At 40.7% G+C, this 72,089-nt stretch overlaps 1 protein-coding gene and 9 non-coding genes across 10 annotated transcripts; 4 read left to right on the plus strand and 6 right to left on the minus strand.

Moving 5' to 3' along the window:
* Positions 1-21,409: 21,409 nt before the first annotated feature.
* On the minus strand, positions 21,410-21,491 carry trnai-gau (transfer RNA isoleucine (anticodon GAU)). The gene has a single exon. It is a non-coding gene; the product is annotated as a tRNA-Ile (tRNA).
* Positions 21,492-24,175: 2,684 nt separating this feature from the next.
* On the minus strand, positions 24,176-24,286 carry trnal-caa (transfer RNA leucine (anticodon CAA)). Its single transcript has 2 exons — positions 24,249-24,286; positions 24,176-24,214 (listed from the first exon to the last, which is right to left on the minus strand). It is a non-coding gene; the product is annotated as a tRNA-Leu (tRNA).
* A 7,036-nt stretch (positions 24,287-31,322) lies between these two features.
* LOC148826805 (zona pellucida sperm-binding protein 3-like) lies at positions 31,323-32,474 on the minus strand. Its single transcript, XM_088926376.1, has 5 exons — positions 32,350-32,474; positions 32,155-32,272; positions 31,858-31,958; positions 31,707-31,780; positions 31,323-31,534 (listed from the first exon to the last, which is right to left on the minus strand). The coding sequence occupies exons 1-5, from the start codon at positions 32,472-32,474 to the stop codon at positions 31,323-31,325; spliced, it is 630 nt and encodes a 209-aa protein (XP_088782502.1).
* A 29,332-nt stretch (positions 32,475-61,806) lies between these two features.
* On the plus strand, positions 61,807-61,880 carry trnat-agu (transfer RNA threonine (anticodon AGU)). The gene has a single exon. It is a non-coding gene; the product is annotated as a tRNA-Thr (tRNA).
* A 1,011-nt stretch (positions 61,881-62,891) lies between these two features.
* trnal-aag (transfer RNA leucine (anticodon AAG)) lies at positions 62,892-62,973 on the minus strand. The gene has a single exon. It is a non-coding gene; the product is annotated as a tRNA-Leu (tRNA).
* A 1,678-nt stretch (positions 62,974-64,651) lies between these two features.
* Positions 64,652-64,725, plus strand: trnat-agu (transfer RNA threonine (anticodon AGU)). Its single transcript has one exon. It is a non-coding gene; the product is annotated as a tRNA-Thr (tRNA).
* A 1,011-nt stretch (positions 64,726-65,736) lies between these two features.
* trnal-aag (transfer RNA leucine (anticodon AAG)) lies at positions 65,737-65,818 on the minus strand. The gene has a single exon. It is a non-coding gene; the product is annotated as a tRNA-Leu (tRNA).
* Positions 65,819-68,317: 2,499 nt separating this feature from the next.
* Positions 68,318-68,391, plus strand: trnat-agu (transfer RNA threonine (anticodon AGU)). The gene has a single exon. It is a non-coding gene; the product is annotated as a tRNA-Thr (tRNA).
* Positions 68,392-69,402: 1,011 nt separating this feature from the next.
* trnal-aag (transfer RNA leucine (anticodon AAG)) lies at positions 69,403-69,484 on the minus strand. Its single transcript has one exon. It is a non-coding gene; the product is annotated as a tRNA-Leu (tRNA).
* A 2,499-nt stretch (positions 69,485-71,983) lies between these two features.
* On the plus strand, positions 71,984-72,057 carry trnat-agu (transfer RNA threonine (anticodon AGU)). Its single transcript has one exon. It is a non-coding gene; the product is annotated as a tRNA-Thr (tRNA).
* The last annotated feature ends 32 nt before the right edge of the window (positions 72,058-72,089 follow it).

Consider the following 72,089-nt stretch of genomic DNA (forward strand, 5'->3'; position numbering starts at 1 on the left):
CACTAAGCGAAAGGTTGAGAAATTATCTAGCACGTCTCATGTTCAACGTATTCAATGTGAAGCGCAGTACAGGCTCGATGGCTTCACATCTCCCATGGAAAATGTTGATCAATTAAAAAAAATGCAGTAAAGCTCTCGAAATAGATAAAACTGTATTGATATGGACGGGAAATTGAGGTGTTATAGCAGTCCAACCCAAGACAAGCAAAACCAGAATAGACGAAAAATTAAAATACGTAGAGTAATACAAAATAAATATATAGTTAGGTGTGTGCAAAATAGGCAATATTACTAGCGTTGATTCAACATAGTATAGTAGGCTAGCACCTTCCTTCTGAAGGAACGGTGTCCAAGTGGCAAAGCATCGGTCTTGTAAACCAAAGATCGTGGGTCAGAACCCCATCCCTTTTTCATTCACCTTTATCAAGGTCTACAAGTAACATGGAAACGTCTCTTCTTGTTACTCTTTCTGTGAAAGCACACAGTTGTCTGTTAAAGCCTAAACGGATTGCGAAAATATAATATATGGAATTTGTTAAGAACTTTATCGTCTTTTCACAAATAAAGAATAATAGAAAGAAGACGTTTTATAGTCGTATGCTGAGACCAGTAACAGTATCTACGCACACATTCAGAAGACATTACAATGCCAATAGAAAAAAAGCATTTGTTCTGGTAAATTAGATCACGAATCATTTTAAATCATTTCTTTTTAACACAACATTTGCTGGTGCTAGTTTCAGCGATTAGCTAAAATACTTTTTTTTTCTCTTACAGGATTTCTCGTTTACTTATCAACGAGTGTAGAAAGAATGGGGAATAAAGCAGTTTCGCAAATAACCCAGAGGTCTGTCACCCTTTGGGAGATGTCAAGCACATTGAGCTCCTTGGACATAAAAAGTGCCAGATAAAAGCCAAAGCATGACTGCGGAACCGACTTAGGGACGTGCAGAAACTCTCTGCACACAAGCAATCCACCACAATCGAAGAATGGCTGCAGATTCCCACTCCTGTGTTTCCTTTACTACAGAGTTAATTCATGGGAATGAAGAAATAAGGATTGTGTTTCTGCAACATTTCGTGCACAGTATGCCATTTCTATCTAACAATAAAACAACAGCCACAGCAAGGGCTTTACACGCAGTCTGGGGTATTTTCCCCTTTTATATTTCTGCCACTTTATATTGAACCTGTTATACTCCTAAAAGTGCGCAGTAGCTTGTAATTAATAAAACTGTATAATTCACCGCTGGTATAAACAGATGTGTGTCGTGTCTGCTTTTGTAAGCATTTGTTTCAAAAATAATTTCACAATGCAATAAAAACACAGAAAGCACAAACTTAAAAATATAACAATACAAAATCAATACCAGATCATAAAGCCAATTAAGTACCTATCCTTTGAAAACAGAGAACACCTTTATATATACAAAAAAACGTGAAATTTGTATACACTTTGAATTACAAAGAAGACAGAGTAGTCCCTGAATTCAAAGATCAGATCTTGGCCAAAACAAGAAAATCAGACGGGAACTGAATTCGGAACAAGAGCCTCTGCTTTGTTGTTTACTGAGCTTTTGATCAACGTCTGAGTGAAAAAGATTCGCTATTTTAACTCTTTGATTAAAGTACATAAAAAGCACCTTCCTTCAAGCCAGAGTCAAACCAGCAACCTAAGGATTCCCCACTGTTCTCACTACAGTCCTCTGCACTACCAACTGAGCTATCAAAGGGATGACAGGAGCTGCTCTCTGGCACATACTGCCGAATGTAGTGAAATGTTCCGGATGATTTAAAACCCAGTTCGACATCAAGATTCCAGCTTGTTTCCTTAGTCCTGTTAACCTTGAAATTAAGCTACGAACCAGGATTCTTCTGTATAAACTTCCGGGGATATTACAAAATGTTTGATGGGGTATCAATCATTCCAGGAGGAAATTGACTCCTTTTTTTTTTCTTGAGGGATCATATTAAACATTTAATTTGGATCGAGAAGAGGATCACCATGAGACACATAACAAACAGTTTCATTCTAACATACAGATTTATTAGATTATGTATCACAGCTAATGCATGTTCAAGTTCAAGTTTATTGTCTTTATACTCATACACAGTTATATGGTATAACAAAATGCTCTCAGACGATAAGTAGTACAAAGATAAAACAACAACAATACAATTGTATAACAAAAGAAAGACAGAGACAACAGGCAGTGTGCAAAACAACAAAAAGGTAACAGATAATGTGCAAAAACAACATCAGATGTGCAAAAACATGCATCAACAGAATGAAATAAAGGGATAGAAATTATGGGGAGTGAGCCTTTTGACATGTGAGGTAGAGATAGATTTCAATGTGTGTTTGAGTTTTTGGTAAGAAAGAAGGCACTGTGAGGTTCAGATCATAGGTGAGAGGTGAGGTGAGAGTGAGAGAGGCTGGGAGTTTAACAGTTTGATAGTGCGGGGGTAAAAACTGTCTCTGAGTCTGGTAGTCCGGGCCAGAATGCTCTGGTACCGTTTTCCAGATGGTAGAGGGTCATACAGTCTGTAGCTGGGCTGTGTGGGGTCTTTGATGATGCTTAGAGCTTTCCTCAAGCACCGTCTGTCATAAATGTCCTGTATAGATGGGAGGGCAACCCCAGTGATGGACTGGGCAGTTTTCACCACCCACTTTAGGGCTTTGTGGTCAGCAATACTGCAGTTGCCATACCACACTGTGATGCAACCTGTCACTGTGGTTTCTGTGGTGCATCTGTAAAAGTTAGTAAGGATCTGGGGACATATCTTAGCCTTCTTCAACCGTCTTAGGCAGTACAGGTGCTGTTGTGCTTTCTTGATCAGACAGGTGGCATTGAAGGCACAAGTAATAGATTTATTCCATGCTGAATAGAGAAGAGAGAAACACAACGTTTCTGAAGAAGGCTTCACAGCTGAAACATTATCTTTTCTCTCTTCTCTTTTCAGCATGGAATAAACCTATTACTTGTTCTTTTGCAGACTACGCATGCTGACGCAACTACCCACCTGAACTAATGCATGTAAAGCCTTCAGTATGCAATAGTGAGAGTTCAGTTATCCCAGAGTGAAGAGAACTGAAATTTAGTAAATTCATATTTAAATAGAATGTAAATCTTCAAAGTGTTCTGTCACTTCAAAATTATTACAGGAGGGGGGCTTGAACCCACATGGGCGCCTTAACCACTTGGTCATCCTGGTCTATAGTGATGCGTTTTTCGCTTGTTTAACATTTGAATATGAATCGGATTCAGACATTTGTAATTATTCACATATAAAAAGACAACTCCAACTTATCAATTGCTCAGCCATCCTGGGTTCACCTTTCCAGCTCTGTGTTACACAGTTCATTAAATATATTTGTTCACTGAATATATTTCTTATATTTTTGAAGGGGATGGGACTGTACATTGCTAGATCCAAGAAGAAAACAGGGTTATTGAGCCATTGGGCATTCAGAGAATAAGTTGTGTGGGTGAATGTAACCGTGCGCTAAAGAAAATCCTCTTAGATGAAGCGCTACAGATGCAGCCAATTAAAGTGTATAAGACTTACAATTATAGTACTGCTGACACAAATGTAGCCTCTATATCAGACCGAAATAGCGATGTCTTCGCCTAATCGTGTGAAGGATCTCCTCGTGAATCTGTCTCCTTCATCAATGGAAATAGAAGCCATTAGAATACGATACATGTTCACCTTAAACCCCGCAGCTGCCGGACGTGCTTGTTTTGGGACTATTTGCAATAAGTATCGTATTAGTATTTGTGTGTCCTTACTGGTATATTTTAAACTGTGCGGGGCATTCGGTAATATACAAACCGGACAGAGACACAGTAATAATCCTATTTTACCGTGTCCTTCATTTTAATTTACTGATCAGATAAATCGAAATTTTCTGATTCAAAGCCCCTGCAGTTCGTGCTAATTAGAACCACAACAATATTCCTGAGTCTTGAGCACACGTTCAGCTGGGCTCTGACTTTGTTCAGCACGATTTCTTGTTGCAGTTGAGCTCAGAGCTGGAGATGATCTCCATATTCTACCGCAATAACTACTCCGAAACGTAGTACACAGTAAACACGTTTTAAGTGAAGTCTGGTTGTTAAAAAAATTAAACCAGTGCCCTGTCACAGAAACGTCCCCCGGTCTTCCGCGCAACAGCTTCCGCAGTTGAGCATGAGCTCTGTTTACTGTCAGCAGACATTTCCTCATTTCCAATGACGTTTTCGCCTGTTCTCAGTTTTTTAAAAACGGTCATAAACGCTCATGAAGTAATTAATTTCAGTTTGAAGTCTGTTTCTGTTGTCTCGGCTCTTGATGAAGAAAAGCCGTACCTGGGAGACTCCCTCTCTGAAGAAATTTGCCGTCACCCTGCAAGGGAGAAGATCCATCATTCACCGAGGCAACCGCTGAGACAATTAATATTAACCACCGATTCCAATAACCTTAACTAAAGCAGGAAGATCAGTTTCTGCTCGAGTCAGCTGTTTTCTGACTGGAGACGCTGTGTGTCCGGGCTTAGAGGTTATATAAGAAAAGACTCAGAGAGCTGCGGGCGCGGCTCATTGCTCTGCGCTCCCCGTGCTGAGTGCGCGTGTCCTCCCTCCTTTATTACCTTCGTACACTCCTCTCAAACCACAGCAAACTCCCGGAATATTTCGATGAACAGCTACTGGGTCTTTCTTTCCGAGATCACAGGCAGAAACAATAAACACGCTGAAAACAGAAAGTTATTCTTAATCGTAGGCGAAGATGGGCAAAAATATATTTCCTAAAATCCAATAAAGTCCAGTCACGTTTAGGTACGATTCTGATGTACTGTATCTGAATAGCTATGGCACAGTTGTTACAACAAAGAAACAAATACTCTTTTTTTTATTTCATTCAAGCTGTAGTTTTAAAACTGTTTTTTTTTTAATTCTCTAAATAATACAGAACACAATCACTCATTGTAAGCGTCTGACCATTGATATTCCGGAATTGTAAACCAGTACACAGGCGTCGCGAAATTCATGCAAGAGTCACACGCTGGCGGGCAGTTCAGCGAATATGATTCCTTTCAGGGGCCGGATACTAGACAGAGTCATCGTTCGGAGTTTATTCCTCCTCTGCCGCAGTCTTTGCCTCGGACCACCCCTCTTGGTACATTTGCGCTGTATTTTCGATTTTCTGTATAGAACACCGAATATCTTGAGGAAGTCTGGCAAGCGAAGACTGCTGGATTATTGAGGTGCAAACATTTGTTCAAAATCAACATCCTCTGCTATTGCCGTTGCTTCTTTGATAGTTTCTTCAAATTCCTGATCTGACCTTCAATATTGAGGGATATTGAGCATAAAACCATACAAATTCAGGTGGGTCTGCGTCAGCATGCGTAAGCTGCAAGGGATCGAGTAATAGGTTTATTACAAAAAGAAAACAAAGTTTCGGCCGTGGAGCCTTCAGGTGTGCTAAGAACACCTTCTCCACACTTGAAGAAGGCCCAATGCATGAAATGTTGTGCTTTTTTCTTCTCTTTTCAGCATGGAATAAACCTACTCGTTCCTTTGCATACTGTACAATGCAAATTGTAGCTTTCTTTAGATCGCCAGTTTTCTTAAAATTTCAGCCTTTTTTACAGTTATTTTAGATGTTTGGCAAGGTGTAATAGCCCCTCTCGCATCCTCAGCTAAAATATTTTAAAAGTACAACAAAATTACATTATATTGAACAGCTCTTAGGTTAACATATATATTCAAATTAAGGTAAATATCCGAAAATATTGAAATACAACTCCGGCGATCTGTCGTTTTTGCTTGTCAAGTTCTCAAACAATTTTGCGTTGTATTTTAAATTACTTTAGCTGAGGATGCAACGGGAGTATAAATTAATTCTCCCGCCACCCATTAGAACATAAATTTCCATGGGTGAAAACTATCTGCTTGGAAGTTGCCGATGTCGGTAATTATTGGAAATTCCCGGTAATGTTGACTCTGGTACTCAATTGTTTACTACTGCAAATATCAAAATAGTTAAGGTTTTTCAGATAAATTAAATTTCTGCGGTGATGATGTTTACTTTGGGTAAACATTTCACATTTCATCTTTCATAAGATATATGATTTAAAAAAGTTCCACAAAGGAAATGAATACATGCATTAAACCAAATCAAGCCCTCTGTGAGTGTCCCAAATGATCTGTTCTGTAAAACAAGACAGGAAGAAAGGTAACGCTAGAAATTAAACCCAGAATTTCCTCTTTATTAAACAGGTACTTTAACCAGCTAAACCACGGCGCCGGCAGAGCGCTATTCTTACAATCGCTTGGACACACCGCTCTGAGACATCTGCGTTCAGTATGCACTGAGCCTGCTCGCCGAGCAAGTTGCCTCCTTTTCATGCACTAGCAGCCCCGATACTAAGAGACAGGATGAGAAATGGCTTTTATCTGGCACTTTTCATATCCAAGGAGATCAATGTGCTTTCCATGTACAACAGGGTGTCCTCTATACTCGCCACTGAAGCACAGGACACGCCTGGTGGATTGACATCACTCAAACAAAATAGTGAAATGGCAGGTGGAAAAGGAAAATGACCATCAAGAATGAAGATGATCTTGAGTGGTTAAGGCGATGGACTGCTAATCCATTGTGCTCTGCACGCGTGGGTTCGAATCCCATCCTTGTCGTCTTGAGCTTCTTACTTGTGATCTGTTTTTAAGTCGGGTTTGTGCATTTTTGAGAAAAAATAAAGAGTGCTTTTAACTCATGATCACTATGTATTAAAAAGCAAAAAAAAAACTGCCATTTCTATGGCCCTTCAGCAGAATGTTGATTGATACCAACGCTGAGATTGAAAGCGTTGGCTGAACATGGCTTACAGCAGTAGCGGACAGACAATAGACAATAGTCTCTTAATATTTAGGTTATATTTATCTTTTGTACTGCTTTCACCTGATATTAATAGTAGTCCTGATGAACAATTTAGGGACATGGTGCATCTTGAAAAATATTCTTGTGATTTTCAATTTGGAAAAATTGCACTCACCAGAAGCTGAAACAGGTCGTGTTTACATAATGTGCAATGCAATAGCAACGTTTGGATTTGAATCTTGCTTGAGTCCTAACCTGTTACAGGAGGCGTTTTAGGACTTTTTTTAGCTCAGATACAGCTATCAATTCATCTTACATTTCTACTACATCAGTATTAGCAACGCTATCTTTACCTAGCACTAAATGTAGCTTTAAATAAGAGTAAACTTTAAAATATATGTTTGGGTTTAAAAAGATAGTTTGGGTAGCCTGTAATCGAGGAAAGATTTAATGCAAAGTATGTATTCAAATGTGAAATACCGAAATATAAAACCAGAAGAAGATTTATTAAAACATATCTGTTGTCCTTGCGGTTTCTCCTTTATTTAATTAAATGTGGCATTGTGAAATCAACCTGTAGCTCTACGGAATGCAGTCACTCTCCTAGTGACAGCGGCAGGAGCAGAGAGATTATATCAGAACTCGAACAGAGAGTTCGGAAATCGAGGGAAATTGATTTACAGAACATTTTATTAAACTTTCCTATCTGCTCGGCCTTCCTGAAGTATTTTAGCTTTTTTGTCTATTTCTATACTATACAGTAGATAGTGTTTAGCCAGAGAAGAGAGATACAAGCGCTATACCCCAAAGTAACCGCCGATTCCAATAACCTTAACTAAAGCAGGAAGATCAGTTTCTGCTCAAGACAGCCGTTTTCTGAACTGTAAATCAACACTGGCTGGAGACGCTGTGTGTCCGGGTTCAGTGGTTACACAATTCGCGTGTCCTCCCTCCTTTACTACCTTCATAAACTCCTCTCAAACCACAACAAACTCGCGGAATATTTCGGTGAAAAAATACTGGGTCTTTCTTTCCGAACTCACAGGCAGAAAAAATAAACACGCTGAAATAAATTTCCCAAAATCCAATAAAGCCCAGTCACGTTCAAGTACGATTCTGATGTATCTGAATAGTTTTGGCAGAGATTGTTTATCCATTGGGCTCTGCACGCGTGGGTTTGAATCCCACTCTCGTCGGTTTAAGCCTTTGACTTGTGTTCTGTTTCTAAATCGGGTTTGCGGTCTGTTGCTACTGTAGTAGAACAGTAATATTTCTAGCGTTGGCTGAACATGGCTTACAGCAGTAGCGGACAGACAATAGTCTCTTAATATTTAGGTTATATTTATGTTTTGTACTGCTTTCAACTGATATTAATAGTAGTCCTGATGAACGGTTTTGGGACATGGCGCATCTTGAAAAATGTTCTTGTTAATTTCAGTTTGGAAAAAATGCACTCACCAGAAACCGGAACTGGTCGTGTTTACATAATGCGCAATGCAATAGCAAAGTTTGGATTTGAAAAAAAATCTTGCTATGAGTCCTTAGCTGTTACAGGAGGCGTTTTAGGACTTTAAGCTCATAAATTCATCTTACATTTCTACTCCATCAATATTAGCAATGTTATCTTTAGCTAGCACTAAATGTAGCTCTAAATAAATGCAAATTTTAAAATGTATTTTAAAATAAATGCTATTCCATATATTGTAACTTTGTGGTATTTAGAATTTGTATCTGAGGATGCAAGGGAAAGTATTATACAACTGTGAAAGAGGCTCGAATTTTAATACAATTTCGATCAAAAGAAAACCAAAATCCGTAAGATTTTACCGTCAATATCGCTCGATATTGACGTTCAGTTGAAATATTTGAAGAAACTCTTAGAGAAGCAACTGCAGTATTGGAGAGATTTGTTTTGAACCGATGTTCCATGTTTGCAGCTCAATAATCCTCGAAAGAAGCAAAGACAGGTATGTTTTGAGTGTCACCATGATGCTCTTCTCAATCCAAAAGAAAGGTTTTGTATGATCCTGATCCCACTAGAAAAAGAGTCAATTTCCGCCTGCACTGATGTCCCTTCAAATGTTTTTTAAGAACTCTGGACGTTTATAGAGTAGAAGCCTGGTCCATTTCTTCTACTAAAGGAGACTATGCGAGTGAGTATTTTGATGTCGAACTGGGATTTAAATAAAGAGGAACACTACACTACTGTACACTGGGCTACGCGTGTGACAAAACGTTTACTTTCCGACCTCTCGATAGCTCAGTTGCTAGCTCTTAAGACTATAGAAAAAGCAGCGAGTATTTCTTATGTCCCTGGTTTGAATCCAGTTCAAAAATATGGTGTTTTCTTGTTCCTTAATCAAAAAGTGAAAATTGCGAATTTGTCTTTCACTTTGATGTTCACCCAAAAGCTCAGTATACAAACCAAATAGAGGCGCAGGTTCAAATTGCACTCCCGACAGTCAAGCGTTTTACCCTGTCTTTTTTACTTGTCTTGACACTGTTCTTGTTGTGCTCGCTGACAATCACAATAGGAGGAAAACGGAGAAACTGCTTAACAAGAACACAACGGACAGGAACAAGTTTCATGAACACTTGAATGTGATTAGCAGCAGTAAGGTATGCATTCAAATGTTGAAGCCTGAATTATAAAAGCAGCAGAAGAAAGGTGCAGCACAATGCAATTTGTGAGAATTGGCGGGTTTTATGCTGCTTGGACTTCTTTCAAGCCTACGAAGTGACCCCCGTTTCATTTTCATTTTCAAACTTCAGAACCGAATAACAAAACGGTTTCATGTGTGACAGCATTCCGTTGCAAATACCGTTTCCACGATGTATTCAGCGACGGGAATTAAATATTTTAGTGCTGGCTCAAATGCGAGGAATTTCAGAAAAACCTGGAAAAGCAACGCTTTCAGTAAATGACAAATTTAAAGCGTGTAGTCAGCATGAACAGAACAACGCAATGCTCTGTAAAAACTATCTGAAGCCGCAATTCCTCTTTTATCTAAGGCAGCTCATTCCGATACGATGTTTCTGCATAAGAAATGAGAAATGCCAAACTCCAAACACGTTGTTGCTATTATTGTTACCCCTGCTCCTGTAGTTTTAAGCTCTAATCAGTGGGTATGCAATGTTGTCTAGGGGTTGGCCTACTTTGCTCCGTCCAAATTCCAATATGTGAATTTAAGCTTTTTTAATAACAGCATTAACAATACAATGCGTACAAACCGTTACTTATTAGCTTTAAAAGCGGCAGTGTTTAGACAAAGTGTGGTATTCGAACAGTAAATGCTGAAGTGTTTAATACTTGATCATGAGTAGATCTCCCTCGATTCAGACAAACTCTTGCTTGCCCAATACTTTCAGAGCAATATCTGAATCGAGGCTCAAAGTGGAAAGAAAGCTGAATTACGCAAAAGGTCATAAGACACTGGGGATCACTGTAAGCCATCAGGTCATGCTAGGAGGATTGAGGGGATCAAATGGACACAGAGGGACCCAACATGGGGGCTGAACCCACAGTTCTGAGATTAAGAGATTCAAGCTCTATCGACTGCGCCTATTTAACTCTTGTGCTACAGCAGTAATGTTTCGGGCTGTGGATGAACATGGCATAATATAACAGCAGGAACACGTGGCCTACAAGCAGTGACAGTATCGCTATCACATTTGGCTGTAGACAGAGTAACAGGAACCGACCTAACGTTTCGGCTGTGGATCTGTCTCATGCGAGAAAGAGACAGTAAAATAGCATGGAAAATACACGAGAAGATACCAAAAGAATTGTGCTCACTGCAAAGTAGGAAAGAAAGATGATCAGACACGTAAAACAGCTTGATGATCATTTGCAGCGACAGTTTTATGTTATTTAGAACACGGATTTCTGTTCATGTTCCTTAAGATGTGTAATCTGTATGTTGGTTTTATGAGAACAGTTTCTTCTAAAGTCCTGTCAATTGACAGTTGAGAGGTAGACAGTGCACGTCTTCAAGAAGACTCTTTAAGGTGATTACAAGTTTCTGTGTCATAGTTTTAAAATAGTTTAGCTAAAGAGCAACGGGAGTATAAATGAATTCCCCCACCCTCTATTCGAAGATAAAACTCCATGTGCGAGTCTAAGTTTCCTTGAAGCTACTGATGTTCGTCTTTATTGGACATCCCCGGTGATATTGACTCAGGAGCTCAATGTATATGTGTATAGTTCGACATGTGCAAAACACACATATTCCCTACAAATATCGGTAAGGTCATGATTTTCTAAACAGTTCGTGTCATTGCAATTTGAACCATACTTTTTTCCTAATGTATGCTGACCTGCCATGTTCAGAGGGTCATATTTAAAAAATGGTACATTTAAAATTTCTTACTGTACTTCAGGATTTTGATAGTGTGTTACATTGTCTTTCACACCTCGGTGTCAGAATTGTGAGACGTTCTTATAATCAGGGGGGAGGGCCATAGCAATAAGCAGAAAGTGCAATCACCTTTTCCCAGGGTAAGTCCGTGTTATGGTGAATTTTAAAAATTGGCTTTCGATTTTCTGAAATACATTCCATACAAAAATATAATTTTGGACAGTCGCTATTTATTTGGATATTCCCTTTCCCTGAGGATGTCTAAAGTATTCCATCCGGATTAGTACTGATCGAAGAGAACCACTTACATGCGAAAGGCGACAGAACATCACAGCAGCAGCATTTAAGGTGGAACGAAAAACGCAAATAAGAAGCTGGCGAATAAGAAGCCAACTTCAGCCTCGTAGCAGACCATGGGAGGCACGCTCAGTACTCATAACTCGTACTTAAGAGTCATATTTAGAGCGCTTTACTGCAATTTTATTTGATTGATGGGAGATGTGAAGCCATCGAGCCTGTACTGCGCTTCACATTGAACTCTTATCTGGCACATGCAAAGTACCAGATAAAAGCCGTTTCTCATGCTTTCTTTTTTTAGAATTGTTTATTAAATGTATAAAGAATTTACAAATACAAATACAAATACAACCAGAGGATCAAAACAGGTACAAGAGAACAACCACAAACAGAAAAATAAACAATTAACCGCCAGAGGTAATAAGTAAGTTATATGATTAAATTGTATTTTGTATATATATCGTATGTTTTCCTGGCTTTATTATTTCTCAATTTTTTTATAGAATTTAAATAGTGTTTCAGCTCCACCTCAAAAGTACTAAAAAGGGGAGTATTATTAGAGCATTTGGATTCATGGATGTGAAATTTACCAAGAATGATTATTAAATTGACTATAAATAAATGCTCCTTTTCCAAATTTTCTATTAAACAATACAATAAAATATCAAAATCCTTCAATCTAAAAAACACCTTTAACTTCTTTTTTCTAAATTATAAAAATATTTAGTATTTTTTCCCCTTCTTCCATCCACTTTCTTCTTGATCGTATAAATGCATCTTTAGCTTTTTCTTCATAAATCTGATCTACTGTAATTGCAATTGCAAAAGATTCAATTTTTCTTTTTCTTCCTGACTGTAATCAGTAATCTGAGTTAATTCGATTATATCTTTAATAAGAGTATCTTCTTTATATCTTTTTGACATAACTAGGATTTTGCTCCTTTTAATAGCTAACTCCCTAACTTTATACTTCATAAATTCCCAATAACTGCCGAAAGAATTGTTCTGTAATGCCTTTCCATGACAATCTTTAATAATTAATTTAGCATCCTTAACAAATTGGTCATCTTCCAAAACAGTTTTGTTAAATTTCCAGTAACTAAATATTTTGGTTTTTAAAGATCCAGATGTATTAATTGACAAAAAAATACCTTTATGATCTGTCAAAACTGCAGGACTCTTATAGACATCGGAAGTGAAATTCTCCAGTTCTTTTGAAATAAGCCACATATCAATTCTAGACTGCTTAAAAAAAATCTTGATTACTTCATGAAAACTGACTTACTCCCGGGTTTAAACATCTCCAGATATCAATTACACCCAAGCCAAAGCACAAATTTTCCAAATGAACAGACTGTAAGAGAAAACCGGCTCAGGGACGCCAAATATGTAATCATAGTGGCTCTCTGAAGGCACCAGTTCTGTAGGGTTTGGGCATTTACTGAGATAATTATTAATTGTAGCAGTAAATCACAAAGTTGATTCTTTTGATGGCTTTAGAATCCAACCATGCGACATAACTCAAACAACGCACACACACAGGTACTAATACACGAGGATACATTTATTAATACACAGAATATGCATATAAACCTAACAGATCTTATCGAGAGGGTTATCAGAATACAAAAGATATATATTCATTCAGTTACGAAGTGTTACACATCAAGAGGACATACGTTCAGTATATCATTCATTTAGACCGTTTCGTAAATGAACTTGGTTATAACTTCTACATTAGATACTCAAAACAAGTACATAACTCTTAGGAATTAAATTGATATCAACTGGTTTGGATAACAATTGAATTCTCGAGCTGTAATGCATTGAAGTTGAATACTCATCCAATCTCTGGGTATTCATATCTCCTGCGGGCACAAACAATCAGCTGCTGGCTTGTTGCTGTCCAATCCGCGCTCTCTGGCTCCGTGCCAGGCTGTGCTGTGCGGCTTGCGACGGTGCGCTGCTGATGCTCACTGACCGGCTAGTTAGTGTTGGCTTTAACTAGCACAGTTTGTGCACAGGAGAAAAGATGACTGTGGGTCCCAGCAAGTCAGGAAGAGGACCGGTTCGTTCCTGATGAAGCGCTAGTTCTGAATAGTGATTCAGCTGTCCACAGTTCCGACCTGTTCACGAGGCCTGCTGCTGGTTACTCTCTGGCAACCTCCACTCTAGACTCTTAGAACAAAGGAAAGTTCTGGCACTCGGACACACTGGCCGTTCCGTGGTTGTCCGGGCTGAGTCTCAGGATGGTCAGGAGGCGCGCTGCGAGAATGTCCTGCCCTTGGGAGCCTTCTGCTCCTGGGCCGTCCTGCCCTGGAATTCTCCTTTGAATTCCCTTTAGAACAGTCCACAGAATTCTCCTGAATCCCTTCTGAATCTTACTGAATCTCTGTATTGCCTGTTTTTACCTGGAGGAACTTCAGCTCATTGATTGGCTGAAAGTTCCATGGGCATCAGAGTCCCACGTGGGTTACTCGGCCCTACCAGTCCCTGATTGGTTGATCAAGGTGAGATATGAGTCACTTACTCCTGACACTTAGGAATGCAGTCCAGATGTCCAACTGGCACTCCCTAGACAGATAGGCGCCAATGGATGACCATTGATCATGATAGCCAGGCTTAGCTAAGTGCACCCCCCTTTGGGAGCTGTCCTAGGACCTTAAATCACCCTGCACTAATGGTCTCTCTGTGGCTGCACCACAGAGATGAACAGAGAAATGGGGCCTCATTTGGGAAGCTCAGAAACACTTAATTCTGCCTTATTATTAAGCCTCGCCGCTACAAGACTCAACTCTATGATTAACCCTTCGAGGCCATCTATCCAAACTCTCATCAAACACTGTATTAAAATCTCCACCCAAAATTATTTTAACTTCCGAATATCTATTTAAAACCTGTTTTATACTATCTTCTAGTTCCTGAAAAATAAGTCTATTTTGTATTTTATTATTAGTGGCATATACATTAACAAGTATAAACTTTTTCCCCCCAATGTCAACTGTTAAAATTATCCATCTCCCAGAATGATGCATACTACTGTGAAGAATTTTCCCCTTAAAGCTTCCTTTCAAAACAGCAACACCTGCTGAGTGATTAGTACCATTGGAAAGCCAAATATCATCCCCCCATTGATTCCTCCAAAACTGTAAATCCGATTGACATGCATGCGTTTCCTGTATAAAATAAAAATCAGCACTCACTTTTTTACATACCAAAAAATCTGCTTTTCTTTTTACATCATTTCGAATACCTCTGGCATTAATAGAGAAAATAGAAAAGATATACACAAAAGCAAATAACTAACTCTAAGATTGTCTAAATTATTGAGTTTTTCAAGAACCAGAACTATAACAGTCTTTAATACATAACTACAACATTCCAAACTAACACTAAACAAACACTAGTATATACTGCTATAACAAATAAAACCAAACACAATCATTAACTGAGCAGTCACTGGGAGCGAATCTCCTTCCTGTCCACAGAGGCCCTCACTCCCACAAAGCAGGCTCTCCTCCCCTCTCTTCTTGCAGCTTCAACCTGGGGCCACAGCTGGCTCCTGGTGCTCCTGTCTGTGGAGGACAGGTCCTTTAAGATCAAACCTCAGTTTGTTCTCATTCGAATACCCATTCCCCCTTGCCGCTCGCCACAGTATGTCCCTTGCTGTCCTCTTGGTGAACTGTATTTTAATCAATCTGGGGCGCACTTGCCCAGACATGTTCGCTCTCCCAAGCCTGTGAACAAAGTCAATGGCCGATATCACGTCCTCCTGGTCCGGCAGGGTCCTTCTACAGATACCCTTCACTGTTGCAACAATGTCCTCATCGTGTTCCTCCTTAACTCCAGTAATTTTAAATTCCATCGTCGACGGTATCTTTCTGCATCGTTCGCTTTCAATTCAAGTTCTTTAATATGTTTTTCTTGCCAAATATTCACTCGTTTAAGAGCTTTCACTTCACTCTTTAAGTCTTCAACCTCTTGGAATACAAAGTCCATGGACTTTTTAAGACCTTCAATTCCGACTGTATTAAATCTAATCGTTTCCTTCAGCTCAGCCAGGCTCTGTGCCATCATGTTGAAGATGTTGGTCTGGAGCTCCTCCAGCGTCAGCTCGCCCCTTCCTCTCTTGGCCACCGGGGTTTTCACAGGTGTGCTGGGCAGGGACTCCAGCTCTTCCTCCGGCAGCTGAGTCTCACTCGCGTACGAGCGCATCTCCAGTACTCTTTCCATGTCCCCTCCAGCTGCTTCACTTTTCTCTTTAGTTGCCATCGATTTTTTGTAGTACCATATATATACGATTGAGGTATCTTAGATTTCTCCTTCGAAGACCCAGCACTCTCTTTTCTGTTCCCAGTGCTACTCATATCAAAACTCTTAAACATCAAAAAAAACTTTTTTTTTCCAATTATAACCAAAGTTTAAACAACTACTGTTAAGTCCTAATTTTTCTGCAGACAAAAAAGCAAAAAAATAACATTCAGGTCATGAAAAATTCAAAAAAACTCCTCAGCCTCTAAACTTTACCTTCCACCTGAATGCCATCTTGAATGCTGCGCCTCTGTTTCTCTCTGGATTTCTGGATGTGTTATTTCTGGTTTAAAATGAATACTTTGGATATTTCTTCGCATTTTCAAAGTAAGTGTGAAGGTTTTCTTACATTTTAGCAAAATTTTGCTTTTGTAATTATATTGTTTTTGTGTAAAAACGGGCATTATACAGTCTTTGAATTCAACACTGTTTTATTCTGCGTCATCAGGAAAATGGTCTTAGAGAAGATGAACGAGCTGCTAAACTGGGATTTGAAATAAACTGTTTTAACAGACAGGCGCATCTCCAGTACTCTTTCCATGTCCCCTCCAGCTGCTTCACTTTTCTCTTGAGTTGTAGTACCATATATATACGATTGAGGTATCTTAGATTTCTCCTTCGAAGACCCAGCACTCTCTTTTCTGTTCCCAGTGCTACTCATATCGAAATTCTTAAACCTCAAAAAAACTTTTTTTTTCCAATTATAACCAAAGTTTAAACAACTAGTGTTAAGTCCTAATTTTTCTGCAGTCAAAAAAGCAAAAAAATAACATTCAGGTCATGAAAAACTCAAAAAAACTCCTCAGCCTCTAAACTTTACCTCCCACCTGAATGCCATCTTGAATGCTGCGCCTCTGGTTCTCTCTGGGTTTCTGGATGTGTTATTTCTGGTTTAAATTGAAAACTTTGGATATTTCTTCACATTTTCAAAGTGTGAAGGTTTTCTTATATTTTAGCAAGATTTTGCTTTTGTAATTATATTGTTTTTGTGTAAAAACGGGCATTATACAGTCTTTGAATTCAGCACTGTTTTATTCTGCGTCATCAGGAAAATGGTCTTAGAGAAGATGAACGAGCTGCTAAACTGGGATTTGAAATAAATCGTTTTAACAGACAGGTTGTCCAGTTTCTTACAGTATACAGGTCGTTGTGGTGGGTTTTGAAGTTTTGGAAAGCGAGTGGTCGGGCTGTAGTTTCTCTTGCAGTCCGGTCGGTCCTGTGTTTATTAATAATGTCATTTAAAAAATAAAGTTTAATCGCTGTGAAAACAAATGTTTAATGTTTGTATTTGGAGGATATTGGGGATCACTTGCGTGTGTAATACTTAGTGGAACAATGACAGAATATGTCGTTTCTCTGGAAGGGAGGAGAAGTAATTAGTAATTGACTTGTTTTTCTCTCTCGGTGTGTTTGGGGGACAAAGACATTTCACAGTCTAATGGAGTTGAGTTGGAATGTAATCGGCAGGAGCCTGTTGTGATGTTTGCTGTTTTATTCCCCAGCTGCTGTGACTCTGGACCCTGATACAGCTCACTGTGAGCTCAGCCTGTCTGAGGATGGGAAGAGAGTGAGACTGGGACAGAGGAAGAGTCTCTCTGACAATCCTCACAGATTTGATCACTGGTCCTGTGTCATGAGCAAGGAGGCCTTCACTTCAGGGAGACACTACTGGGAGGTGGAGGTGAATGACTGGTGGACAATAGACCAGAGAGTCTGCAGAGATGAGAGGAAAGTTCAGCTTCTCTCCCCAGCAGGGTTACTGGTGTCTGGGCTCTCACCCTTTCTCTGCTCTCACTGACCCTGTGACCCCTCTCCCCCTCAGTCTGAAGCCCAGGAAGCTGGGGGTGTGTGGATATTAAGGAGAGGAAGGTCTCCTTTTATACAGTGGAGTCCAGAGCTCATCTCTACACTTTCACTGACATGGTCTTCACTCAGGGGGAGAAGATCTATCCTGTCTTCTGGACTGGGGATAGTTTTGAAGACCTTGAGCTGCTGCCTGTTGACAGTGTGGAGATTAAACCCGTCACTGACTCATGAACACAGGCTGACTCTCTCCCAGCTCTCTGTCTCACTGCTTATACTGGGAGATGGGTTTACTGATGGGTAGTGAGATGATGACATAAATATAAAAATAATTTTAGAAATGACGATGTTGTTTCGTGTTCCAACGTGTTATATTACAGTAAGAGTTATAAATAGGGAAAGTAACATGTAGGAGAGGGGGAGATATACCTCGCTACCAGCCTGCTGTACTCCTGACTTGTAAATATCTCTGGAAACCCTCCGGTGTGTTTTTCTAATTTTTGAGAAAATAAACTTTTAAAAAAGAAATCCCGTGTGAGTCTCTCCTGCGAGTGCCGGTGACTGTGAAGCTGCCAGAACGGTGAGGGACCTGCTGACGTCACTACAGCCAGGGGAAATAGGGACTGTGACGTTGTCAGGAAGTGGCTCAGGGTGTTTATGGGAGTTGTACTGTAGCTGTGGTGCTGAAGTCCCACCCTACATCGACAGAAAAAGAAATAAAGGAGCACGCAATGCATAACTTGAAGAATGCATATGCAAGGCAGGGGGCCAGGAGATCTGGACACTGAAAATAATAGGTTTCTGGTTCTAACTGTTAGGACAATTAGACAGGGTTTGCAAATGGTGGACAAAAATCGTCTTAACTTTCATTGTAATATTTTTTATCTTGGAAATATAGAAGTTGTACATTTTAAAATCTTTGATGTATAATAGGCCTCTACCCATATACGTATAATAGTCCTCTTAAGTTATCAGGAACTCCAACCATATATGTCTAATAGTCCTCTAAATGTATCCGTATAATAGAACTCCAACCATTTATGTATAATGAACATCTAATCATAGATGTATAATTGACGTATAACAATAGACGTATATTAGAATTTCATTCTAGACGAATTGTGGACCACATTTAGACGTCTAAGGTATGTGTTTAATAGATGTATATTCTACGTCTTTTTCCCACTGGGCCGTCGCCCGTGTGACTGGATAGAAAAATAACTGATTCATTTTTACCCGGTCTCTGGAAGCTTAGATATGATTATTTTTCCTTCCTTATTTCTTCATTCCCATGAATTTTCTCTGTATTAGAGGAAACGCGAAAGTGGGAAACTGCAAGCATTCTTCGTGAGTGGTGGATTGTGGTCAGTGAGCATCTGCACATCTCTAAGTCTGTTCCATAACCTTACCTTACATAACCATAACCTTACCCATTGGGGATGTAGCTCAGTGGTCAGCTGTCAGATCAGTGACCCCTGAGCCCAGTTCACAGAGAGGAGAACCAGGAGCTCTTTTATGTCTCTAAGAGGGCTGGGAGAAAGGAGAAAAGGGGGAGATGTGACTTGAGTCCAGGCTGTTCTGTCTGATATCATTCATGTAGCAGCACTGATTGTCTGAATGTCGTCTGGTTCTGGTTTGTCGGATAAAGAGAAGTATGGAGATGAACTTCTGTCTGAGTGTGAGTCTGAACTGTGAATCTGACTGAGAAGAGAATAATTATTTTTTATTCTGCCTCTGAGAATTTTTCTTCTTTACCAAGTGGTGTTATATCCCTTTCAGATACTCTGCACAGACTGCCAGAGTGAGAGAAGAGGAGAGAGAGATGGACAGATAAGAGCACACGCAGTGAGAGACCTACGTCTTGATTTACTTTGAAGCAAGTGTTCTTCCTTTCTGGAACAAGCTGTTTCTGAACTTCAAGAAATTCATACAACTTCTGAAAGATAAAATTCAAATCTTGCTTTTCAGGACAGAAGAAATGCTGCAAAAAAAATGCCAGTGATTTCTTTCTCCTTTTAACGAAAAGTGCAGAAAAACAATGGCAGTGCATCTCCGTCTTGATTTAGCTTAATACAAGTATTATACATCAAAGATGTAGGTGTGGAAACTAATAAATCAAGCCAATGATTTGGTTTAGAAATTTATTCTGAAATATACAATCATTCACACCTGAAAAAGATGTAGTTCAAATTATACATTATATACAATATTGTAATCAACAAATGGCTAATCATCATAAAAAACACAACTAGTAAACGTCAGCTACAAATTCTAGTAACATGGCAATATATATAGAGTAATGACAAACACAAACTAAGTACATGAACACGCTATATTTAACTCAAAACCACATTTCGATTCAAATATGTTTTAAAATTGACAACTTCTGTATTTCCAAGAAATTATTAGTAATGTAGCACAAACGCTACTTTCAACGGCACAAACCGGCACAAACGAATGAGACCGGTCCGGTTCCCCTTCGACGTTGTAAGGGGGCTGAGTGACCTCACACCCCCAAAAAGAAGACACTGTATCTCGGGAAAGAAAGACGCTGGGAAGTTACTTTCAAAGGCACAAACCAGCACAAACGTAGCACTAAGGAATGAGACCAGTCTGGTTCCCCCTACGACGCTGTGGGGGGGGGGGGGGGTGCTGATTGACGTCAGGACCCTGTAAAAACAAGGCGCTATATCTCGGAAACGAAAGCAACACAAACACTACTTTCAACGGCACAAACGTAGCACTAACAAACGAGGTGGGTTTCATCGTTTGTGCTGTCTGTAGGAGGGCCAACTTCATGGAGCTGAAACAAGCTCGTCCAGCAGCTGCGGGGTTCAAGGTGAACATGTATCGTATTCTAATGGGTTCTCTTTCCATTGATGAATGAGACAGATTCACGAGGAGATCCTTCACATGATTAAACGAACACATTGCTATTTCGGTCTGATGTAGAGGCTACATTTGTGTTAGCAGTACTATAAATGTAAGTCTTAAACTCTTTCAGGGGCTGCATCTGTAGCGCTTCATCTAAGAGGATTGTTTCACTTTCGCACACGGTTACATTCACCCACACAATTTATTCTCTGAATGCCCAATTGCTCAATAACCCTGTTTTCCCCTGGGAACCACCAGTGTACAGTCCCATCCCCTTCAAAAATATAACAAATATATTTAATGAACTGTGTAACACAGAGCTGGAAAGGTGAACCCAGGATGGCTGAGCAATTGATTAGTTGGAGTTATCTATTTATAGGTGAATAATTGCAAGCGTTTGAATCTGATTCATATTGAAATGATAAACAACTGACAATCTGTTCAGAAATGAACCCCTGTAAAAGGAGCTTAGCTGTAGACCAGGATGGCCAAGTGGTTCAGGTGTTAGATTTAATGTCCAATGGACAAATGTTCATGTGGTTACAATCCCTGCTTCTGGTAGCCTCCGGAAACAATTTTGCAGTGACAGAACACTTAAAAGATTTGCACTCTATTAAAATATGAATTCACTAAATTTCAGTTCTCTTCACTCCCTGGGAGAACTGAACTCTCACTACCGCATGCTAAAGGCTTTACATGCATTAGTTCAGGTAGGTAGCTGCGTCAGTTAATAGATGTGTTGTGTTATTTAATATGATTTATTTAATATGTTATTTAATTCTCCACGCTTGTGTTTCTCGGGCGACAGCAGAAATATTGGGGATTTGCAGCTACAGAAAAATATATGAACTTTACGGGCAAATGTAAGGTTACGTTAAAGAAAAAAAAATTATTGTTACTGATGAGGATGGGATTCAAACCCACACGTGCAGAGCACAATATATTATCAGTCAATCACCTTAACCACTTGGCCACCTCACCTAGAAACCCACTCCCTTCAGACATGATTTGGCGCCCTTAAGATGACCATCTTTCTGCATTCTTGAGGGTCATTTTCCTCTTCCACCTGTAATTTCACTATTTTCCTTGGGAGATGTCAAGCCACCAAGCCTGTGCTATGCTTCGGTGGCGGGTGTAGAGGACACCCTGTTGTACACGGAAAGCACATTGATCTCCTTGGACATGAAAAGTGCCAGATAAAAGCCATTTCTCATCCTGTCTCTTAGTATCGGGGCTGCTAGTGCATTAAAGGAGGCAACTTGCTCGGTGAGTAGGCTCAACGCACACCGAACGCAGATGTCTCATGGCGGTGTGTCCAAGCTGCTATAAAAGAAGAGCGCTCTGCCGGCGCCATGACAAAGTTGATTAAAACACCTGTTTAATAAAGAGGAGATACTGGATCCGAATTCCAGTGGTACCTTTCTTCATGTCTTGTTTTACAGAACATGTAATTTGGGACACTCACAGAGGTCTTGATTTGGTTTAATGCGTGTATTCATTTCCTTTGCGGAACCCATCTTGCTTTTTATTAACCATATAGCTTACGAAAGATGAAATGCAAGCGAATTTTTTGTTCACCAAAAGCATGTAAATGAAAAAAAGCAAGGTGCAAGCATTTTTGTGGTGCAATCGGTTCGCGTGTTCGGCTATTAACCCAAAGGTGGGTGTTTTGAACCCACCCAGGGACGCACTTCTTCCTGTAGTAAACATCATCACCGCAAAAATTTTATTTTTCCGCAAAACCTGAACTATTTTGATATTTGCAGTAGTAAACAATTGAGAAAAGAGTCAACATTACCGGGCACTTCCAATAATTCCCGACATTGGCAACTTCCAAGCAGATAGTATTCACCCATGTTCAATTATGTTCCAATGGGTGGCGGGAGAATTCACTTCTACTCCCGTTGCATCTTCAGCTAAAGTAATTTAAAAAAACAATGCAAAATTGTTTGAGAACTTGACAAGCAAAAACAACAGATCGACGGAGTTCTATTTTAATATTTTCGTAAATTTACCTTAATTTGAATATAAATGTTAACCGAAGTGCTGTTCAATATAATGTAATGTTGTTGTACTTTTAAAATATTTTAGCTGAGGGTGAGAGGGGGGATATTACGCCTTGCCAACCATCTACAATAACAGTAAAAGAGGATGGCATTTTAATAAAACTGGCAATCAAAAGAAAGTTACAATTTGTATGGTATTATGCTTAATATCCCTCGATTTTTGAAGGTCAGATGAGGAATTTGAAGAAAGTATCAAAGAAACAACGGCAATAGCAGAGGGCGTTGATTTTGAACCAGTGTTTGCACCTCAATAATCCATCAGTCTTCGCTTGACAGGCTTCCTCAAGATATTCGGTGTTCTATACAAAAAATCGACAATTAAGCGAAAATGTGACAAGAGGCAAAGACTGCAGTAGAGGAGGAATAAACTCCACACAATGACTGTATGTATACGTCTGTCTAATATTCGGCCCCTGCAGGGGCATCATATTCGCTGAACTGCCTGCCAGCGTGTGTACGGGCTTATAATTCAAGAATATCAATGGTCAGACGGTTACAACGGGTGTTTGTGTTTGTATTATTTAGAGAATTGAAAAAAACATTTTCAAAACTACAGCTCGAATGAAATTTTAAAAAAGTTTATTTGTCTCTTTGCTGTAACAACTGTGCCAAAACTATTCAGATACATCAGAATAGCATCAGAATGTAACTAGATTTTATTGGATTTTAGGAAATGTATTTTTGCGCATTTCTCTATACGATCAGAATACCTTCCTGTTTTCACCGTGTTTATTGTTTCTGCCTATGATCTCGGAAAGAAAGACCCAGTATCTGTTCACCGAAATATTCCAGGAGTTTGCTGTGGTTTGAGAGGAGTGTATGAAGGTAATGAAGGAGGGAGGACACGCGCATTCTGCACGGGGAGCGCAGAGCAATGAGCCGCGAATGCAGCTCTCCGAGTCTTTTCTTATACAACCTCTGAGTCCGGACACACAGCGTCTCCAGCCAGTGTTGAAGGTTTACAGTTCAGAAAACGGCTGTCTCGAGCAGAAACTGATCTTCCTGCTTTAGTTAAGGTTTGGTTATTGTGGGGGTTAAGCGCTTGTATCTCTCTTCTCTTACTAAACACTATGTACTGTAAAGTATATAAATAGAAGCTAAAATGCAGCTAAAATACTTCAGTAAGGCCGAGCAGATAGGAAAGTTTAATAAAAATGTTCTATGATCTATGTTCTAGTTGCCCATATGTTTTTTAACTCTCTGTTCGAGCTCTGATTTAATCCTCTCGGCTCCTGCCGCTGTCACCGGGAGAGTGGCTGCATTCCGTAGGGCTACAGGCTGATTTCACAATGCCACATTTAATTAAATACAGGAGAAACCGCAAGGAAATAAATGTTTTAATACATCTTCTTCTGGATTTATATTTCGGTCTTTCACCTTTGAATGCATACCTTGACCGTAAATCTTTACTCGATTACAGGCACCCCAAACAGTTCTTAAGGGAGAAATCGAAGCCTATTTGACTTTCTGCTAATCACATTGAAGTGTTCACGAAGCATTTCCCTGCCCATCATGTGCCCGCAAGCCGGTTTCTCCGTTTTCTTCTTTCTGTCGTTGTCAGCGATCACAAGACAGGAAAAATGCAAGAGAGGGAAAAGCTGTCAGGAGTGGGATTTGAACCCATGCCTTTCTTCAGAGACCAGAACACCCAAGCAATGGAAAGACAGGAGTCCTTGAGTCTGGCGCCTTAGACCACTCGGCCATCCTGACTAGGTAGATAGGTTGGTGTGTTAAAAGGACCAGTAGTTCACAAAACTGAGAAATGCTTTGCTGGAGAAGCACCACGTTGCCTGTTGTTGCCTAAACGGATCGCGGAAATCAAATATTCGGATCGATTTAGAGTGTGCTTTACAGCCTTTGTGTAATATTTTAAATTGTTTTAAAAAAGTGTGTACTGTGTACTACGTTTAGGACTAGTTAGTGTGGTAGAATATGGAGATCATCTCCAGCTCTGAGCTCAACTGCAACAACAAGTCGTGCTGAACAAAGTCAGAGTTCAGCTGAACCTTTGCTCAGTGTGGTGCTCAGGACTCAGGAGTATTGTTGTGGTTACTCTGTTCAGTAAGTTAAAATGCAGGACACGTTAAAATCGGATTATTACTGTGTCTCTGTCCCGTTTGTATATAACCGAATGTTTAAAAGATACCAGTAAGGACACACAACTACTAATGCGGTACTTATTGGAAATAGTCCCAAAACAAGTACGTCCGGCAGCTGGTAGACCCCTGTAATAATTTTGCAGTGACACTTTGAAGATTTACACTCTATTTAAATATTAATTTACTAAATTTCAGTTATCTTTTCTCACACTCCCTGGCATAACTGAACTCTCACTCTCGCATACTAAAGGTTTTACATGCATTAGCTGTGATACAGATTCTAATAAAGACAGAATGAAACTGTTTGTTTTGTGTCTCATGGTGATCCTCTTCTCGATCCAAATGAAATGTTTAATATGATCCCTCGAGAAAGAAAGGAGTCAATTTCCGCCTGGAATGATTGATGCTCAAACATTTTGTAATATCTCCGGAAGTTTATACAGTAGAATCCTGGTTTGTGGCTTAAATTCAAGGTAAACAAGACTAAGGAAACGAGTTGGAAACGATGTCGATCTGGGATTTAAATCATCCGGAACATTTCACTACATTGGGCAGTATGTGCCAGAAAGCAGCACCTGACATCTGTTGATAGCTCTGTTGGTAAAGCGGAGAACTGTAGTAGAAACAAGAGAGAATTCTTAGGTCGCCGGTTTGACTCCGGCTCGAAGGAAGATGCCCTTCGTGTATTTCATTCAAACAGTTAAAATAGCCGATCTTTTTTCACTCAGACTTTGATCAAAAGTTCAATAAACGACGAAGCAGAGGCTTTTGTTCCGAATTCAGCTCACGTCTGATTGTCTTGTTTTGGCCAAGATCTGATCTTTGAATTCAGGGACTACTCTGTCTGCTTTGTACAGTAATTCAAAAGTAGATACAAATGTCACATTTTTATTGTAGATATAAAGGTGTTCTCTGTTTTCAAAGGATAGGTACTTAATTGGCTTTATGATTTGGTTTTGATTTTGTATCGTTGTATTATTAAGTTTGTGCTTTCTGTGTTTTTATCGTATTGTGAACTTATTTTTTAAACAAATGCTTACAAAGGCAAACACGGCACACATCTGTTTATACCAGCGGTGAATTGTACATTTTTATTAAGTACAATCTACTGTGCACTTCTGGGAGTATAACAGGTTCGATATAAAGTGGCAAAAATATAAAAGGGGAAAATACCCCAGACTGCGTGTAAAGCCCTCGTTGTGACTGTTGTTTTATTGTTGAATACGGCATACTGTGCACGAAATGTTGCAGAAACACAATCTGATAGTTAAATAATTATTATTTTAATAATTATGTATAAGTATGAGGCACCGGATCCAAATATTCAGTTCTGATTTTTTTAAGTGATATCTTCCCTTCCTCTGGTAGAAGTAACACGATGTGAGTAATTGTTTTTTGTTCTTTTTTTCACGTTGCGATCCAAAAAGCCTCAGATGCACAGTCTGACAGCAACCAAACCAGAATGGATTCTGCTGGGAGCCAGACTGAGCTCATTCTTGCTCCCTGTGCTGAAAACAGAATTAGCTCTTACCCGAGCACCATCTACCGCTGCTGGATTGTACTCTACGTCCTGCTGCTCCAGCAATTATTTTGACGAAAGACAGATCACTTGTACGCTTTTAACCTTCTCGCAGCTACAGGCGAGACTGAAGCTGGCGATATAAAGGCACGCACTGGTACACCTTCTCTAACTTTCACAATCGCGATAAACATTTTTTTAAGACCTTTGAAAAACTAGATATAGATAAAACTAGATAAAAAACATGAGCTTTATCGGTTTTTACATTAATCGATTTTGAATCAAATTTGATCTTTTTACATTGCATTTTACGTTGAAATGTAGCATGCATACCTAATCCACCAACGGACAGAGCAATATTTTACGTTGCCTTCCAGAGCTTCCAACGTGTGATGGATTTGTATGGGTGTCTGTATGATACCACTACAGCACTGGCGCAGGTGCAAAATCCACTTTCACACGACTTTTTCAGTGTCTTCTCTCTCAAATGGACCGAAGCACAGGAGCCAATATTAGAGAAAACGACAGATGTTTAAACAGAGGATGTCCCAATGTCTGGGACAACGCATTGTGATTTTGTATAAACGCAAATGGTTTCTCATTTAAAAGCCAACAATATTCTTTTTCTCCCTGGCGCTAATAAGCTACCACACATGCAAGCTGTTGTGTGAAAGAAAATTCATATGTCCATAGGAAGGCAGAATAAAATCCAGAACTGTGTTGGTGATATCGATAAACAGGGCTCATGTTCACAACAAAACTTTACTGTATAAAAAGTTAAAATTCGTAAATATATTTTTTTATTATGGCTTTGTCATTTACTGTAGTTATTCAGGAGAACATTATGTTAATCGTATAGATGAAACGTTTAATATATTCAGGTGGGTAGCTACGTCAGCATGCGTATCTGCAAAGGAACAAGTAATATTGTAGGTTTATTCCATGCTGAAAAGAGAAGAGAGAAAACAAACCTGAAGAAGGTTTCACAGCTGAAACGTTGTGTTTTCTCTCTTCTCTTTTCAGCATGGAATAAACCTATTACTTGTTCCCTTAATATATTGTTCGGTTTGACTCAAAATGCTTTACTACTACAAGAGAGAATTATAGTATGGAGGATGAGACACATTTATGATTTCTTGGAAGAAAATGTTTTTTCTTTGCATTCGAAATGAATCGAAACTTTAGCGCGACACACAAACCCTTTGTCTTTTTTAAAGATATAATATTTTTAAACAGACAAGTATAGAAAAACGTTTTTTTTTACTAAGCAATTTTGGTCGGGGGCGATGTATTCCTAGTAGTGGCGCTGAGGTCACTATGGTGCAGTTGAGCACCGTAAGATTAGGGCCAGTGACGTAATGTATAACGCATCTGACTTCGGAACAGAAGATTGTAAGTTTGACTCCTGCCTGGCTTATGTTGCTTTTTTAACACGGTACTGTCTGAAGATCAGCTCCTGCCCTGAGCTCAATAGCAATGCAAAACTGTGCGTAACAAAGCTGGCGAGCAGCTGAACTTGTGCTCAGTAGTCAGTACGGTGCTGAGGGTTCAGTACTGGCGTTGTTCTAATTAGCACGAACTGCAATGGCTCTGAATCTGACCATTTCTATGGAAGCCCGTTTCCGCCAGGGAGTAAAAATAAAAACGCGCTATGGTATCTCAGAATTCCAACTTAATAACTGAGAATTGCGACTTAAAAACTCAGAATTCCGACTTTATATCTCACATTTGGGACTTCGAAATAACCCATATTTCATTGTCTGTCCTTTTGTTATTGTAACGGATTCGGGTTCCAGGGCTTGTACCCTCGCCGCTCCCACCCTAGTTCGTGCCTCACTGCATTGGCTCGAACCCAGGCCTTGCCAGCTGAGCTAAAGAAGAGTTTCTTTTTAAAGTAAAAAAGGACATACAATGGAAATATTTAAAAAGTATGTTTCAGCTTTTATAATTGTGAATTCTTCTGGATGTGAAGTGTCTATTTCTGTATCTTATTTCATATTCTGTCTTCGTTTTTGTATTTCTGGTGTTTAAATAAAAAAAAAAATTAAAAGCCCACCGTCCACTATTCCATCTGTGTACTATGGAAGCCTCACTACCGGAAATGGGATTCCATAAAAATTAGTGTAATTAATTTGATTTTTATCAGGGCACTGTACATGACAAGTCTTCAGGCTTATAGATTCTATGATCTTGTACGATTCATCAATATAGTGTAACGGAAGGGCCAACATACAATTTTTAGTTCAGGTGGGTAGCTGCGTCAGCATGCGTAGGCTGCAAAGAAACATGTAATAGGTTTATTCCATGCTGAAAAAAAGAAGAAAGAAAATATGTTTTGGCCGAAACGTACCAGTAAACTTTACATTAACAATACCAGCCAACGATACATTATCATTTCACACCGGTTCTACAGGAATCTACAGCAGAGCCCTGAGTTGACTCCCAGAGTCCCACTGAGCCCATAGAATTCCACATCACCCATCACTCCTGCACACAGTCCGCTGAGAGCGCCTGTCCATAAACTACTGGATTGAGAATGGGATCAAATAATTCCCCATTTTCTTAATTCTACATCAAAGGACTGTTAAACGTCTATTTGAAGGCATCGATTCGTATTCTTAAACCAGATGAACGCCTGGAATAAGTTAATATTACTTATAAATAGTCGTGCTACAATACTCCAGTTGAAAGCACGCTTCTAGCTTTGTGGTACTCTGGTGCGTCACAAATTTATGTTTGAATTTCTGTGGATGAACTACTATAGGTGTACCCTCGCTCACTTTCTTTAGCGACAGTCGTTGCTCTTCATCTGAGTGATGTATTTGCCTGTTTTTCAGTTCACTTCCCTGCAAGGAATATTTACCTCAGAGCTCTCTTTCACAGACTGCAGGCGCTATGTTTGTTAACAGGTGTTATAGTGATGACATCTTTCTGTATGATCAGGACAGGAGCTGCAAGTCCACTGTGTTGTGGCTCCAGTACAATTTTAGCTTATTATTATAATACGTTTTAACAGCGACAGATTCTTAAGATCACAAGGTGTTTACGATATTATTTCAGTATTAAGATGTTACTACATTCGGAACTGTCCCATAGGATTCAGTGTTCTATTAGTTTGGCACTAAACTGCTTAGTCTATTGCAGGAATTGTACTTAGTCCTGTCCTGTAGTGTCCTCTAGAGAGCAGCAGCTGTTTCCTTGGGCTCATTGCAATTGGGAACATTGTGATTACTGAGCAGGGGACTAAAGTCAGCAGACGAGCGAGTTGCAAATCGGTATTAATCTGGCGTACAGAGCTGCATGTTAATCTCTGGATCATCTCCAGTTAATGTGATGCTGTTCTTACCTTGCAATTGACCCAATCTGACTACTGGCACCAACAACCCTGTTATTAAAAATAAACTTCTTGTGTACCTACCGTGATACATAAGTTTGGTGGAGAGGTTTGGCAGCCCATATTAAGTCAAAGGTGTGTGTGCAGATCACTGTGATATACAGGCATCAACAAACTGACATACAATATTAAATGTTTAACTGATAAAACCCAAATGAACCAAACCTGAATAAATTAGTGGTGGAAAGGAGTCTTTTTATATAGCAAAAGGTCTCTGATCCTTTGGTAAGAACGATGGGTATATAACCCATTGTCCTCAATATTAGAAATGAATCCTTGAGCACTGCTGTTGTACCAACAGTCCTCAAAAGTGCTGCCACTTCCCCAGTCCCATAAAAGCCTAACATTACCCTTTCTTGCATAAACTGTAGAACGTGCCTTCACATTTCAGTTGCAGTTTAATCTATTATCACCCTACTCCCCACATCATAACCTTCGCTCTTCTAATTCTAGTCTCCTAACTGTCCCCCAAGCCCGTCTACACTGTATGGGTGACAGGGCCTTCTGCTGTTATGCCCCCAAGCTCTGGAACTCTCTCCCCAAGGATACCAGAGTCACCTTCCCTAACCTCCTTCAAATTCAGACTCAACACCTTGTTCTGGAGAAGAGCCTTTACTGAACTGGTTCCATTCTTAACCACTCTGCTTCTACTTTTTTTTGTACCGCCATCCATGGTCTCCTCTGTCTATTGGAATTGTTTTATCCTGTGTATTCTTATTGTAATTATGTCAAGTGCTTTGAGAAGCCACCTTTGGAACCATTATATAAAATAGTTTATCCTAAATCCTTGAAACGTTAATAGGGCACTGCAGTAGGGCTAAAAATTGACAGTGTTAGTGGGCCAGCAGGATTTGTGCAAATTATAGGTAGTCACAAAGGAAGACTAGGATTCACTTGAAATCCATGACATGGGACACTGAAACAGTGGAGAGGCTTTGTGTAGTAAGCATTCAGTCTCACTCTACCCAGTCTGTGCTGCTGGTAAAGGTAGTTGTGAACACCCGTCTTCCAGCTCAAGTGCTGGGATCTCCAGTCTCAATCCTAATACTTCCCATGACTGTCCAATACCACTGCTGTAAAACCAACACCCATAAGACAAGACCTCCGAGATTCTAACTGTACCATTATTCACTGATGTTTGTGCACCAGTATTGTTCCTCTGCTAAGGAAGGGAAGGCCTACTTTATACCAAGCCCCTGTTGACAATTCCTTCCTTGTGTTTCTTTTAGTCAGTTTGTGCAGCCTAGAATAGGACACCACATCTCACTCTTACTGGGCACTACAATAGCAACTCACACACCATAAGCACTACCCCTCCCGGAAATGGGAGGATTTCCAGTATATTGAACACCGGTCTCTCCCCCACTAAAAAAAGTCACAATGCCCTGCCCAAGGAATAGTGCGGCCATCTTTCCCCAGTACAACGCTTTATTACTCCAGCCATTTTCAGCCCTCATTGGCAGCAATACGGGAAGCATTCTTGAAAGGGGAACCCCCACAAATACTTCCGTTTATTAATGGGTTTCACTTCCCTTGAATTCCTCCACCCCATTCAAACCTATAAACCATGAAGAAACAAGGGCAGGCAGAAGGGTCTTTCACAGTTTAATTGAGATGTTGACATTACAAGGCGAGTGGAGGCAGGAGAGTCACAAGGGCCAGGCTGGAGCCTTCATTCAGGCACCTGGGGAGGAAGAAGGAGAACAATCAAGCTGAACTGGAGGACACCCACCCCTACAAGAGCTCCTCCTGCCAGACCCTACCTGTCCACTGGCCAACATCTCCAAAGTCCTCTGCTCCCTCCACATCCTCACTGGTGCTCTCAGCATCTTCACTGGAGCTCTGAGGGTCTCCCTCCTCATCCTCAGTCCAGTCAGCCCCCACATCCAGAGGACCCTCTACTGGTGCCACAGCCACCCGACTGCTGGTCACCAGGCTCCTGGTACCTGTGGACAAGCAGCACCCAGGAGTGAGGGATCCGCTATACCCAGAGTCCCACAGTGATGCTACTCATCTAAAACAGTCCCTTTGTCCAGCATGGGATCATTCCTCAGTTGTCCAAGCATGGTTGTCTCTTGGGCAGAGATGCATCCACAAGGGATAGAGAACCAGACCCACCTTCATTCCGGCTGCCAGCACACCTGGACTCACAGCAGGTACAGACCTCATGGTCACCATACAGCTCCTCCCACCTGGAGGAGAGGAGGACAGGTGAGGCCTCCACCTGGCATGTCCCAGAGCACCCTCAGCAGGCTCCTTGCAGAAGTACCTCTTAGCCTCCCTGTTGTAGGTGCAGGACTTGGTCCCTGGTGTTGCTTTAGCAGGAGCCACAGCCATGACACAGTGCATGTACAGCTCAGTCACTTCATGCTGCAAGAGGGAAAGTCACAGCATTAAGGGATCAAGGCCAATAGAGGGACAGAGAAGGACCTTCTGCCATCAGTGAAGTCAAGCTGGCAGCTCTAGGCACTACAGCTGCCAGTCTGGTTCACATCTAGATCATGGATGGAAAAGCAGACAATGGATCAGTAGAGCAAGAAGGCTGAGCAGCCTTTGAGAGTAGTACCTTCCTGGACAGCTTCTTCTGGAAGAGGAAGGCATCAATTGTGAAGCGAAGCACATCCTCCTGCTTGGAGGGGACAAACCTGGACAGGCATCCATCTGCCTTGCTGTCCACCATGCACCTGGGGACAAGGACAAGGATGAACCCCTGCAGGCTCTCAGGGCTCCTGCCCACCTCTCCTCCCAGAAGGGGCCGTACCCCAAGTTGTCGATCACAGGGAAACGGGGCTGGGAGTGCTGGTCCGGTTTCTCGGTTATGTAACACGAGTGGATGTACAGCCTCTGCTCCGCTGTGGCAAAGTAGGCAGTGGCCTGGAAGTACATGGGCTGACCCAGGAAGTACTCATCCTTAGGAGAGCCGGACCCAGTGGGCTGGATAGAGAGAGAGGCAGCATTACACCTGCACACAGCACCCCCTGCAGGCAGGAGGAGCCACTCACTTACAGTTGGTGGTAAGCAGCACAAAGCTGCGTTTGTTCTTCAGGTCCTTGAAGAAGGTCCTTCTCCTGGCCCACGTGGGGACATAACCAACCTTGAAGGAGTAGTGGAACCTGCAGGACAGAGGGGATGAGGGGCTTCTGGTCACTTTCCCAGCAGCTTCTCAGCAGCAGCAGAGCCTACCTGTTGTAGGAGCACTTGATCGGCACAGAGAAGGGAATGAAGCGATGCACAGGTGCACTGGAGGAGGGCGGGGCATAGCGGAGAGTGTTGGAGTACACCAGGCGGCCCTGGACAACCTGCAGGGTCACAGAGGAAGGGATATTCCCAGAAAAGGCAACCCCGACACTAGCCCTACAGCTCACATCGATACACTGCCTGTAGATGAAGACCCGCTTACCGATCACTCGGTGCTGCACTCGTGAAGCCCGTAGATGAAGTAGAAGTAACGGCGTGTGGTTCGGCTGACGCTGCAGTTGCCCAAGGTCACCTCTGATGGCCGACAGCTGAAGCCGAACAGGAGCCGACTGACCCTCACGTACATCCTGCTGGAGTCGCACCACACAGCCACTCCTTGGGTGCCCCCGATGGCCGGGCGAGCTGGCTGTCGCCCTCGCTGGGGAGGAAACAGGACGCTCTTGATGTAGGCGGGTAAGGGGCGGCTGCCAGCTTCGGGCTTCATCTTCTCCTTGTCGAAGTAGGGCGAGTACGCGTCTCTGGACACGGGAAGGCGGCGAAAGTCGGGAGCCAAGGACTGCGAGTCGTTCTCGCTTGCAGACAGGTCTTCGGAGGGCGCATCTGCCAGGCTCAAGTCCTCCGACTGGGCTGCGTCTTCAGGAGCCGGGAGGTCGGCCTGGAGCGCTAATTCCCGAGAGTCCCAGCCAGCCGGCCCGGCGGAGATCAGTGCGGGGAGCCCAGCCCCTGCGCACAGGAACACCACAAAGAGAAACGAGCGCATTGCCAAATTGACGTCCCGCTAAACTGCTACAGAAGTAAGACAAGTAAACCACCAAACTGTGTTGAAGCAAGAGAGCATAAAGTGTGAACGCGGTGACTAGGTTTTTATACTAGCAGGACTATGCTACCACACACATGGTCACACTACCGCTCAATCAACACAATCAATTACATACAAAGACCCAGATTGTTCTCAGCGTCTAATTAGAACCTGCTTCCAGTCTGAGGCGGGACTCCGTGAAGCCGCCTGAACACTTTCCCGTGTGTATCTGAGCTCAGCGGAGGAGTTCCACGCAATTTCGACAGAATTAAATCACCCACACGTGTAAAATTTGCTCAGATTAATTTATTGTTCAATTAGTTTCTAATTTCCAAGGACAGTGTGTTAAACTCGCTGTCAGACAGAGTACGGAACATGCGACACGTCCGTCCACACTTTCTTTTATCGAGGGGGCTGTTCTATCAACATGTACCGCAATGAAAATAATTTTACTATTTTTCATGTGTAATTGCATGTCATATTAAAATGTGTAATACAAGCATTTCTTTGTTTCCCAATAAAGAAATCCTGATCAGCTTTTGACATGATCTGATAATAATTTGTCTGATTTTCCAGAGATTGCTTTTGATCCGCAGCACTGAGAACCAATGGAAGCCCGTATCCGCCAGGGAGTAAAAAAAAACGCACTATGGTATCTCAGAATTGTGACTTAGAATCTCAGAACTGCGACCTAAAAACTCAGAATTTTGACTTTAGATCTCACATTTGCGACTTCGAAATAGCCCATATTTCATTGTCGGAGTTCTGAGTTACCAAGTCGCAATTTTGAGTTACTTAGTCGGAATTCAGCGATACCATAGCGCGTTTTTTTAACTCCCTGGCAGAAACGGGCTTTCATACATTTCAATTAGTCTCATCAGTGTAGAACAAGTTAATGTAGAACCATTGCTATGTCTGTCTCTTGTTTGTATATAAATGAATGTCTTTGACAACTTAATGTTAGTTTTTAATTTAGTTTTACGATGTAGGTCATGCGTTAACATATGCACGAGCATACCAAATGTCTCCCTCCTGATTCAGCTAATGCTCCATAGGAGTGAAGCGATTCCTCCTGCTTCTCGTACAACCATATCAGAACAGAAGCCCGTGTGACCCAGCTCTGATTCAAGAGCAACTCACATCTTTAGCCCCTTTTTTTTATTCGTGATCATAATTTTCTTAAGTTATGATCAATATTGAACTTTTTCTAAATAAAACGACAATAATCAAACATGCAGGCAGACTTTTGAAAAGTATTAGGAGTTGACAGGGTGCCCCTTTGGAATAGTTGTCAGAAAATGTGAGAAAAGGAAAGTTACCTAAGCTCTCACACACAGCATTAGAGATTGGAATCTGATTGTAAAAAAAAACTACCTGTCTCCCCTTCATTTAACGGTGCTGTTGTTTTTATTTTACATATTGTTAGCATTTTAATGAATTGTTAAAAGATTGATACACAAATCGCTAAATAAGAAAACGTAAAAACCCAACTGTAAGAAATTGACCATTCATATTCCTGAATTTTAAATCCCTGTGTTTATCTGTGTCCAAGTGCCTGGTGCAGCTATTTTGAAAGCAGAGTCTATGATTTATTACGGAAGCGCATTGTTGCCACCCAGGAAAAAAATCTTAATAAATACCAAATTATCTGCTAATTACGAGATAGCAACCATATCATATGTGTGTATGAACAGCCTGTTACATTTGCAATGGCAGTACCTACAGGCTATCGAAAGGTTTGCTGGCACTGTGGGTTTAGTTTTCCTGACAATGTGCATGCTGAGAAATGCGCACGGACTGACTTTCTTCTCGCAATGAAAATGTTACCGTTTGTAGCTCATGTAAACACAGTTTTAACCATTAGCACACTCATATATATCCTGAATCAATAACGAATGTGACCTAGAATGCATTGTACCGCTTCAAACTGAAAGTCAGATATTTAGTCTCAAAACTACATAACTCAGGATTTTTTTTTCCTTGATGGCAACATTGGCTTCTGTTATTTAGATTCAACCACTGAAGAGGTTGGTTTTGTGTTTTTAGCTATTGAACATAACTGGTAAGTTTAAGTCAGTTCTTGTAACTCTTTCCGCTCGAAAGCGCTGTATTAATACCGGCGCACCTGTCTCCACAGGAAAGTTATTGCTGTTCCCAAACCAATGTACTGCAGCTTGTGGCCACGTGTTCCTGCTGTCAGCCTGTGATACCATGTTCTTCCACCGCTAGAAATATTACTGCTCTAGTACAGTAGTAAAAGAGGAGACAAATGCAAACACCGTTTAGAAAAAACACACACGTCTCAGGTCTTAACCATGACAAGGATGGGATTTGAACCTAGACGAGCAGAGCACAATGGATTAGCAATCCAGAAAGTGACTCCTGTTTAATTTTCTTTTCGCTTGCTCGATTTGTAGTACGCTCCTCAATCCTTACAACCGATAAACAAAACGGCTTCATGTGCCACAGCATTCTGCTGCAGGTACGGGTTGCACCGTGTATTGGGCGAACCCGAATGAAATATTTCAAATATGTGAAGAATTTCATGAAACCTGAAAAAAGATCACAGCCAATGTCAACAATTCAGAGCCTGTAGGCAGCTTCAACAGAACAAAACGATCTGAAGCCGCAATTCTTTCACAGAGTGTATTGTGACACTCCCCGGTGTTGCTATTACTGCTACATCTGCTGCCGTTGGTTAAAACTCTACTCAGCGGGCAAGTAAAGTTGTACAAGGAATATACTACTTTGAGCCATCCAAATTACATTATGTGAATTTAAGCTTTTTTTAATTAATAATAGCATTAGTAATACAATGCGTGGTCAGAAATGTTACTTATTAGCTTATGAAGCAACAGTGTTTCGACCATTTGCGGTCTTCAAAAAGTAAACGCTGGTTTTTATACTTCCTTGTGAGCAGATCACCTTGATTTAGAAAAGGAAAACTTACTCCCCTGTTGCTTTCATTGCAATATCTGAATCGAGACCCAAGCGCTAAGAAAGCTGAATAACGCAAAAGACATATTCCCGATTTTAATTTAGATACAGTACACATTTTCTAATGCAGCTTTCATTCTCGAAAGCGTGTTATGTAAAAAAGAGAAAAACGAAAATATATGGATGACAATATTTAAAAGATTAAGATTTTACTTTTGAGAAATTGTCATTTTATGTATCTAGACGCTTTTCAACCGCTGGTTTTAGAACTTTGCTGTGCTTCTTGCACCATTTTCAGTGTTATAAAGTGGGTGTAGAGGGAGCGATCACTGTAGAACAGTTGATAGGTTGGAGCTGTTCAGACTACTCTTCTTATTTCTCAAATGCTTGCATCATTTTTCTTTCACGCTACGACCCGAGTGTGTACATGTGTTTCGTTTTCGTTTCACTGATTCTCATTAAAAGATTTGGGAATTAACGACGAAAGAATCAGTTGCCTCGGAAAGCAGAAGCTTTGGTTCACAACGATCTTGAAGACACGCCCATGTAGTGCAGCGTGTGATATTTGTACTATAAAACACCAAGTGCTCAAAGTGACGTCTGCGTTTACCGTTTAGACTTTTCATCTCGGGCGCACTTTTAGAAAGCAAAGATAGAGCAGTTGCGTTGAATCACGCTATGAGAGCCGTTAGCAGAGTGGCGCAGCGGAAGCGTGCTGGGCCCATAACCCAGAGGTCGATGGATCGAAACCATCCTCTGCTATACACACCGTCAGTTTAATGACGATGATCTTTGATTTTTTTTTCTCTCGTATGTGTGCAAGCTTCACACTTACTGTATTCGTTAATCTTTACCAATAGCAGATGCCCAAATGTATCTTTGGTTGTTCTGAGATCCTTGATAGTTTCCTCAAATCCTTCAAATGGACATCCATATCAAAGCAATTATGTTTATATTTATTACAATTAAGGTAAATATACAAAATATCAACGCACATTTGTATAATGCTCATTTAATGATTTTCAAGGATTGTCAAGTTCTCCAACAGATCTGTGATCTAATTTTAAAATATTTTTGCTAAGGATACAACGGGTGTATGAATGAATTCTCCTGACAGCCAGTTGAAGATAAAATTCCACACGTGAAAATGGTTCTCTTGAACATTGACTTAGGTACTTAATTGCTTACATGTAGTTCCACACGAGTAAAATGCACATTTCCTGCAAAGATCAAGAGGGTTTGCAAAGAAATCCCATCAAGTTTAAACAGAGATTATGGTTATAGCGGAACAATCTGAAGCTCATCCCTGAATGGGTTTGAACCACCAGCCCTTTGTTTAACAGCTGCACAGAAACACACTCCCGTTGTTTTTTGCCATTCACACGTTTGTAGTTAAAATAAAATACTGACATTTTCCTGCCAGCCAGCAGTATTTCTCCTGCACTGACCATGAATAACCAATAACTTTATTTCATCTTTGGCAGGCTGTAATCTACAGAAAAGGAAGTGAATACTTGTATTAAGCTAAATCAAGCCGACGGAAATGCACTGCCGTTGTTTTTCTCCACTTTTCGTTAAAAGGAGAAAAATCACTGGCATTTTCCTGCGGTATTTCTTCTGTCCTGATAAGCAAGACTTGTATTTTATCTTTCATAAGTTGTTTGAATTTCTTGAAGTTCAGAAACAACTTGTTCCAGAAAAGAAATGAACAGTTGCTTCAAAGTAAATCAAGACATATGTCTCTCTCGCTGCGTGTGCTCTTATCTGTCCATCTCTCTCTCCTCTTCTCTCTGGCAGTCTGTGCAGAGTATCTGAAGGGGATATAACACCACTTGGCAAAGAAGAAAAATTCTGGGGCAGAATAAAAAAAAAAACATTATTCTCTTCTCAGTCAGATTCACAGCTTAGACTCACACTCAGACAGAAGCTCAACTCCGTACTGCTCTCTATCCTCACAATCCAGAACCAGAAGATATTCAGACAATCAGTACTGCTACATGAACAATATCAGACAGAACAGCCTGGACTCAAGTCAGATCTCCCCCTTTTCTCCTTTCTCCCAGTCCTCTTAGAGACATAAAAGAGCTCCTGGTTCTCTCTCTGTGAACTGGGCTCAGGGGTCACTGATCTGGCAGCTGTGGGCTCTGTTCCAGGGCAGAAGCAAGAAGCTTCTATTAACCCTTTCCAGGACTTCCAGCCCTTCAGTATTACTTTCTTTACTGTATATCAGCCTCCAAACATGTTTTTTAAGTGTTTTATAACACAAGTGAGTGTGGAATTATATTAGTATTTATGTAATAAACACCAGTATTGACACTCTGATCAGTATATTGATTATTAGTAGCCAATGGGCCGATGGTCGTGACTACAATAGTGACCAGCTGACCAGTCTGTAACTCTGAGCAGTGCTCTGGTGATTCTACACCAGCCCAGGGATTCAGCTGCTCTCACAAGTGTCTCACAGACAGTCTTATAAATGTACAATTAGATGAAGTCTTGTAACAGTTATACAGTTAATTTAAATCATCAGACTACCTATAGAGCTGAGAGCTGGGTGGAAATGAAACCAGGATACACATTTTAACCTCCAGGAACATGAGTCTGATCCTCCTGGCTTCTATACTCTGATGATTCGTGTAAAACCCTTAAAAGCGCTTATTTCAGGGACTCATGCTCGTTCTCTACTGCTCCACATGGGTACGCTTTGTAATGCATTAATCTGTGAAGTAAACTTTTTTTTTCTGTTTAATGAATTTAATTCCTCGGTTTGTCGCTCTCCTCCTCCAACTGTTATAAATCGCCTCTCTTCACAGCCCGTTTTTTTTTTTTGGGAGATGTTATATTTGTATGGACAGATGTCTCCTCCAGCAGAGACGCACTCTTTTTTTTATTAAACGTATAGAATTTACAAATATAACTACAACCAGAGGATCAGAAACAGGTACAAGAGAAAAAAACACAACAGAAAAAAAACATTTAACCACCAGAGGTAATGAAGTAAATTATGTGATCAAATTGTATTTTTACATATATGTTTTCCTGGCTTTATTATTTCTCAATTATTTATAGAATTTAGTGTTTCAACATGCATGCATTTCCTGTATAAAATAAAAATCAGCACTCACCTTTTTACAAAACGAAAAAGACGCTTTTCTTTTTGCAACATTTCGAGTACCTCTGGCATTCCTGAAAAAGACACACAAAAGCAGCAGAGACCCGCTATGTTCTGTCAGGATAAGCGCTGTGACATCACAGACACCAGCCAGAGAGCCGGGATCAGAGAGAGAAAGAGCGCGGGAGGCGCACAGAGCGCACGGAGCGCACGGAGAAGACTTATTGATCACTTATCTATCGACAACCAATTATTTCAACTTAAGAACCGTAGAAAAATCGATTAACTTCACCGATTGGTGAGTACTGATTCTTTTCTTGATCCTGTTTAAATATCTAAAAAACAGTTAATAATAATAATAATAATAACAATAATTGCTTACACTTACATAGCGCTTTTCTGGACACTCCACTCAAAGCGCTTTACAGGTAATGAGGACTCCCCTCCACCACCATCAATGTGCAGCATCCACCTGGATGATGCGACGGCAGCCATAGTGCGCCAGAACACTCACCACACATCAGCTATCAGTGGGGAGGAGAGCAGAGTAATGTAGCCCGTTCATAGAGGTGGGATTATTAGGAGGCCATGATTGGTAATGGCCAATGGGTAATTTGGCCAGGACAATAATGACTGTATCGACCAAATACCATAGTGCATTTAGGGTTAATAATAATAATAATTGCTTACACTTATATAGCGCTTTCCTGGATACTCCACTCAAAGCGCTTTACAGTAATGGGGACTCCCCTCCACCACCACCAATGTGCAGCATCCACCTGGATGATGCAATGGCAGCCATGGTGCGCCAGAGCTCTCACCACACATCAGCTATCAGTGAGGAGGAGAGCAGAGTAATGAAGCCAATTCATAGATAGATAGGGTTAATAATGTTCAATCCGAAATTAAACAATGATTATTCATATTATTATTTAGGTAACTGTATCCTAGAGCTAGAAAATGATATTTCAAGTTCATAAATGTATGTATGTAACAGTTTAAATGCATTTTTCCAGTGTTTATAAATCATAAGAATGGTAACCAAGGCGACAGGCGCTCTGTCACTGCATGCGTATAAGTGTCTCGCATTTGTCACAGAGAGCGGTGTGACATCACAGGCAGCAACTAATACTAATATCAGTGTCTTCATGTTAATATTAGTGAGAGAACAACTGGTAGTTTTAATGCTAGTGTTCATGTGAGTATTAATGACAGTGGCACTACTTATTGTTTTAGTTTTAATGTTCATATTCATGTTAATATTAATTATAATTATAGTGTTACTGTTAGAGTATTAACACTAGTAGTAATGTTAGTTTTAGTAACAGCATTACTGTTATTATTAGTAGTTTGTGTCAGTGTTAGTAATAGTGTTACTGTTGTAGTATTAGTAGTATTTATATTTGTGTTAGTTATTGTGTATCTGTGGATAAGTGTGTTTGTGGTATCTGTGCGTGTGTGGGTGCATGTCTGGAAGTGTGTGGTGTCTGTGCATGTGTGGGCTGTTAGTGTGTGAGCGTGTGAGGTCTCTGAGTGTTTGGTGTCTATAAGTGTGTGTCTGTGAGTATGCATAGTGTCTGTTTCTGTGAATGCATGCCTGTGAATGTGTGTGTATGGTGTGTGTGTGTGGTGTCTGTCAGTGTGTAGTTTTATATTTGTAAGTGTATGTGTTCTTATGTCTGTTAGTGTGTGTAGTGCCTGCGTCTATGTGAGTATTAATGATGATAGCATGTGTGAGTGTATATATGTGAGTGTGTAAGTGTCTGATTGTGTGTATAAATGTGTGATGTGTCTGTGATTGTAAATGTGTGTGAGAGTGTAGGTGTACAGTATATCTATCAGTGTGTGTGAATGTGTGTGTAGGTGGGCTTGGGTTCCACTGATGTGTCTGACAGAAGTGACCCATCAACAGGTGTTGAGTTCCAGAGCTGCTTGCAAATAAAAACACTTTCTAGAGTCATGACCAACATCCAGAGAGCTGTGAGTTCTCTGTTTTTATCAGTATTAGTAATAATGACAGAAGTAATTCCCACACAAATAATTATTAACCAAGACAGACATCAGAAAATATCGCCTTTGCAATGATGTCACACCTCTTCTTCATAAATTTTCTTTAATGACAGGACATTTCTGTGTCTGAGTGTCTGCTGCAAATAGTGCGACAAGTCATTTCTCTCCAATATTTTCTGGTGCGGTTATTTATCGCATACAAAATATTATTCTCATTAAGAATATTTTACCTGCAAAGTCACAGTGAAACTGCTATGGCAAATGAACTTTTTATGAGTGGAAAACATTCAGAAGACTTAATGGCTCCAGGGGAGGCTTGAACTTATAACCGCAGCATGACTCCACTGTGCGCAGCTATATACAGATGCAGCCATTCAAAATGCGTGCGTTATTTTGCGGCATACCCCGGTGGGCGTGTCGCGGCATCACGCAGTGTCACGCAGTGTGACGTGGTTAATCGCGCGTCATTTGACGCTCTGCCGGAAACTATCCGGCGTCACCTTGTAAAACCGCCAGGGGGAGCTTAACCTCTCATGTACAGCATTTGAGCCTTTAATTTTGAACAGTGTATTACAGCATGTTAATCTTCAGTCATTAAAATGTTGGTATATTTTATGAAAGCAAGATTGCTCAGTTGGACAAAAGTACACAACCTACCTTTATCAGAAATATTTATGCATCAAAGCCTTTACCGAAGATATTACTAATAGTATTAATAATGGATGACTTTGGACAAGCTGTATACTCAAAGTATAATTTCTTTAGCACATTTGTACAAGCACTTGGAATCTGTCCAAGCCATACTTTGTCAGGCATTTTGTTTTACTTCAACGGGCATAACAACTTCCTTGCTTTTAACAGGGCGTTTCATAATTTCTAACTACGAAAATGATTTAAAATGCGACACCTATCATTCAACTAGAGCTTAAAATATCACAAGGAAAAATACACACCGGTATTCCATTTCTCCCTAAACATTGTAAGCTTCGAAGTCTTTAACTAACGTGATACCGGAGTCAACAAGCATACTTTTAGAATTTGATTAAAAGGGAATATAATATGGAATCGCGTATCTCAAGAATTTAATAACGGTATGATTATATCCGTGTACTGCGGCAGGGCTGTGTAGGGCTGTTTCGCCTGCCTGCTCATGCGAGCTGACTGTAGCCGACTGGTCTAGGTGCGTGCCTGCCAACGGGCAGGGTGTGTGCTCGAATCCAGCTGGTGCTGAACCTTCCAGTTTTATTTATTTATTTTTTAATCGCGTAACATATTACCGTATGCAAACTGTACTGTATACAGTATGTATATGTATATTTAATGTCTTAACTGTGCCCGTTTAATTGAATTTTAAAAAATTATTTAACACGAACATTAAGCTGTTTACATCTTCCGCCTGAGAACAGTCACCCGTTGCTACCCAACGCAGAATGGTGATTGGCTGACACCATCTGACACCCCTCTGATTGGAGAAAAAAGACGTGCTAGTTTGCTATACATACTGTAACAGGAAGAGGATTTCTTTCTATTCAAAACGTGTATTTTAAAAGTTTAAGAAGTAAAAACCTTACAGCGTACACAGATTTCTAAACTGATCAGGATCGTTATCTTTGTCTTATGCATAATAATATTCACCGCTCTGTGCAGCAAATTAATAATAAACTTTATTTTATATAGCGTTTTAAACGAATAAGTAATTAGATTGCTCATAAACCTAATCACTTGCTTTTTCTTTTTATTTAGGCTCAGATTTCAACTATAGATCGTATTATTAATAACCATAATAACAACCAACCAACAAAAACAACCATATAAACATAATACCAACCAAAAACATAGATAACAACCACAATACAAAATCAAATATATCAAACCATTTTACTCTCGCAAAGTCCTCCAATTATCATAATCCCGCCCCTTATGCAAAACCAAACCTTCCTCCCATCCCAGTTTATCCTGTTTATCATAAACAAAATCCACCTCAATTTTCAACATAAAGCATTACACAAAATCAATACCTCAACACTCCATACTCAACAACGATAATTCACAAACAGCCAGAACATGTAACTACACATTCCCAAACAGACCTAATTTCCATAGCCCCGCCCCTTATGCAAAACCAACATCCCTCCCCTGTTCTCTCTCTCCCCTGGCGGTTGTAATTGTTTTTATTTTCAAATAAATTTTAGCAAAGTCATGCATTTTAAAAATCTTAAGATTTTTATATTTATGTCTTTATTTAGTGGTTTCATTAGTGACAAAGGCTAAACTTTCTTGGAAAAATGTCTTTTATGTAAACCATGTTTGCTATTTATTCATTCAGGGCTAAAATATGTTCATTGTATTCTAATGAAAGAAGGGTTCCTTTCGCCGTAGTCGGGAGCCTAGCCTTTAACTAGTAAGTACTGTACTTACTGGGTTTTTGAGGGGGGGGGGAGAAAAATCGTTTTCCCAGCCTAACAGTATTGTTTTTAACCTGTAAATTTGCTGGACAGAGAGGTGAACATTATTACACAGAAGACAAAGATAGCGATTTACGTTGCATTGTGTATCGTGCTGCTTTAATACAGTTTTAAATAATTGGAAGTCTAAACAGTATCAGCTTTATTTATGGGTTTTAAATAAAGGTGATTTAAACGCGATTTAAATCAATATAAATGTTTATATTGTAACGCATAGGTGACTATTCATTGTTATTAAAATGACTTAAATTCGATCATGTTGTGATATTTAGAAATATACATTTGTTTGGTGCGAGTGAAGTTTTATTTAATCTCTGAGCCATACTGATTCTTCTGGAAGCCAGTTTCCGCCAGGGAGTAAAAAAAAACACACTATGGTATTCTCTCCAATGCAGTGCAGTTAAAAACATACCTCTGATGCTGCTCCTAAATGAATATCGTTTATGACCATCAGAAGCTTTATGCTCCTTTTCTTTTTTCCAGTGGATTGAACAGGGAGAGGCATTTCATGGTGTACTTTTCACTGATGAAACAACAGTGGCTCTGGAACAGTTTTCAACCATGTCGTTTTATAAAAAGGGGAGATATGCACACGTTACTGAAGCTAAACGTTTAGCCTTTGTCACTAATGTAAACACTAAATAAAGACGTATAGAAATCCCTACGTTACAGACTGTATATGGCTGGTATTGGTAGTTTAAAGAAAAAATACACACCAGTATTCCACTTTCTCCCTAAACATTTTAAGCATCAGAGTCTTACATGTGGTTATTTATTGCATAATTTAATTTTGAAAGCCACTGAGACATCAGGTACTACTGTTGTATGGTACAAGTGTGGTACTTTTAGGGGTACCACGGTACAGAACACTAGTTATTTAAATATGATTGATAGATAAATAGGCCCACTTTATTCATCCTGAAGAAGATAGAAGACATCCTGATGTCTTAACACAGATACTACAGTGCTTAAGTACTACTCACGTATATGTTTCTAGGTTTATATTATGCATTTCATACGGTCAAATTACTTTTGAGCAACTAATAAGAAGCGCGAAACGGTATGCGTTTTAGTTTCGTTTCGTGCTGGGACCCGTGGATTGATTAGAGATATCAAGTACATACAAGTCATTTTTTAAATGTTGTAGTTCGTCTTGAAAAAATGTTACGAGTACATCATCTATCAACAATTACACAGGTTCTGTTTCCATATTGCGGATTTTGGTTACGTAATATTATGTTCTAGATTTCACGTTGTGAATATATGATTTGGGCAAACAGAGCCGCAAAGAAGTACATTATGGGTGGTTGTTTTTTTTTTGCAGTTTTATCTAGAACAAGCGATGCTTAAACCTTTGTCTGATTCTTGTGAAACTATCCACACGACAGTTACAGTACCTAGGAGTTGACTTCAGTGATGTCACTGATGGGATGTTTCTAAAAATCCATCCTCTGTAAAACGTCTTCTCTAGTTGTCCTGCATATGTATTCGCTAATGAAGCTGTGTGTTCTGAGCCTGGATCTCTACATTTGTGTATGAACCAGCTTAGAGGGCTAAAGACAGCTTGTGTTTAAATTGAGTGTAAGGCAATTTATGCTTCTAAAGTCATGGTCAGCATTTTTGTACTGTGCTGTAAACTTGTTCTGTGCCAAGTCACATTATTTTATAGCGTTTTTATAGCGTTATCAAATCCGGTGGCGCGGTGTTAGTTTCCTGACTCCCATGTCACATGGTCTGTGATTGGAACCTGTAATACCGGTTTAATTCGTCACAGCCAGCACTCCGGTTGTAAAGTAGAAGCAGGCGAGATTTCCAGCGAAAAACACCTCCCCCTTCTTCAGGTGTGAGGGTCATCTGCTCAGAATGAAACGCTAAAATGTAATGTAGGCTCTGAATGGGTTCAATTGTGATTTGGGCTTGATTAAGGTCGCTGCCTTTCATCTAAAACCCTACTTGAATCCTTCTAAACTAAAAATCAGTGTTAGTGAGTTCTAAATAAAGAGGTATCCAGGTAACAGTGAAACGGGCGGACAGTCTGGGGAGATCGCCCGTTTTCCATGTAAATAGTTCCCTGGTTCCGCACCCCTTGGTGTTTCTCTCGCTCTCTCTCGGGTCACCTGATCATTAGCTCGAAAGATTTGAGTGCTTTGTGTATATTCTAATGGTAGTGGGGGCAGGGTGTGTGGGAACAGGTTTGGTTGAAATTGCATTGGAGATCTATGTTCTTCACACCTGAAACATTTTCTCTGAAAGCATTTTCTTCGCTGTTTAACCGATCTTGTTACAGCATGTTACAGTTTACTATTATTAACCATATTAATTTTAAGTGCTTAATGTAAAATCTTGTAAAAATATATTTTCATTGTTCAAATATACATTAAGTCTGACTATCATATAATAAGTTAAATACAAAACTAAAGAAAAAATAGGGTTAAATATAATTCAAAATATTTTGCTAACAATGTTAACTGTTTATGAATAATAAAATGTATTAGCTAAGGAGTAGGATGGCACAGTTGTTAGTATGTTTTTTGTTTTGTTTCTTTTTCATAAATACAACAGTAGTACCTGATGTCTCAGTGGCTTTCAAAATTAAATTATGCATGCAAACCTGTGAACTAGAAAGATAACTAAGATATCCATCCATTTATAATGGTGGCAAAGTGGTTAGCATTGCTATCTTGCAGCACTGGGGTCCTAGGTTCAATTCCTGCCATCCTGTGTGTGTGGGGCTTACATGTTCTCTCTGGGTTACATGGTTTTTCTCCATATGTGTGATATGACTCCCTCTCGCACTCCAAAACATACTGGTAAGTTAATTAGTTTATGGGAAACCTGGCCCTGGTCTGTGTGTGTTTGTGTCTGTCTGTCCTGTGATGGACTGGCGCTATGTCCAGGGTGTATTCTGCCTTGTGTCCGTTGCTTACTGGGATAGGCTCCAAATCCTCTGTACTGGATAAAGAGATTAGAAATGGAAGTAAAGGCACTGTGTGGATGGAACTATACACAGTGTTAGAAACCCACTATGAAATGGCAGCATCTCACTGAGAATAAAATATTTTTTACTGCTGGCTTAAGGAAACAGCCTTTCCACCTCTCTTGCACATCAGTATCCATACCTAGTTATTTAAACAAATTGCCTCTAATTATAAACATCTTAATATGCTGGCTCTGTGGATCCGCATCAGCTATGTTTGCCCATTCCTTCAATTCATGTGCATCCAACACACAGTTCAATGCCAGCAACTACACATAATCTAAAATACAATCCTTATTTCAGTATCTATGTAAACATATAGTCTGTTAACTTCATCATCTTCATCAAAAGTATGCCTAACCCCATTAGGAAGTGTTCTTGTTATAAGTGTATTCCTCAGCTTTCCCCAAACTATCTTCTTCTTGCCAACATCTCTAGTCTTTTATCCTGCAATAACTCAGCCAACACTTAAATCTCCAAAAGCTGCTTGTGTTAATTTCTTTAAATCACAAATATCATGTGTAAATACTGGCCATGTAATACTCTGCATTGTGGAATAATAGTTTATTTTAAAGGGAACTAGAGAAACTAAGAACTAGAGAAATCAAGAAAGGCTTTTTTTCTAGAATTAATAAATGCACATCCTGTTCACTGGGGAAATTAAATCCACACTGAGCAATCTTCAATATGTTCAGAATATGACAGCAAGAATCCTATCAGGGATGCATTACACCTGTTTTCAAGTCCTTGCACTGGTTACCTATCAGATTTCGAGTCAACTTCAAAATCCTTATCCTCCTTATATACTGTCCTACAACTGGTATTATTGATCTCCGAATTATTGTACTTGACATGACTTCATTCAGACTTTCCTGAACGTCTATGACAGGCAGAGAGAGTGCTGTTTCTGGTGCGATCTTTTACAGCTGACATTTCACTGTTTTAAACGAACAAGAAATTAGATTGCTCATAAATCACTTATTCTATATAAACACAGCGTAATTGCCCTCTGAAAATCTTCTTTTTCTTGTTCGTTTTAGAGACCTTGATCGAAACTGATTTTAGATGTCAGAAAGAATTTATTTTCTCTGTATTTCCTACATTGCTTTGTCAAGATTTTAACTTTATATCTAACTTTATATCTAGGCTCAGATTTCAACTATAAATCGTACAGTAATTAATAGCAGTAAATACTGATGTTTATACATAAAAAAGTCATGCCTTGGAGTATAGACCCCCAAAGGAATGCCATAGACTCAAACTGCAAAATAAACACATACAGAAAGAAAGTATTTGTATTGTAATTGCAAATCCTGGTACTGTATGAGTGATTGGTATGACTTTCCTCATTACAAATCTCTTATTAGAATTTAAATTTCTCTGTAACTCCAGGTCAGAACAGAGAAAATGTAACTGCCTTAAGGAGTTTACGATTATGAAAAATAGAAGGATAAGCATGATACGCATGTCTTCTGTCATTTTCTAAGTCATGTTACTGAGCACCAAATCTTATTGAGAATATGAATCCATTTAAGGTTTATACCATTAAAGTAACAGTTTATTCCATGCTGAAAATGTTTGTACCAGACTTTTTTGAGGCCTGTTTAATTGTGTCTGAAGTCTGATGTTGTAAATTTTATTGTTAAAAAGATCCATGAAAATGTCACTACTAAAGTTAGCTGGTACTGTTGGTACTGTAAGTGGCAAGTAGAGCTCATATTTTAGATTTTGTGTAGTTGCTAGCGTTGAACTGTGTGTTGGATGCACATGAATGAAGCGACGGACACAAGGCAGAATACACCCTGGACATAGCGCCAGTCCATCACAGGACAGACACAAACACACACACACCAGGGCCACTTTAAATCTAACCTCAGAACCTTTCTTTTCAGAAGACTTAGTGTCTGTATCTGCTTCATTTTCTAATTTTGGTAGCACCTCTACCTGCTTGTCTTTCTTATATGCATTTACTTTGTAATCTGTGGTCCTTTTATCTGTTTTTACATCTACTGTATTGCTTTGAGATGCCACCTTTAATGGTGATATATCAAATAAAGTTTTTTATTATTGTTATAGGGAAACATGATCAGATTGTCCCTGGTTCAGAAAAAAAAGATCTAAAGTATACTAGTTTGTCACTCTTCTAATTCCCTTTGCTAAATGACTTTTCATACTAATCTGATCAATCTAACTGCCAGTTTTCTGTGCTTTCTCTATCCTGCTAGATTTGCAATTATTCTGAAAATTTTCATCTTGAAATAACTCATTTCTAAATACCTTTTTCACTGTTAACATCTTGCAGCAACTCTGCGACAAAATATACACTCTGACAGTTCATCCTGCTACCAACATTAAATAAAACAAATCTTAAGATTTCTATATTTATGTCTTTATTTAGTGGTTTCATTAGTGACAAAGGCTAAACTTTCTTGGAAAAATGTCTTTTATGTGTTGCGGAAAAAACTGACTTGCTTTAACAAAATATATTTACAAATCCTTTCACCTGGCATTTTCGTAGTTAGAAATTATGGAGCGCTCTATTAAAAGCAAGGGAGTTTTTATGTCCGTTGCAGTTCTTTTGCAACATGAATATAATTATATCGTTATTAATTTCTTGAGATACGCGATTCCATATTATATTCCCTTTTAATCAAATTCTAAAAGTATGCTTGTTGACTCCGGTATCGCGGTAGTTAAAGACTTCGATGCTTAAAATGTTTAGGGAGAAATGGAATACTGGTGTGTATGTTTTCTTTAAAGTACCGATACCAGCCATATACTGTATGTTTAAGTTCCAAAATTAATATCGTTTATGGACTTCACACGCGTTGCAGTATGCTCCTATTCTTTTTATGCTCAGGCACAAAGTAAAAGGGGATGCTTCATATTGCTTGACTAATTTTAAAAACTAAGTTAGAAATGCAGACGCTCCCTCGGTGCGCTGCTCTGGTGCGCCGGCTCTTACACAGTGCCTGTCTGCCGTAAGCGTTACAATATACATACCCAACACTGCTTGTACCCATCTGTCATGCAAATAAAACACCTTGAATTGAATTGAATTGAGGGGAGAGGGGGGGAATACTAAAGCCAATACTGGCTCAATACCCTCGATGGGCTTTGACGTGCTAATGCGTTGGTTTAACAGTCCGGGTGTGGCAGGCTTCCAATGTCAACTCGACTCGATTGGAAGACAATGAACATATTTTGTGATATTTAGAAATATAAATTTGTTTGGTGCGAGTGAGGTTTTATTTAATCTCTGACCAAGGGAAACGTTTCATTTTTTCAAAGAAATGTTTGTTAAAAAATTAAGTCATAGTTCTATGGGATTCAATCACAGACCATGTGACATGGGAGTCACGAAACTACTGTAACACACAGCGCCACCAGATTTAATAACGCAATAAAAACGCTATAAAATAATGTGACTAGGCACAGAAAAAGTTTACAGCACAGTACGATAATAAATGCTGACCATGACTTTAGAAGCATAAATTACCTTACACTCAATTTAAACACAAGCTGTCTTTCTGTATGAACCTCTAAGCTGGTTCATACAGAAAATGTAGAAATGCATTAGCCTGATTATGATTAAAAAACACATAATTAAACACGCGTTTGCGATTTAAATCAGAACACGATTTAAATCAATATAAATGTTTATATTGTAACGCATACTGTCCAGCCTCCATTTCTCTATAAAAATTTACTCTGTTGCACACACACACACAATAGAAGGAGGAACCGCTGTCAGAAGGGAAGATATGTTCAAAATATCGCAAATATCGATCATGTTGCGATATTTTGAAATATAAAAGTCAATTGATTGTCCATAATATCGCTATTCTATTTTTTCGAAGAAATGTTTGTTAAAAGAAAAGTCCGGTACCAGCTGGATTTGAACACACAACCTACCAGTTGCTAGGCACGCACCTAGACCAGTCGGCTACAACACAGCTCGCACGAACAGGCAGGCGAAACAGCCCTACACAGCCCTGTCGCAGCACACGAATACCATTATTAAATTCCTTAGATACGCGATTCCATATTATATTCCCTTTTAATCAAATTCTAAAAGTATGCTTGTTGACTCCGGTATCACGTTAGTTAAAGACTTCAAAGCTTAAAATGTTTAGGGAGAAATGGAATACTGGTGTGTATTTTTTTCTTTAAAGTACCAAGACCAGCTATATACTGTATGTTTATGTTCCAAAATTAATATCGTTTATGGCCTTCACACGCGTTACAGTATGCTCCTATTCTTTTTATGCTCAGCTACTAAGATTTCCCTTCATTGGTAAATTCAATATCTACAACGGGCACAGCAAAGACGTTTTTACTGTAAGTCTTTCTACGACAGACCAACGGACCACGAGTGCCCCTGTCGGTCAACCAATCACTTACTGCGGTGCCACGCGTCATCTTGCGTCATACTGAGCGACGTCACCTGCGGTACGTGTCTGTGACGCACACTTTGAATGGCTGCATCTGTAAGTAACACAGACTGACTGATTGTACCACTAGACCTGTGTAAGGCAGGCTTTTACACAGATTGTAAAACTGGCACAAATGTAGGGTGAAACATGGGGTTTTGGATGTGGATACATCTCCACATGGGGGAAAGGGATAGTAAAATATCAAGGAAAATATAAGAGAAGAAAATGAAATATATGTGCTCACTGCAAAGTAGGAAGAGGTGGTTAGACAAGCAAAACAGCTTTGCAAATAATGTGAAGCGACATTGTTTTGTGTTTATCTGCTCACGAATTTTGCTTCATGTGCCTTAAGCTGTGCAATTTGTATGGTTGTTGAATGAGATTGGTTTCTTCAAAAGCCCGGTCAATTGCCAGTGGAGAGCTTGCCATGCACACCTTCATGAAGACTCCTTTAATTGTCAAGGTGCCTCCTTTGCATAGAATAGTAGCACCAACACTAAGAGAAAGGATGAGAAGTGTCTTTTATCAAGCTATTGCAGTGTTTGTTTGACTGAGGATCCTTGTGTGCTGAACTGGCCTCTGGAGAAGTGTAGTGCAGTAAAAGAGAAGGTTTGTGTCACTCAAGACTGTCACAGAACAATACAATTACAATACTTTTATGAGAGTAAATATAACTGGTGAAACAGAGTTTTTATAATGGTGAAAACAGGATCACCTTCTCTACATTTTTGACTTAAATATTTAAACGACAAGAAATTCTATCACTATGCAATTCATTAATGCAATTTAGCTCCTCTAAATGTTCAAGTCTGGTGAAACAATGCATAGAATTAGGTGACAATATCGGAATTAATTCAAAAGCACAAGATAAAGTTTCAGCAACAAAAATGTGCTCGAAAATATTTTACAAGTAAGAAACCTTACATTCACCTTAAACAACATTCACCCTCTACGTTAGCAGAGAACAGTAGGACAGATAGTGTCACTGGACACTGCGTCACAGAGGCCGATCTCTTCTCCCTCATTATGCAGGCTTACCCACTCATGATGAACTGTCCTCCAGTCATAGTCAGCTGCCATCAACGACTCAGGTTTCAGACTCAGTTCATGTACATATTATACCTTAATTGTACCTGCCACTGCATTACAATAATTTGATCAAAACAACTGCTAGACAATTATCAAATATTTCCTTTCTTCTTTTAGCAGATAAAAAATAAGTATTTATTCCTTTCCTCTCCTACCAGTCTTTGCAAGCCACCCAGTTTTCTCTGAGCCAGTGTGATGTATGAGGCAGTCAAGGCTAACGCAGCCGAGCACTCTAAAGAGCTGGATTGAAGCTCCAGACTCTTTGGGGACGTAAGTTGGAATCCCACTGCTGCCAAATATCTCCAACTATCTCTGTGTTAAGAAGCACTTAATTTTTTGTTGTTACATCCCTTGTTTTAAACCAATTTCATACCAATACATTTAAATAACCACACTGTTCTTACGGCATTGCTTTGTCTGGCAAAAAAATAACATGACACCTCCTTTAAAACACACATTTTCTATGGAGGGAAAAGGAGAACTTGTGCCATTCAAGCGTGATGTCATTTTCTCACGCTCATTTTTAGATGCTTGTGATCGAATCTATGATCCTTATGAGTGCGCTCACCCTCCATAAAGGTACCACAGATATAATGTGCCACGTTTTCAGAGAATTGCTTTAAATACAGGTCAGAAGAAGGCGACATAATGTCCGCTAGGCAGTTCAGCGATGTCAACGGTGTTATCTGTTGTTTAGGTGTAGAGTGCCAGCCGTTACAACCAGGAACCACACAGTTTCAGGCATCAAAAAGACTTCCCCAAAACCCTGATCCTCTTCTTACTCCGATGATGGCATTCAGACATTTCCTGCAACAAAGTCATGTCTTCAACAACACACGTGAAAAGCTTGTTCCCTACCCCTGTAATCCTTCTCAAAGAAGGACCAAGTGTGCTCAGTGTTAAATGCACTGTTCATTATTAATAATAATAATAAACTTTACTTTATATAACGCCTTTTATGGTGGCTTCTCAAAGCACTTTGCAGAATGACAACAATACCATGAAAAAATACAAAGATAAGCAGGATGAGAATACACAGTTAAAGGAGACAGTAGATGGTGGTACTAAATACAGTAGGAGCAAAGGGGTAAAGAATAGTTCATTAAAGGCTCTTCTAAAGAAGGAGGCTCTGAGTCTGGATTTGAAGGAATTTAGACAAGGTGACTCTCTGATATCCTTAGGGATAGAGATCCAGAGGTTGGGGGAATAATCGGAGAAGGCCCTGTCACCCGTAGAGTGTAGACGGGCTTGGGGGACAGATAGGAGACCAGAATTAGAAGAGCCAAGGTTGCGATTAGGGGAGTAGGGCAATAAGAGCTCAGACAGTTACTGAGGTGCCAAGCCATGGAGAGGCTCATAGGTGAGCATGAGGATTTTGAAGTCAACATGAAGCTTGACAGGAAACCAGTGCAAGGACTACAGGATAGGAATAATGTGATGACTGACCAGGTCCAGTGCTAATTTCTCCCTTGTGGCCGCTGGTTCATTTTTGACTGTCGACTCAGAATAAGTCCTCTATTTGACTTGATCAACACCAATCCCTAGAGGATTTCGAAAGGCTGAATCAAAATAACATGTGACTCTGGGTGGACTCCAACCCACAACCTTTGAATGACTTCATTCTATTAACATCTAGAAGTCCAACACGCCCTCCATTGCGCCACAGAGCCAACACTTGTGCTAAAACATAAAACACCTGCAGAAAGCTGTAACACATGCATATCCTTTCATCCTTATATTGAGCTCCATAAATATTGGCAGTGATTGGCCTGCTGTTTATGAATAGATACCACTGGGATTCACACCCAGGATCTCTTGTTTTTTAGTCAGGCACACTAACCAGCTAAGCCATGGCACCAAACATGCAAAATGTTATCTACAGCTTCAAACATCTGTGAGAAACAGGCAGCTTTGCAGTGTTACACCTGCTGGCTCAAAAGGTTAACCTTTTCAAAGATGAAGATCGGGAGAGGATTTCTTTGTCAATTCAATCAAACGTTTCAGAAATGCTGAAAGATTGATGTGATTCATGCGCAGCGCAGGTTCTCGTTTGCTTACAAATAGAATTAATTTCTTACTCCAATCTACTCAACTTCAATTTTTGCTAATCATTTTGTTTAATTGCTTCCTACTGTATACTGTGCTGATTACTGCACTGTTCAATTTACCAGCTGATTTTCATTTCTTGTTTTGTAAGACAAAGAGGCTGTTCAAAATGTTACCTCACACTTCAGCCACTCTTTTATTTCCAAAGGCGCAGAGAGAGATACTACAACAGGTAACACCCCGTGAGAAATATCATGAGCATCTGTAAAACCTCTCTACCTGCCCACTCCCCACACCGACGTGTGTGAGGAGGGTTTTAAAGGGACATTTTGAAGTGTAGAAACATTTTATCGTTCCGTAATTTTCTGTGCAGTTTGTTCCCCTTCAACTCTGCCCAACAACAGAGGTAATGTTTAATACGACAAGAGTAAAGGCACACTGCACATCTGCAAAAGACCACATCCGAGTTTAGTTACAGCAACATCAGAGATTGAAAGGTACAGTAGGTAGTTTTAGATCACTTTTTTATTCAAGTTTCAAGCAACCCTGAATACCTTTTCAAGAAAAATTTGAGAATCCCAGCTAAATCCAGTACGATAGCTGCACTGATCTACAGTATACAGTTAGAACACTGTTTGTGCATTAAAAGAAGACACACAGCTCAGAGCATTTCTAAAACAGGAATTACACATTTCGGAATGCACCCTCCTTTATAAATTAAATAAAAGGTCTGAAGTCTGCTCCAAAGAAGAACTATATTCAGAGCTGCCAAAGAAGTTGAGATTTCACCAAGTGACAGGAAATATCTCAGAAAACGAAGGTACAGTCGTTTCCATGTCGGACAAGAGCTAAAGCCCAGTGTTCTTTGATTGAGTAATGTGAGGAAGGAATATGCTGCAGAAGGTAGTGTGGCTGAGCGGTCTGAGATGCTGGATTTTAAGCTCCAGTCTTTTCGGAGGAATGGGTTCAAATTCCGCTGCTGCCAGGTTCTTCTATGTTAAGACCTTGCTTCCGATGAGAATTTAATCAGTTAAGAATTTATTCGACAGTCTGTCGAGAGATTGAGATATCTTTCAAGATAGTCTTTGTCAGCTCAACATCAAGGCAGAAAAAAGCTTTAATTTGTCTTCTCAACAGAAATGCTCATTGACCCTTTCAGCTTCATGCGGGGAACAACTTTTCAGTCAGTGCGAATCGTAGTGTGCTGTCAATTCCATTTAATATTGCTTTTGGCTTGCATTCAGCTTTTGTCAGTGAAACTCGAATGTTCTGCTTTTTCACACCGAATTGTCAGCAGGAGTACAGTTTATGAAATTTTTGCACACAGCGCTCCATCAGAAATACTTTGTCCAAGTTTAGAAGAAATTGTGTGATTCTCTGCATGCATTCACAACGCATACCTCAACAACAACACCATTCAATGGGAAATTGATTCTGCTTCTTGCTGTTGTTCCTGTGGTTGCGGTAGTTATAAAGTTGAACGCTCTTCCACCTTCTGCTATAGTATTCACTGGGTCGGCTTCATCAATTGGCTCACAAAGGTCAACTGTGATTCGGCTCCGGAAAAAATCAGCAGCAGTGTCGTTATTTTGTCAGTGGGTATGGCTGTCTTTTAAAACATGAAAAACACGCGTTTGTGGATTTCTCCAAATAGCAACGGCAAATTTTAAACCTGCGATAAACATTCTTCCAGTTGAATAGTTTTCCTTCAAGGAAAAGGCAGCACAACAGGGAGAGTCAATATTTAAAGACTTCAGCATCTGTATTGGATTGCTTGTATGCAGACATCGCTCAGAATCCCTAATATTATTCTCCCGAATTCAGTTGTGCAGTGCTTTAGTGGTTTCAGAGTTTCTTTTATCGACACTGCTGTAGTAGAGAAGTGACATAATCACAAACGCAACCATTTGTGCTGGCTGTTTCACTATTAAGCTTTTTTAACTATCACATGATTTTAACTAATTTAACGTCATCTTCAGGAAGGCAAGAGAGCGCTGCGCACTGAGCTGAAAGCTGTGTGAGCTCCTAACTGGGTGTCCTGTGCTGTTACATGCGCTCTCATGTAGATTATCTACCTGCAGCCCAATGACAATAACACCTTGAACTTGTTTCGCATTTGAAAGAAAATGCTAAAGAGCCTGAAAAGATTGAACATTTAAAATATCCATGGCACAAATTGAAAAATTGAAGGACAATACATCAACTGTTTTGGGCGTTCACAAAAGCCTCAGAAACACAGCTACCCAAACAGGTACTTAAAACCTGGACCTCCATATTGAAAGTGTGATGCTTTACCGACTAAGATAAAGACACGACCTGCTAAGCGCTCTTCATAGTTCATAGTTTCTAAAATATTTTTCTTACTTTCTTACTATTGATAGACGATGTATTTAATTTGATAAAAATAACGATTACAAACATTTTAAAATAAGCTGTTTATATGCATGCTCTAATGAAGAAAAGTTAAGTGTCTTGTGATGTATGTGCACATTTCTCAAAAATTAAAAGACATCATCTGAACTGATTTTTTCTACTTTAAATGCTTTCCTACTCTTGAAATATTTCAGTTAAAACTTTTATTTTGAAGTACTTTCCATTGATATTAACACTAGTCCTGATGAATGATCGCTGGGATTTAGAACCAGGACCTCCCGTTAACTAGAGAGGTGTTTTAACTTACTAAGCCACGGCACCAGCAGAAGGCTCCTCTTTTACAGCCATTTGGACACACCGCTCTGAGACATCTGCGTTCAGTAAGTGCTGAGTCTGCTGGCTGAGCAAGTTGCCTCCTTTACACACAATAGCAGACCCGACACTAAGAGAAACAAAGAGAAATGGCTTTTATTGGGCACTTTTCATGTCCAATGTCCTTGACATATCCTAAGGGCGACAGAGTTCTTTTACGACACTACCTTTTCTTTTTTTCTTCTTTCTGTTCTCTTTGATAAAAAAGAGATCACGTAAGGGAAAAACGTCTTTTTTTTTCATGGAGAAAACGTGCACCAGTGTTTAGAAGAAGTGATTAAACATGATACGTGACCCAATACAACTACAAGAGAGAAGTAGAGTGAAAGATTTGATCATTTCACGGCGTTGTGAAACAGTCTTTTCTTTTAATTCTAAATCAATCAGAATTTCAGAGCGACACATAAACCCTTTGTCTGTTTTAAAGAGATGATATTTTAAAACTGATAAGAATTTAGAAAACACGTTTCTCACTTAGAATTTCATTTTAGATGGGGTGATGTATTAAGCCTGTAAAACAAAAGTGGTGTGAAACTTCTTAACTTCCATTCTCGGATGAAACTCTCTTTAAAGTCAGACGTGATGTTTCCCAGATGTGCAGAGTGACTTTATTGTTTTCAAGAGTATTCGCTGCATGAGCTCCTCACCGCATGTCCTGCAGTGCTCTGTTATTTCATTAAGATTATCTATGTGGTGTACAGATAGAACTCAACTGCATGGTGAGAATTCCAGGTTCAGCACCAGCAGAACCTGAAAGATTATTGCCTGACCTCGACATGATTTGAACACAAAACCTTCTGATTGGGAGTCAGACGTGGTACCGTTGCACCACAAGGTCACAAACTGCACTCCTTTTAATTCCCCAAAGAAGAAAAATCTTGCATCCCTAAAAATATTTTTTTTAATGTATATTCTCTCCTGTGAATAGTGTCGCTCTTCCGAAGAGAGTCCTTTCTTCCCAGACCACAGACTATACTTCCTGCACAGCACTCACACAGAGAGTAGATACACCATCTCCACTAATGTCCTCATGAAATTCACATCTTTACCTCTTCCAGGAGGAGCACAATTAACAGAGAATCATCTCTCCATTAAGCAAATAACACAAAACACTGTTTACCTGTCAAGACAGAAAACCAAGCTGCTCCAGGTGAGACTTAAACTCACAACCTCGGCATGACTCCATTGATTATGTCAGTTTACATAGCATGAACCAAGAAGTTAAGGTGGTGTTTTTGATAACAGATCCAGGGACACTGTTTGTTCTTCTTTTCAACTTGATGAAAATAGGTGGAAATTCACCAAGTTTATCATTTTCAATGTTTGGTGTATGGATGTATGGAGGACATCGGAGGTAAGTGATACTGATCAGGTTCTGCTGCTGCTGCTGTCGAACCCGCAACCTGGAGCCCTCACCATACTGTCCAAGGCTGCGGACCTTATATGTCCATCCCTTCTCGTCAAAACTTGTGTTTTCACAGGGTTCCCTTCAGAAATCACAGAATGGAATGAAATAAACCTGCAAATCTCAGCCACTCTTGGTTCTTTTCCTTGAATCTCCAGAAATTCATCGAGTGTATCAATTTCACTGAGACCGAGAAGTGTAAAGCTCTACTTGGGTCTTTGTGGCTCAGCTGTTAACTGAAGGGGTGGTGGTTTGAGCCCTCCCAGAGTCTCTGTGAGCCTTTTAATGAACACACCCTCCTCACTTCATTTCCCCAAGACCGGTCCTGTACCACAATCAAATACAGAGTCCACGGGGGGCAATAGGTTCGCAAATATTGCTCACTGTGTATATAATGAAGAAGCAGAGGTAAATTTCTCATCTGAATGTGGCAGAGCCTAACGCAGCTCATAACAACAGCTGGGGTTTGATCCCTGCACGGGCTATTAGTTGAAAGACCATTATAAATTATGTATAAGAGATTTATCCAGCTGGCTTTTATGTTTCACACTAAATTGAGATCTTGAAACCATAATAATTAGAAATATGTAAAACAACCATGGTACATCGAGAAGGAAAGCTGTTTTACACTGACGTTACTCCTTTCACTTTAATCCACATTGTGAGGACAACTGCACCCTATCAAGGGAAAATGTTGCACAAAAGTTGGAAAGCACACTCTGAATCCATCCATATATTTGATTTCTGCGATCCGTTCAAGGCAGCTTGGCGCTTCACAAGCAAAACAGTTCAGGGAAGAAACGTAGTTTCGTGAACTACTGGTGCATTCAGCACACCATTTGTTTTCACTTGTCAGGATGTCTGAGTGGTCCTGACCAGGTCTAGTGCAAGTGTTCACATTACTCCTATCCTGGAGTCCTTGCACTGGCTACCGGTCAAATTCCGTGTAGACTTTAAAATCCTCATGCTCACCTATAAGGCTCTGTATGGCTGGGCACCTCAGTACCTGTCTGAGCTTTTATCACCCTACTCCCCACCTCACAACCTTCGCTCTTCTAATTCTGTTCTCCTTACTGTCCCCCAACCACGTCTACATTGTATGGGTGACAGGGTCTTCACCTGTTATGTCCCCAAGCTCTGGAACTCTCTCCCCAAGGATTTCAGTGAGTCACCTTCTCTAAACTCCTTCAAATCCAGACTCAAAACCCTCTTCTTCAGAAAAGCTTTTACTTAACTGGTTCCATTCTTCACCCCTCTGCTTTTCTTAGTACCACCTTCCACTGTCTCCTCTATATATTCTAATTGTGTTTTATCTTGTGTATTCTTCTTATTTATTGTTGTTGTCATCCTGTAAAGCGCTTTGAGAAGCCACCTTTAAAGGCGCTATATAAAATAAAGTTATTTATTATTATTATTATTATTATTATTATTATTATTATTATTATTTAACAAGCTCAACCACTGCCAACGATTCGGTGTGAAGAAGCAGAACATTCAAGTTTCACAGACAGAAGCAGCACGCAAGCACAACCAACATTAAAAAGGAGGGAATTAAAACTGAGTTTCTCGAGAGACTGTGAAAAAGCAATTAATTCCCTTTCATTTGAAGTCAGTTGAAAACAACAAAACTACATACAATACAAACAAGAGCACATATACCATATCAATAACATCGGCAGGGGCACATGCTATAATATAATTACACTCTATGAAAAAGGATTACACAAGGTAAATAAAGATAAGGTCCAAACAGCTTGTTCTTACATTTCGAAAGAGTCCGTAAATACCCCTTTACGTCTATTTTGAACTGTTCAAATGTAGGACTCTTCCCAAACCATTTCACTTTATCTCACATTCCTAAACGAGAATGCATCTCCTGTTTTAGAACTATTTTGGGCGGTGTGGCTTATACAACACACCCACAGTATTCTAATCGTGGACTGCAGATCTGTGAATTCGAGGGATCCAGCAATCGTACTGGATTTGACTGGGATTCTGAAATGTCTCTTGCAAAGGTATTCGGGTTTGCTTGAACCTTTAAAAAAAAGTGATCTGAAACTACCCAGCTTACAATCTCTGAGGTAGTTGTCACTAAACTCGGACGTGATGTGGCACACATGTGCCGTGTGCCTTTACTTTTGTAAAAAACTGGTATCGGAAAAAGTTTCTTAATATTTCTTTTGATTAGCATGCAAGAAAATGTGATCATTACCAATGGAATTTCCCGCCAGCGTGGAGCTTGAATTCACAACCTTGAGATTCAGTGTTCAAGAGTCACAGAAGAGGTCGGCCTGGTCTTCAGTTTGCCAACGATAAGCTCCGGCAGTGCTCCTCTGTAAAGCAGATTGATCGGATCGGTTATGTGGGACGCCACTTCGATACTAAGATCGTTTGCAGCACACGCATGGTTTCCCCCCTTCACGCAAAAAACATAGACGAAGGAAGCTCTCTTGTCTTGGGCTGCTGTCTCCCGGATTTAAAGCACTCTGGGTGCCAGCTAAGTCTCTAACAAGCACACTATAAAGACAGGAATTACACTTTGCTCACGTCACGCATGGAATGGCGAGGCTACTTGTTCCAATATTATCTAGTCACACCTCATATGTTGCCGATTCCTAGTTTTCATTTAAGAAAGAGCACTGCAAACACCGTAAACAGTGCAAAACGTGTGATGAAAGAAGTCTTTTCCCCCCTTTGTCTAAAGCAGAACACAGCGGAGTCATGCCGAGGGTTGTGAGATCAAGATTTCAGTGGAGCACTGTCGTCTAAGTCTTTAGCTACATGAGTTGGACATCCTCTTGTACACGGAAAGCAGATTGAGATCCTCTGACATGAAAAGTGCCAGATAAAAGCCATTTCTCATCCTTTCTCTTAGTGGTGGAGCTATCGCATGTAAATGAGGCAACTTGCAAGGCGAGCAGGCTCGGTGCACACCGAACGCAGATGTCTCAGAGCAGTTGAGACGTGTCCAAGTGGCTGTCAAAGGACGGCACTTTGCCGGCGCCGTGGCTTAGTTGGCTAAAGCGCCTGTCTAGTAAACAGGAGATCCTGGGTCCGATTCCCAGCGGTGCCTTTCTTCCTGTCTTACTGTACAGAATTTATCCTTACGGGCAAATCCCATCCCTTTTAATTCAGGTGAATGCAAGTGTTCGTTTCCTTTCTGGAACAACTTGTTTTGAAAGAAATCTATACAGCTTGCGAAAGATGAAACACAAATCTTGCTTATCAGTGAAGAAGAGGTACTCCCAGCAGGCCAGCTAATACCAGCAGTTTTTTTTTCACTCTAACCCAGAGAATGGAGAAAAGCGAGGCGCCTGTGGCTCTGCAGTGTAATCAGTTCGCGAGTTCGGCGGTTAGCTGAAAGAGTAGTAAATGCAGCTCGCCCCAGCCCGTCCTTATTCTTTTAAAGAGGATAAAAAATTAACTTCGCCGCCATTACTACCAGCTTTAAAAGACTGCCATGGGCACGGGAAAGAACACACTACAGATGACTTTTCTGGAACCGAAGCAGAGATTCCTTTACGAACCAACTGATAAAGCTCAGCCAGTGAATACTGTTAACAGAATGTGAAAGCACGATCAACTTTGTAACTGCAACCACAGGAAAAACAGCAAGAAGCAGGCTCCATTCCACATTTAAATCTGTCGTACAAGGCATGCTTCTTGAACGCATGAAGTAAATCCCACGATCGCTTTTGAACTTGGACAAAGTACTTCCAAAGGAGCGCTATGCGCAAAGATTTAACAAGCTCAACCCCCGCCAACGATTCGGTGTGAAGAAGCAGAACATTCAAGTTTCACAGACAGAAGCGGCACGCCAGCACAGCCAACATTAAAACGGAGGGCACACTACGATTTGCATTGACACAAAAGTGATCTGGGCAGACGTCGTTCCCTGCATAACGCAAAAAGTGGGAAAGCGCTTTTGGGTTGAGAGGACGCAAGAAGGTTTTTGTTTTGTGCCTTGATGTCAAGCTGAGAAAGTATCTTTAAACACTTTGCTTAGTTTCTCGAGAGACTGCCAAAAAGCAGTTCCCTCCCTTCCGTCTGAAGTCGGCTGAAAGGGGGTTGCGACAGAAGCACCTGGCAGCGGTGGGATTCGAACCCACGCCCCCGAAGAGACTGGAGCCTTAATCCAGCACCTTAGACCGCTCGGCCACGCTACCCGCTGTGCGCTCTCTCTTTGTCTCATTACTTGCTCGGAGGAGGTCGGGTGGGTTTTGCTCTTGTCGCCCGACTTAGTGGCGTTATGACCGTGGAACCGACTGCACCTGCTTTTTCTGAGATGCTTCCCCTCTCATGGCGAGATCTCGACTTCTTTAACACCTCTGGATAAAGATCTTCTGTGGAGCAGGTTTCAGACCTCTGCGTACAGCACCCTTGATGTCATTTTATTTTTACAGCAGCCGCATCCGGAAAGTTGTGTCTTTTACGTTTTATTTGAACAACAAAACTACATACAATACAAACAAGAGCACATATAACGTATCAAGAAAATCATCAGGGGCACATGCTATAATACAATTACACTTTATGAAAAACGATTACACGAGGTAAATAATGATAAGGTCCGCGCAGCTTGTTCTTACATTTCGAAAGAGTCCGTAAATACCCCTTTACGTCTATTTTGAACTGTTCAAACGTAGGACTCTTCCCAGACCATTTCACTTTATACCACATTCCTAAACGAGGATGCATCTCCTGTTTTAGAACTATTTTGGCTGTGTGGCTTATACAACACACCCACAGTATTCTAATGGTGGACTGCAGATCTGTGCTATAGTTCAGTCGAATTCGAAGGATCCAGCAATCGTACTGGATTTGACTGGGATTCTGAAATGTCTCTTGCAAAAGTATTCGGGTTTGCTTGAACCTTTGATAAAAAAAGTGATCTGATCTGAAACTACCCAGCTTACAATCTCTGAGGTAGTTGTCACTAAACTCGGACGTGATGTGGCACACATGTGCCGTGTGCCTTTACTTTTGTAAAAAACTGGTATCGGGAAAAGTTTCTTAATATTTCTTTTGATTAGCATGCAAGAAAATGTGATCATTACCTATGGAATTTCCCGTCAGCGTGGAGCTTGAATTCACAATCTTGAGATTCAGTGTTCAAGAGTCACAGAAGAGGTCGGCCTGGTCTTCAGTTTGCCAACGATAAGCTCCGGCAGTGCTCCTCTGTAAAGCAGATTGTTCGGATCGGTTATGTGGGACGCCACTTCGATACTAAGATCGTTTGCAGCACACGCATGGTTTCCCCCCTTCACGCAAAAAACATAGACGAAGGAAGCTCTCTTGTCTTGGGCTGCTGTCTCCCGGATTTAAAGCGCTCTGGGTGCCAGCTAAGTCTCTAACAAGCACACTATAAAGACAGGAATTACACTTTGCTCACGTCACGCATGGAATGGCGAGGCTACTTGTTCCAATATTATCTAGTCACACCTCATATGGTGCCGATTCCTGGTTTTCATTTAAGAAAGAGCACTGCAAACACCGTAAACAGTGCAAAACGTGTGATGAAAGAAGTCTTTCCCCCCCTTTGTCTAAAGCAGAACACAGCGGAGTCATGCCGAGGGTTGTGAGATCAAGATTTCAGTGGAGCACTGTCGTCTACGTCTTTAGCTACATGAGTTGGACATCCTCTTGTACACGGAAAGCAGATTGAGATCCTCTGACATGAAAAGTGCCAGATAAAAGCCATTTCTCATCCTTTCTCTTAGTGGTGGAGCTATCGCATGTAAATGAGGCAACTTGCAAGGCGAGCAGGCTCGGTGCACACCGAACGCAGATGTCTCAGAGCAGTTGAGACGTGTCCAAGTGGCTGTCAAAGGACAGCACTTTGCCGGCGCCGTGGCTTAGTTGGCTAAAGCGCCTGTCTAGTAAACAGGAGATCCTGGGTCCGATTCCCAGCGGTGCCTTTCTTCCTGTCTTACTGTACAGAATTTATCCTTACGGGCAAATCCCATCCCTTTTAATTCAGGTGAATGCAAGTGTTCGTTTCCTTTCTGGAACAACTTGTTTTGAAAGAAATCTATACAGCTTGCGAAAGATGAAACACAAATCTTGCTTATCAGTGAAGAAGAGGTACTCCCAGCAGGCCAGCTAATACCAGCAGTTTTTTTTTCACTCTAACCCAGAGAATGGAGAAAAGCGAGGCGCCTGTGGCTCTGCAGTGTAATCAGTTCGCGAGTTCGGCGGTTAGCTGAAAGAGTAGTAAATGCAGCTCGCCCCAGCCCGTCCTTATTCTTTTAAAGAGGATAAAAAATTAACTTCGCCGCCATTACTACCAGCTTTAAAAGACTGCCATGGGCACGGGAAAGAACACACTACAGATGACTTTTCTGGAACCGAAGCAGAGATTCCTTTACGAACCAACTGATAAAGCTCAGCCAGTGAATACTGTTAACAGAATGTGAAAGCACGATCAACTTTGTAACTGCAACCACAGGAAAAACAGCAAGAAGCAGGCTCCATTCCACATTTAAATCTGTCGTACAAGGCATGCTTCTTGAACGCATGAAGTAAATCCCACGATCGCTTTTGAACTTGGACAAAGTACTTCCAAAGGAGCGCTATGCGCAAAGATTTAACAAGCTCAACCCCCGCCAACGATTCGGTGTGAAGAAGCAGAACATTCAAGTTTCACAGACAGAAGCGGCACGCCAGCACAGCCAACATTAAAACGGAGGGCACACTACGATTTGCATTGACACAAAAGTGATCTGGGCAGACGTCGTTCCCTGCATAACGCAAAAAGTGGGAAAGCGCTTTTGGGTTGAGAGGACGCAAGAAGGTTTTTGTTTTGTGCCTTGATGTCAAGCTGAGAAAGTATCTTTAAACACTTTGCTTAGTTTCTCGAGAGACTGCCAAAAAGCAGTTCCCTCCCTTCCGTCTGAAGTCGGCTGAAAGGGGGTTGCGACAGAAGCACCTGGCAGCGGTGGGATTCGAACCCACGCCCCCGAAGAGACTGGAGCCTTAATCCAGCGCCTTAGACCGCTCGGCCACGCTACCCGCTGTGCGCTCTCTCTTTGTCTCATTACTTGCTCGGAGGAGGTCGGGTGGGTTTTGCTCTTGTCGCCCGACTTAGTGGCGTTATGACCGTGGAACCGACTGCACCTGCTTTTTCTGAGATGCTTCCCCTCTCATGGCGAGATCTCGACTTCTTTAACACCTCTGGATAAAGATCTTCTGTGGAGCAGGTTTCAGACCTCTGCGTACAGCACCCTTGATGTCATTTTATTTTTACAGCAGCCGCATCCGGAAAGTTGTGTCTTTTACGTTTTATTTGAACAACAAAACTACATACAATACAAACAAGAGCACATATAACGTATCAAGAAAATCATCAGGGGCACATGCTATAATACAATTACACTTTATGAAAAACGATTACACGAGGTAAATAAAGATAAGGTCCGCGCAGCTTGTTCTTACATTTCGAAAGAGTCCGTAAATACCCCTTTACGTCTATTTTGAACTGTTCAAACGTAGGACTCTTCCCAGACCATTTCACTTTATACCACATTCCTAAACGAGGATGCATCTCCTGTTTTAGAACTATTTTGGCTGTGTGGCTTATACAACACACCCACAGTATTCTAATGGTGGACTGCAGATCTGTGCTATAGTTCAGTCGAATTCGAAGGATCCAGCAATCGTACTGGATTTGACTGGGATTCTGAAATGTCTCTTGCAAAAGTACAGCTTGCGAAAGATGAAACACAAATCTTGCTTATCAGTGAAGAAGAGGTACTCCCAGCAGGCCAGCTAATACCAGCAGTTTTTTTTTTCACTCTAACCCAGAGAATGGAGAAAAGCGAGGCGCCTGTGGCTCTGCAGTGTAATCAGTTCGCGAGTTCGGCGGTTAGCTGAAAGAGTAGTAAATGCAGCTCGCCCCAGCCCGTCCTTATTCTTTTAAAGAGGATAAAAAACTGCACCTGCTTTTTCTGAGATGCTTCCCCTCTCATGGCGAGATCTCGACTTCTTTAACACCTCTGGATAAAGATCTTCTGTGGAGCAGGTTTCAGACCTCTGCGTACAGCACCCTTGATGTCATTTTATTTTTACAGCAGCCGCATCCGGAAAGTTGTGTCTTTTACGTTTTATTAGAACAACAAAACTACATACAATACAAACAAGAGCACATATAACGTATCAAGAAAATCATCAGGGGCACATGCTATAATACAATTACACTTTATGAAAAACGATTACACAAGGTAAATAAAGATAAGGTCCGCGCAGCTTGTTCTTACATTTCGAAAGAGTCCGTAAATACCCCTTTACGTCTATTTTGAACTGTTCAAACGTAGGACTCTTCCCAGACCATTTCACTTTATACCACATTCCTAAACGAGGATGCATCTCCTGTTTTAGAACTATTTTGGCTGTGTGGCTTATACAACACACCCACAGTATTCTAATGGTGGACTGCAGATCTGTGCTATAGTTCAGTCGAATTCGAAGGATCCAGCAATCGTACTGGATTTGACTGGGATTCTGAAATGTCTCTTGCAAAAGTATTCGGGTTTGCTTGAACCTTTGATAAAAAAAGTGATCTGATCTGAAACTACCCAGCTTACAATCTCTGAGGTAGTTGTCACTAAACTCGGACGTGATGTGGCACACATGTGCCGTGTGCCTTTACTTTTGTAAAAAACTGGTATCGGGAAAAGTTTCTTAATATTTCTTTTGATTAGCATGCAAGAAAATGTGATCATTACCTATGGAATTTCCCGCCAGCGTGGAGCTTGAGTTCACAATCTTGAGATTCAGTGTTCAAGAGTCACAGAAGAGGTCGGCCTGGTCTTCAGTTTGCCAACGATAAGCTCCGGCAGTGCTCCTCTGTAAAGCAGATTGTTCGGATCGGTTATGTGGGACGCCACTTCGATACTAAGATCGTTTGCAGCACACGCATGGTTTCCCCCCTTCACGCAAAAAACATAGACGAAGGAAGCTCTCTTGTCTTGGGCTGCTGTCTCCCGGATTTAAAGCGCTCTGGGTGCCAGCTAAGTCTCTAACAAGCACACTATAAAGACAGGAATTACACTTTGCTCACGTCACGCATGGAATGGCGAGGCTACTTGTTCCAATATTATCTAGTCACACCTCATATGGTACCGATTCCTGGTTTTCATTTAAGAAAGAGCACTGCAAACACCGTAAACAGTGCAAAACGTGTGATGAAAGAAGTCTTTCCCCCCCTTTGTCTAAAGCAGAACACAGCGGAGTCATGCCGAGGGTTGTGAGATCAAGATTTCAGTGGAGCACTGTCGTCTACGTCTTTAGCTACATGAGTTGGACATCCTCTTGTACACGGAAAGCAGATTGAGATCCTCTGACATGAAAAGTGCCAGATAAAAGCCATTTCTCATCCTTTCTCTTAGTGGTGGAGCTATCGCATGTAAATGAGGCAACTTGCAAGGCGAGCAGGCTCGGTGCACACCGAACGCAGATGTCTCAGAGCAGTTGAGACGTGTCCAAGTGGCTGTCAAAGGACAGCACTTTGCCGGCGCCGTGGCTTAGTTGGCTAAAGCGCCTGTCTAGTAAACAGGAGATCCTGGGTCCGATTCCCAGCGGTGCCTTTCTTCCTGTCTTACTGTACAGAATTAATCCTTACGGGCAAATCCCATCCCTTTTAATTCAGGTGAATGCAAGTGTTCGTTTCCTTTCTGGAACAACTTGTTTTGAAAGAAATCTATACAGCTTGCGAAAGATGAAACACAAATCTTGCTTATCAGTGAAGAAGAGGTACTCCCAGCAGGCCAGCTAATACCAGCAGTTTTTTTTTCACTCTAACCCAGAGAATGGAGAAAAGCGAGGCGCCTGTGGCTCTGCAGTGTAATCAGTTCGCGAGTTCGGCGGTTAGCTGAAAGAGTAGTAAATGCAGCTCGCCCCAGCCCGTCCTTATTCTTTTAAAGAGGATAAAAAATTAACTTCGCCGCCATTACTACCAGCTTTAAAAGACTGCCATGGGCACGGGAAAGAACACACTACAGATGACTTTTCTGGAACCGAAGCAGAGATTCCTTTACGAACCAACTGATAAAGCTCAGCCAGTGAATACTGTTAACAGAATGTGAAAGCACGATCAACTTTGTAACTGCAACCACAGGAAAAACAGCAAGAAGCAGGCTCCATTCCACATTTAAATCTGTCGTACAAGGCATGCTTCTTGAACGCATGAAGTAAATCCCACGATCGCTTTTGAACTTGGACAAAGTACTTCCAAAGGAGCGCTATGCGCAAAGATTTAACAAGCTCAACCCCCGCCAACGATTCGGTGTGAAGAAGCAGAACATTCAAGTTTCACAGACAGAAGCGGCACGCCAGCACAGCCAACATTAAAACGGAGGGCACACTACGATTTGCATTGACACAAAAGTGATCTGGGCAGACGTCGTTCCCTGCATAACGCAAAAAGTGGGAAAGCGCTTTTGGGTTGAGAGGACGCAAGAAGGTTTTTGTTTTGTGCCTTGATGTCAAGCTGAGAAAGTATCTTTAAACACTTTGCTTAGTTTCTCGAGAGACTGCCAAAAAGCAGTTCCCTCCCTTCCGTCTGAAGTCGGCTGAAAGGGGGTTGCGACAGAAGCACCTGGCAGCGGTGGGATTCGAACCCACGCCCCCGAAGAGACTGGAGCCTTAATCCAGCGCCTTAGACCGCTCGGCCACGCTACCCGCTGTGTGCTCTCTCTTTGTCTCATTACTTGCTCGGAGGAGGTCGGGTGGGTTTTGCTCTTGTCGCCCGACTTAGTGGCGTTATGACCGTGGAACCGACTGCACCTGCTTTTTCTGAGATGCTTCCCCTCTCATGGCGAGATCTCGACTTCTTTAACACCTCTGGATAAAGATCTTCTGTGGAGCAGGTTTCAGACCTCTGCGTACAGCACCCTTGATGTCATTTTATTTTTACAGCAGCCGCATCCGGAAAGTTGTGTCTTTTACGTTTTATTTGAACAACAAAACTACATACAATACAAACAAGAGCACATATAACGTATCAAGAAAATCATCAGGGGCACATGCTATAATACAATTACACTTTATGAAAAACGATTACACGAGGTAAATAAAGATAAGGTCCGCGCAGCTTGTTCTTACATTTCGAAAGAGTCCGTAAATACCCCTTTACGTCTATTTTGAACTGTTCAAACGTAGGACTCTTCCCAGACCATTTCACTTTATACCACATTCCTAAACGAGGATGCATCTCCTGTTTTAGAACTATTTTGGCTGTGTGGCTTATACAACACACCCACAGTATTCTAATGGTGGACTGCAGATCTGTGCTATAGTTCAGTCGAATTCGAAGGATCCAGCAATCGTACTGGATTTGACTGGGATTCTGAAATGTCTCTTGCAAAAGTACAGCTTGCGAAAGATGAAACACAAATCTTGCTTATCAGTGAAGAAGAGGTACTCCCAGCAGGCCAGCTAATACCAGCAGTTTTTTTTTTCACTCTAACCCAGAGAATGGAGAAAAGCGAGGCGCCTGTGGCTCTGCAGTGTAATCAGTTCGCGAGTTCGGCGGTTAGCTGAAAGAGTAGTAAATGCAGCACGCCCCAGCCCGTCCTTATTCTTTTAAAGAGGATAAAAAACTGCACCTGCTTTTTCTGAGATGCTTCCCCTCTCATGGCGAGATCTCGACTTCTTTAACACCTCTGGATAAAGATCTTCTGTGGAGCAGGTTTCAGACCTCTGCGTACAGCACCCTTGATGTCATTTTATTTTTACAGCAGCCGCATCCGGAAAGTTGTGTCTTTTACGTTTTATTTGAACAACAAAACTACATACAATACAAACAAGAGCACATATAACGTATCAAGAAAATCATCAGGGGCACATGCTGTAATACAATTACACTTTATGAAAAACGATTACACGAGGTAAATAAAGATAAGGTCCGCGCAGCTTGTTCTTACATTTCGAAAGAGTCCGTAAATACCCCTTTACGTCTATTTTGAACTGTTCAAACGTAGGACTCTTCCCAGACCATTTCACTTTATACCACATTCCTAAACGAGGATGCATCTCCTGTTTTAGAACTATTTTGGCTGTGTGGCTTATACAACACACCCACAGTATTCTAATGGTGGACTGCAGATCTGTGCTATAGTTCAGTCGAATTCGAAGGATCCAGCAATCGTACTGGATTTGACTGGGATTCTGAAATGTCTCTTGCAAAAGTATTCGGGTTTGCTTGAACCTTTGATAAAAAAAGTGATCTGATCTGAAACTACCCAGCTTACAATCTCTGAGGTAGTTGTCACTAAACTCGGACGTGATGTGGCACACATGTGCCGTGTGCCTTTACTTTTGTAAAAAACTGGTATCGGGAAAAGTTTCTTAATATTTCTTTTGATTAGCATGCAAGAAAATGTGATCATTACCTATGGAATTTCCCGCCAGCGTGGAGCTTGAATTCACAATCTTGAGATTCAGTGTTCAAGAGTCACAGAAGAGGTCGGCCTGGTCTTCAGTTTGCCAACGATAAGCTCCGGCAGTGCTCCTCTGTAAAGCAGATTGTTCGGATCGGTTATGTGGGACGCCACTTCGATACTAAGATCGTTTGCAGCACACGCATGGTTTCCCCCCTTCACGCAAAAAACATAGACGAAGGAAGCTCTCTTGTCTTGGGCTGCTGTCTCCCGGATTTAAAGCGCTCTGGGTGCCAGCTAAGTCTCTAACAAGCACACTATAAAGACAGGAATTACACTTTGCTCACGTCACGCATGGAATGGCGAGGCTACTTGTTCCAATATTATCTAGTCACACCTCATATGGTGCCGATTCCTGGTTTTCATTTAAGAAAGAGCACTGCAAACACCGTAAACAGTGCAAAACGTGTGATGAAAGAAGTCTTTCCCCCCCTTTGTCTAAAGCAGAACACAGCGGAGTCATGCCGAGGGTTGTGAGATCAAGATTTCAGTGGAGCACTGTCGTCTACGTCTTTAGCTACATGAGTTGGACATCCTCTTGTACACGGAAAGCAGATTGAGATCCTCTGACATGAAAAGTGCCAGATAAAAGCCATTTCTCATCCTTTCTCTTAGTGGTGGAGCTATCGCATGTAAATGAGGCAACTTGCAAGGCGAGCAGGCTCGGTGCACACCGAACGCAGATGTCTCAGAGCAGTTGAGACGTGTCCAAGTGGCTGTCAAAGGACAGCACTTTGCCGGCGCCGTGGCTTAGTTGGCTAAAGCGCCTGTCTAGTAAACAGGAGATCCTGGGTCCGATTCCCAGCGGTGCCTTTCTTCCTGTCTTACTGTACAGAATTTATCCT

The sequence above is a fragment of the Atractosteus spatula genome, chromosome 10 (genome assembly GCF_055471065.1).
Source record: "Atractosteus spatula isolate fAtrSpa1 chromosome 10, fAtrSpa1.hap1, whole genome shotgun sequence".
NCBI classification, from domain to species: domain Eukaryota; kingdom Metazoa; phylum Chordata; class Actinopteri; order Semionotiformes; family Lepisosteidae; genus Atractosteus; species Atractosteus spatula.

What these genes read in the sequence shown, in the direction of transcription:
- LOC148826805 (XM_088926376.1), bottom strand. Translation starts at nt 32,474, where the DNA reads ATGTACTTCCAGGCCACTGCCTACTTTGCCACAGCGGAGCAGAGGCTG. An exon ending in CCTGTGATCGACAACTTGGG is followed by an intron (nt 32,273 to 32,349) that starts GTACGGCCCCTT and finishes CCTTGTCCCCAG; the next exon opens with GTGCATGGTGGACAGCAAGG. An exon ending in AGAAGAAGCTGTCCAGGAAG is followed by an intron (nt 31,959 to 32,154) that starts GTACTACTCTCA and finishes TCCCTCTTGCAG; the next exon opens with CATGAAGTGACTGAGCTGTA.